The sequence below is a fragment of the Triticum dicoccoides genome, chromosome 7B (genome assembly GCF_002162155.2).
Source record: "Triticum dicoccoides isolate Atlit2015 ecotype Zavitan chromosome 7B, WEW_v2.0, whole genome shotgun sequence".
Taxonomy (NCBI): Eukaryota; Viridiplantae; Streptophyta; class Magnoliopsida; order Poales; family Poaceae; genus Triticum; species Triticum dicoccoides.
The window spans coordinates 601,440,462-601,512,550 of NC_041393.1; the positions used below are offsets into that span (position 1 = coordinate 601,440,462).

At 45.6% G+C, this 72,089-nt stretch overlaps 2 protein-coding genes across 3 annotated transcripts; both read left to right on the forward strand.

Annotated features, from left to right (window-relative positions):
• Positions 1-11,336: 11,336 nt before the first annotated feature.
• On the forward strand, positions 11,337-18,355 carry LOC119340184. 2 transcript variants are annotated; one of them, XM_037612083.1, is made up of 2 exons: positions 11,337-12,794; positions 18,064-18,355. In XM_037612083.1, exons 1-2 carry the CDS (start codon positions 12,377-12,379, stop codon positions 18,132-18,134), a joined length of 489 nt encoding a protein of 162 aa, XP_037467980.1. In that variant the 5' UTR covers positions 11,337-12,376; the 3' UTR covers positions 18,135-18,355. Both variants share the same exon structure in this region; 1 of them encodes a protein (XP_037467980.1).
• A 19,952-nt stretch (positions 18,356-38,307) lies between these two features.
• On the forward strand, positions 38,308-39,869 carry LOC119335293. Its single transcript, XM_037607432.1, has 2 exons — positions 38,308-39,198; positions 39,492-39,869. Exons 1-2 carry the CDS (start codon positions 38,313-38,315, stop codon positions 39,521-39,523), a joined length of 918 nt encoding a protein of 305 aa, XP_037463329.1. The 5' UTR covers positions 38,308-38,312; the 3' UTR covers positions 39,524-39,869.
• Positions 39,870-72,089: the final 32,220 nt, after the last annotated feature.

A 72,089-nucleotide genomic window follows, 5' to 3' on the forward strand; every position in this document is an offset into this window, starting at 1 on the left:
CACTGGCGGCCCTATCTGTGGGGTCGGTCTTTCCAGATTCGCATGGACCACTACAGCCTCAAGTTTTTGCTGGACCAGAGGCTATCGACCGTGCCGCAGCACCAATGGATCAGCAAGCACTTCGGCTTTGACTTCTCCGTCGAGTATCGCCCTGGTCGTCTTAACACCGTGGCCGACGCCTTGTCTCGCCGAGACGCCGACCACGACACCATTGTCGCCGATGCTAAGGGGGCGGCGCTCTGCATCCGCTCCGGGCCGACCTTCGGCCTCTTCATCGACATTCGACGGGCGACGGCGACGGCGGCCGATGCCCTTCTTCTTCAGCAGCAGTTGGCTGCGGGCGACCTGGAGGAGCCCTGGCGCTTCACCGACAGCCTGCTCCTCCACGGGCGCCGGGTCTTTGTGCCGGCGCATGACGATCTCCGTCACCAGGTGCTGCTGCTGGCCCACTCGACGGGCCATGAGGGTGTGCAGAAAACTCTCCATCGTCTCCGCGCCGACTTCTACATCCCTGGTGATCGGGCCCTGGTCCGTGACTGGGTTCGGTCTTGTGTGACTGTGTCAGCGCAACAAGACGGAGAGGCTACGGCCGGCTGGTCTGCTCCAGCCCTTGGAGGTGTCGTCTCAGGTCTGGGCGGATATCTCCATGGACTTCATCGAGGGCCTCCCCAAGGTGGGCGGCAAATCAGTCATTCTCACGGTGGTCGACCGCTTCTCCAAGTATGCTCATTTCATCGCGCTCGGTCATCCCTACACGGCGGCGTCCGTGGCCCGGGCCTTCTTCGACGGGATCGTCCGCCTCCAGGGGTTTCCCTCTTCGATCGTCAGCGATCTGGACCCCGTGTTCACGGGGCATGTGTGGTGCGGCCTCTTCAGGATGGCGGGCGTGAAGCTCCGCATGAGCACGGCCTTCCACCCTCAGACGGATGGCCAGTCCGAGGTCATCAACAAGGTGATTGCCATGTATTTGCGTTGTGTCACAGGTGATCGTCCTCGTGCATGGGTGGACTGGCTCTCGTGGGCGGAGTACTGCTACAACACCTCCTATCACTCCGCCCTACGCGCCACGCCTTTTGAGGTGGTCTACGGCCGCCCGCCTCCGGCGATTCTTCCGGTTGATCCGACCACGGCTCAGACCGAGGCGGCCGGGGACCTTCTGCGGAGCCGCGAGGAGATGCTAGTGGAGGTCCGGCAACGCCTCCTTCAGGCCCAGCAGTTGGCCAAGCACTACTACAACGGTCATCATCGCGAGGCGGAGTTCGCGGTGGGCGATTGGGTGTGGCTGCGTCTTCTTCACCGCTCTACGCAGTCCCTAGACCCACACGCGAAGAAGCTGGGTCCTCGCTATGTCGGGCCCTTTGCTGTCCTGGAGCGCATTGGGAAGGTGGCTTACCGCCTTCAGCTTCCGGCGGGTGCTCGCATCCACGACGTCTTTCATGTGGGGCTGCTCAAGCCTTTCTGTGGAGAGCCACCCGCGGCTCCTCCTGCGCTTCCTCCGACCGCCGACGGACATCTTCTTCCTGGACCGGAGAAGGTCTTGCAGGCCCAGCTACGTCGAGGCATGTGGTACGTGCTGATTCAGTGGGCTGGACTTTCGGCGGAGGACGCCACTTGGGAGCAGCGCGAGGAGTTCCGCCAACACTATCCAGAGTTTCAGCTCGAGGACGAGCTGTTTGCACAGGCGGGGAGAGATGTTATGGCCGGGCAGACTTATGCCCATAGGAGGCCCACCGGGCAGGTTTAGTTAGGGGCTTGGCCCACAAGTTATCTTATTTTCTAGCATCGTGGTTATATATACTAGCTGTAAGACTATTTTCAGAATTAAGCAATAAGACAAATCCTATTGCCCGGCTCCCAGAGGAGCCAGAACCCTAAACCCTAGCCGCACCCTTGCGCCGCCGCCGCCTCTCCTCCAACGCGCCACGGCGCCCCGCTACCGGCAGCCGCGCTCTCGCCCCCGCCAACCCTCCTCCTTCTCGTACAATCTACGCCCTAGACCCGGTAGGCTCCTAGCTCCTACCAGCCGTTTTGTATATTCATGCCAATTTGAAACTTCAAATCCAGTGTACTTTGTGTGCTACAGAAAAGAAAACCGAATGTGAATAGTGTACTAAAATTAAAACTATGCTTTGACACTATTAGCCTATTTTGTCTTGTTTTGTTTTCGTAAAAGGATTTCTCTTTCGAGAAAGTTTGCACGGAGGTGCTATATGCTCTTCCACAATAGTACACTTTTGCGGAATTTGTATGTGCTTTTTAAATGGTATTTCAAATTTTTGGAAAGATGTGCATTTTCGTAGGATATGTCCCACTAAATACATTGGGGGTTAAGATGATTTAGCATATCATTTATGTTGTCTGGCCGGGTAAGAAATTCATGTAACAAAACAACATTTTCTTTAATGTTAAGCTAGCCTTTTTTGTTTCTTCTTATTTTGAGTTTCTTTTCCTTTTCCATTTGCTTAGAGTTTCTAGATTTGTGCCCCTTCATTCTCTTTTGCTGTTTCAATTTGTGCAGTTTTGTGCCTTCTTGCCGTTCTTATTCTAATACTGGACAATATTATACGCATTTTGGTGTTGTTCGAGAAAAGAGTGCAAATTCCAGCCGATAGTACCTTTAATATTTGTCTTTCCTTTTATATCCAGTTGTTCAAATGTGCATCTTGCTGTTATTTGCATTTGAAGTATTCTCTGATATTTGTTCTGATTATTATCTTTGGTTTCATTGGAGAAGTGGTTTACTAATAAGTACAAAAATTGCAACCAAATGTACAGCAACATTTGACATAAATCACACATCTCATTCTTTAATCTTTATATATTTTGTTCTCATAGAAGTTACATTAATTCTTGTGAACTGCTAAGCTGATCATTTGTTGACTATTAACTTAATTAGGCTTAATAGCCTGTCAGGGTTTACGAATGCACTTACACGGTTACACCACATGTGATGGACTCAATTTGCATGGAAAATTCCAAACAAAATATTAACACTAAAATTTGAGAGAAGTGCTCATATATCATATTATTATATTCTGGTCACTTTTCGGGTGAGTTGCTAGCTCATTTCCCTGTCAGACTGTCACCTAAAGGTAGGCCATTATGAATCAGTCATTTTTACTATTTTCTCCTGTGGCAAATTTTAGCATGGTCCCTCTTACCTCCCCTTTTCACATGAGAGGTAAGAGTACATAATAGATCTGAGCCATTGATTTTATTAAATAGTGGTCTGATTTACTCTTACCTTCTTACCTCCCATGTGAAAAGAGGGGGTAAGAGGGAGCATGTTAAAATTACTCTTCTCGTGTTACATATATGACCCTCTCTCTCATTTTTGCGATTTAGCCACGTGTTCTGTTAGTACTTTATTAACCTCTTATTCCGCGAGTGTCAGTCCTTGACCCAATGCGTAGTCTCTTACATATTCTGCCTTTATTTGAATGTATGATTTTACATCAAACACAAAGAAATTATGTTAGCTCTTTTATGGTACCCTGATACTCCGAAAGCATGCATTGGAGTACCAGGCAGATTTGGCCGTCCACATGGAAGGGCAACCCCATCATTTCCCAAATGGTACGGAAGGGTATTTTTGGACTTCTTCTCTGCCATTTTGATAGAGCCCACAGCTCCCTGGTCCTGCCCTTGCTGCGCCGTCGTGCCCTAGCACGCGCCGCAGGTTATCCAAGTTTGAGGGCGGCGCCCCAGCCCCCAGGTCCTGCCCTCTCCGTGCCGTTGTGCCTCAGCGCGCGCTGCCACCATCCCTGTCAAGCGTCTTCGGTCGAGCTGCGACCCCACAACAGGTTCCCGCCTGTCGAGCAAGTTCCCCACATGAAGAACTCTTAGGAATCTTAGAAATTATATATGAACTACATGCCAAATTGGCGTCAAAATTGCCATCGTTTAAGCTGTCAGCTTGCTTTGTGCACAAATCGTTGAAGAGAACAGATGTGCTTCAGCTTGTGCAGAAACTATCAGCTGCGGCATATCAGATTAAGACGCAGCAGTGGTTGTTTTAACACTTACCGTGATGCTCTGACACCGTCCCTAGCAGACGTGCGCTCATTCAGAATGCAGAATTGTCTTTGTTTCGCCATCAGTCTTACCAACAAAGGTTAATCCAATATGACAACTCTTTTTTTTATATGATTAAGCCAAGCTGCTGCGAACGAATTGCAGATTCTGAGCTTTGATACCTGTTATGTGGCTGCTAGAAGGAGGGCGCGAGAGGGCCGGCCGGGGGCCTTTTGCCCACGGCCGGGCAAGAGGGAAGGGATTTCTTTCTTAATTCTTGCTTGATAAGATTGATACATCTCCTCTCTTTATATAGAGAGGTTTACTTGACTCCCAAGCAAGGCTTACTTGACCCCTAAGCAAGCGACCCTTATCTCTAATTAACCCTAAGACTAACAGGCTATACCGCCAGCCCAGGCCCATTAGGCCCATTACGTACTCTAACACTACACCCCATCTGGACATGCAGCTTGTCCTCGAGCTGCAGCCTAACCAACTTATAACCATGACTCGACGCAACACAAACCTAACACCTAAAAACAAGCCTTTTACATGATGAATATTTTTCAAACATTATGAAAATTATACTTTGTAATATATATTTTTAGATTTTTTGGAAGTGTAAAGAAAAGTTAAAAAAGAAAGAAAAAAAGGTCAAACAAACATAAAAAAGAGGCAATGGCCTCGCGCGAGCTGTACCGGCCATTTAGGCCGACACCTACAGAGAAAAAATGAAATAGATCATGAATTTTAAAATGTTCATGATTTCAAAAAAAACATCGGTTTCAAAAATTTCATTGAATTTGAAAACTAGTTCATCAAGTTTGAAAGAAAACCGTCAACTAAAAAAAGTTCATCATATTTGAAAAAAAGTTCATCGATTCAAAAAAAGTTCAACAAAATTGAGAAAAAAAGTGCATCAATATGAAGAATTTTTTACGAATTTCAATAAAGTTCATCAATTTTAAAAAAAGTGGAAAAAAGGAAAGAAGAAAGGAGAAAGAAGAATATAAAAAGAAAAGATCTAACTAAACGCATTTGGTGGTTTGGCTGTGTGGTTATTGTCGATCAGGTTGCAAGCACTAAGCGACCACAAAATAGGAATCACCCATAGTTGCACCTTTTTTTTGAGTGGTAAACCCGACTTTATTGCATATTGTCTCGGTTTACAGGAATAACAAAGGGATCATGGGGTAGTCCCAGCCACACGTGGCGCCCTTGATCTAAAGAAGTTGAAAACTTTGCTAAATTATGAGCATCTACATTTCCCTTTCGACCTTCAAAGATGAAGTCACATCGAACAAAGAGTCTCGCCTCGGCTTGTATCTCCTTGACAATATTGCTATATCTTCCTTCTGACCCCGACTTGATTTCTTCCACGACAGTTTTACAGTCACATGCAATAACAATGTGATCTGCATAAAGATCCTGCGCTAGAGCAAGAGCCTCGCGGCAAGCTAAAGCTTCTAACATTGGTGGATCAGTTATTTCATCGAATACCATTGCCGAAGATCCCAGGAATAGTCCTTCATGGTTCCTGCCGATGGTAGCTGCCGCCCCTCTTCTTCCGTTTCTTGAGACTCCCCCGTCAACTTGAATTTTCACAGTCCCCGGTTCAGGCGCCCTCCATCCTTGGCCAACAGCAGGTACCGCACCTGCCTGTCGCTCCTCACTTGGTTTCGCCGTTCCCGCTTGAATGATTGCCAGTTCCGCTAAGAAGCTCCTGACAAAAGCATGAGTTGTGTGTGGGCTTTGCAGTTCATCCTCATGGATTTCCCTTCGCCGTGCCCACCATATTGCCCACATGGTCACCACCATCAACACCAGACTGTCTCGAGGTAGATGATCAAAAGCTGAGAATAACCATACCCTGGCATTTGGCTCTGCCGACGACTGTAAGAAGTCAATAATGTTTTCATCTACCAGAGCCCAAAACACCTTACCACTGAGCATTCGAACAAAGAATGTCGCCATGAATCTCTCACCCCACAAAGCTGGCACTTGTCATCATCCGCCATCTTTCTAGCATGCCTTACATCCTCTGTTGGGATTGATAGCTTGGACAGTCTCCACAAAAAATGTCGAATCTTCCCCGGGACTTGGACAGACCACAACGTCTCCCACGACTTTGCTTCAGTTTCGATATCAGAGGACCCCGACCGTCCTTATAACCAGTCCTCCCTCCTTCGTTTTGTGTCAGCAAGCATTCAGTAAGCAGATCTTACCGAAAAAAATCCGTTCCTTTCAAAGTTCCAAGCCCAGTGATCGTCCATCTGCCTTGTACAAACCGGTATCGCCAAGATTGCCAATGTGTTTGCCGCAATAAAGTTTGCTTCCAAGGCATCTTTATTCCATGTTGCATTATGTGAATCGATCAACTCACTTACGAACAGAGGAGGGTTCGCTGAGAGACATGCAAAAGGTCTCATCGAAGCGATCCTAGGAATCCAATTATCTGTCCAAATTCTTGTTGTTGAGCCGTCCCCAATTCTCCTTATGATCCCTTGCTTAAGGACATCTCTCCCCTCCATAATCGCTCGCCATACCTGTGATGGCCTGTTACCTAGTTCTGCATCTAGGATTGTGGTTTGAGGATAGTAATCTGCCTTCAATATTCTCGCACACAAAGACTCTGGTTGCTGCAGAAGTCTCCAGGACTGTCTTGCCAAGAGAGCTAGGTTGAAGAGCTCGAAATCCCGAAACCCTAGCCCTCCCATAAATTTTGGCTGGGTCATGGCCTTCTAGGAAACCCAAGTTGGTTTCCTTTTGCCCTCTTTGCTGCCCCACCAAAATTGTCTTATCAGCTTGTTTAAGTGTTCGCAAAGTCCCCTTGGTAACTTGAAACATGACATTGAGAAAACTGGTACTGATTGTGCCACTGATTTCACCAAAACTTCCTTCCCTTGAGAAGATAAGCACTTTTCCATCCATCCCTTCACCTTACTCCATAACATGTCTTTCAGGTACTTAAAGGCCCCATTCTTTGATGTACTTATATCAGAAGGCATCCCTAGGTACTTTTCGTTCAAAGATTCATTAGGGACATTAAGAATGTTTTTGATCTCATCTTTGATAGTGTTTGGGCACCCCTTACTAAAAAAGATAGAAGACTTTGAAGTGTTAATCCTCTGGCCTGAAGCCTGGCAATAGCTCTCCAACAGGTTTGACACCTCATTTGCCCCTCCTCCAGTTGCTTTAAAGAACAGCATGCTATCATCCGCGAACAACAAGTGATTCACAGGTGGTGCCGAGGGCGCCACTTGTATCCCACCCAGTTGAGATGATTGACTTAAGTTTTTCAATAGGCCTGAAAGGCCCTCCGCTGCCAATAAGAACATGTAAGGGGAGATAGGATCTCCCTGACGAATACCTCTGCTAGGTCTAAACTCGTCCAACTTCCTTCCATTGAATAGAACCGAATATGAAACTGACGAAACCATGTTCATAACAATATCAACCCATCTCTGAGAAAAACCCAGTTTAAGCATTATTGCTCTTAAGTAATCCCACTCCAATCTATCATATGCCTTCATCATATCCAATTTAAGCGCGCAGTGTCTGTGTTTGATGGCTTTGTTACGCTTCATAAAGTGCAGACACTCATAGGCTACAATGATATTATCAGTGATCAAACGGCCTGGCACAAAGGCCGACTGTTCTGCTGAGATTATCTCGGGGAGCACCGACTTCAGTCGGTTGGCAATAACCTTGGAAGCTATCTTATAAAGAACATTGCATAGACTTATCGGTTGGAACTATGACAAGAGGGAAGGGTTCTTTACCTTCGGTATCAAGACCAGATAAGTTTGGTTGATTCCCTCTGCACTCTCTCTTCCTTCCACGATCGCTAGGACAGCCCTAGTTACTTCTTCCCCGCACACCCGCCAATGTTTTTGAAAAAAATGCGACGGAAAACCGTCCGGTCCTGGCGCTTTCGTTGGAAACATTTGATAGAGCGCTGTCTTGACCTCCTTTTCTGTATACACCACATCCAAAAGTGCTCGCATATCATTCATGACCTTCACCGGAACCGAGTCCAGCACTTCCTGCATATTGTTGCACCCCTCGGATGTATAGAGGTCCTTGTAGAACTCGGTTGTCATATCTTCCAGCTCCTTCACATCCTCCGTCACCTGTCCATCCGGCCTGGTCAGGGCCGTGATTTTGTTCTTCCTCCTCCTCATTGACGCCCTCTGCTGGAAGTATTTCGTGTTGCTATCCCCATAAGTAAGCCAATCAACCCTCGAGCGCTGTCTGCTTAAGATCTCTTCTCTGTGGTATAGCTCAATGAGCCTGTCAGCTATTTTGATCTCAAGATGGCTTGGTTCAGAACGTCCTGGAACGTTTTTCAGCGTCTCAAGTTCTCTAGTGAGTTGTTTGATCTCTCGCTTAACATTGCCAAAAGTGTGTCTATCCCAGCTATGCAAATTTTCACTGAGATCTGTCAACTTATCCCTGACTTCAATAGTCGAAGAACCCTCTGGTTTCCCTCTCCAAGTAGTTTCTATAAAGGGGTATAGCTCTGGGTGTCTTTCCCACATAACTTCATACTTGAAACTTTTAGATTTCCTCCTTGCATCCTCTTCATCAGTGAGTTTAAGAACAATAGGCCCGTGGTCCGAACAGGCAGCCGTCTCGTTCATAAGTTCTGCAAAAGGGAAAAACGAACTCCACGCTGCATCTGCGACCGCCCTGTCAAGTCGGACCCGTGTGTATGATCCTCCCGCAACCCTTTTCTCAGAAGTCCACCATCTCCCTTTGTGACCAAGGTCCAACAATCCACAGATATCAAGGGCGTCCTTGAAACCATCCATCTGACCTTGTCCTCTCAGATTTACTCCTTCATGCTCTGACTGTGTAAGAACTTCATTGAAGTCTCCGAGCGCTACCCAAGGCAGCGGCGAAGAGCCTGACATAGAGCATATGGTATCCCAGGTTTTGTGCCTTTCGGAAACCTGCACCTCTCCATAGACGCAGGTTAACCTCCATGGAGAGGGTCCAAGCTCGGATATGTTAGAGTCTATATGATACTTCAAGTAGCCCATAACTTCTAATTTTATTGCATCATTCCAAAAAATTACAAGATCACCGCTCTGACCCGAGCTACTAATTGCAAAAGATCTATCAAAACCAAAAGACTGTGCTAAAATCTCGACGCGTGCACTTGGCAATTGAGTTTCCACTAAGCATAGCACGGCCGGGGCAAATTTCGCCGTGAGAACACGGACTTCACGAACTGTCGCGAGATTGCCCAAACCGCGGCAGTTCCAGCACAAAACATTCATTGCATTCGGCGGTCCTCCTCGCGGGAGGCCGCCTCCGACATTAGCTCATCGCATTGTGCATCTCCTAGAACCCCCTGCTTCCTTCTCTTCACTACCGGTGCTTTGCCCGGAGTTTTCTGCTCTCCATCATTGGCTGTAGAAGTTGAGCCCCCCTCCAACAGGAGGATTGTATCCGCCACCTTGCCTGCTAGGTTGGGAACTGGTTGTCCACTGACATTCAAAGTCCCATCAGGCGAAACCAGCCTCTTGTGAACGTTCTTCTCCCCGGCTCCCCCATGTCCGGTCTGGTAGATCACATCCTCTCCCACCTCTTCACCTCTGCCTGCATTGAACCTCCCTCCTACCCTGCCACCTCTTTCCTGCCTACCTCCTCTCTCAGCCCTTCCGCCTGCTCTCCCTCTTCCAGCACCTCTTCCTCCCCCGTCCCGATCTTGTTGAACTCCAGGGTTCGGCTCCGGAGCCCACAACAACCAGTCCCCCCACTCATGTGTCCTGGGATCATGCACCCCATCCCCACATTCCTCCACTAAGTGCCCCATCAGTCCACAATGAAAGCAAAAATCGGGGAGCTTTTCATATGTCACTGGATATCTCTTGCTCTCCCTCAGAGTTATTGGCACAAAGCGAACAAGGGGTTCATTAACATCTAGAAACACCCTCGCCCTTAAAGAGTTATTAGGGTTTATCACTCCCTCATTCACCATAACTGTAAAGGTGGCCCTCCTACCTTGGCTGCAACCTTCTCCGCTAGGGCTTTCTTGGCTGTAAGTCCCGGCGGCAATCCTTTGATCCTCGCCCACACCGGGATCTTGTTTAATCTGTACTGAGAGACATCGGAGAACCCATCGTACTCCTGAATAACAACCGGCGCCTTGCGGAAAAGCCAAGGCCCTCCATCCATGATCCTCTTCCAATCACCAAGGCAATGACACTGAACCAAGAACAAATTGGGCCCTTTGATATTGAACGTGACACCCTTCACGGCAGCCCATGCATTGCGCATCTGGTTGAGCAGAGCCGAGTGCCCAAAAGGACGAGCGGTATGAACCCTAAATATGCCTAACCAGCGCACCTCGCTGATGAGATCATCAACTTCGCCGGTAAAATCCAGATCTTCCGTCTCCTTCCCATGCAAGTTCATCCCCGCAAACTGGTCCTCCAAATCTTCCTTGGCCCCGTAGTATCCGCCATCCTCTTCCTCCTCCTCCAAGTACTGCTCCTTCTCCTCCCTCTCTCTATCCTCTCCATCACCCGCGCCAGCCAGATCAGAGCCCCCGCAGCCGAGGAGATCCGCCGAACTTGGCCCGTCCTTCCTCCCTTCATCTTCCGCCGCCGCCCGTATTGGCGATGGATCCTCCATGCAGACCGCCAAAGAGACTCCAACAGGTGTAGGTAGACTCCCCTTGACCGGCACGCCGGCCATCAGGCAGGTTATACGTGGACCTCCAGCTGTAGATCGCCGGAGGAAAAGGTGGAACCCTAGCGCCGCAACCCTAGGCCTTGAAAGTTTAACGTTGGTGGACATGCACATAGTTGCACCTGACCTTAGTGGTATTGGCCAGATTGCGTTGCTTTTCGACCTTGTGGTCGGTGTCGGCCTTCTGGGGCCTTTTGGTTTTTAAAAATTCAGAAAACCTTAAAATTTAAGTTTTTTTAGGAACCTTAAAATTTAAGTTAAGTACAGAGAAATCTACCGCGCGGCCCAGCCCAGGCCTGCAGCCGCACAGCCAACCCACTGCGGCACAGCACGCTGGCTCCCAGTTTCTCAAAAAAAAAATTGTACGCTGGCTCCCAGCCGAGACGCACACGCCGCCGCGCGGGGGACCTCCACGAGCGCGTCACCCCGACGCACCCGCCGAGACCGCCGCGCCGCCGCGAGAAGGGCGGAGGTCGCCAGGGAGAGAGAGAGCATCAAAAGGAGGAGAGGGAGGTGGAAGAGGCGCCCTGCCGCCACCGCGGGCAGGCCGGCGACAGAGGAGGACGTGGGCGAGGGGGCTGAAGATGAGGCGGCGGGAAATCGCCCGGTGAGTCGCGAGAGCAGCCCACGGGACGGAGGGAAAAATGGCGGCGGATTCCTTGGTTTTCACTGTTTCGTTCCCAAATCAGATTCGACCGGGCAGGGCAGGCATATCCAGTTCTCTCCCGGATTGTATTGGGGTGGAAAGGATCTACATCAGAACGCGGCCGGAGTAGCCGCCGGAGCTGCCGCAGTCTTGGTCTCTTTGATTTGCAGCTCCGGCCGCCCGTGTGGTTGTAGTCGACCTGCTCTAAAGCTGAGGTGCTCGTCTCTGTCCATCCACAATGGAAGCTCAAGCTCCAGATTGGTCCGGGTTACCAGCTGACATATTGATCAGCATATTCCAGTTGCTCGAGTGCCCGGACCTCCTCCGATCCGCCGCCGTCTGCACATTCTGGCAAAAGGCGTACTCCACGCTCCACCGCAGCGGCGTCTGCCCCAGCCGGCAGACCCCCTGCTTACTCTATTGTACCGAGGCCGCCGGTGCGAAGGCTCTTGGCATGTACAGTCTCTCCGAACGGAAGGCCTACTCCATGCCCCTCCCTGAACCTCCCATCAGCAGCTGGATTGGTTCATCACATGGCTGGCTAGTCACCATGGATGAGAAGTCTGACCTGATGCTTCTCAACCCTATCACCGGTGACAAGATTGCACTCCCTCCTGTGACAACCATGGAGCATGTTAAACCTATCGTAAACGAAGACGGGATTCTTGAAAAGTACAAGCTGTCTTTCTATGACGGAGAGCTTCTGAGAGTGGAGGATACACCCTATGCATGCCCTTTGGATAGGTACGGAGATCTGGTCTATCTGAAGGCAACTTTGTCGTCCGATCCATCGGCAGTGGAATGCACTGTCATGCTCATCCATCAGCCGTACGCGCAGCTCTCATTCGCCAGAGTGGGAGATGCTCACTGGAACTGGCTCCAAATGCATAGTTTCTATGCAGATTGCATACACCATGATGGCTGTTTCTACGCAATGACTGAGGTAGGCGCAATCGATGAGTTTGATTTGGACCATCTGTCGTCCACAGAAGGATTTTACCAAATCTAGCTGGGATGGTCCAGAAGTGCTACATTGTTCAGGCATCATGGGGAGATTTCCTCCAAATCATTAAGGAGGAGAGTTTGGATCCTGAACAACCAGATGGTGAGACGTATGTCACTGCTTATGAAGTGTACAAGGTTGATTTTGTTGAGCTGAAGCGTGTCAAAATGAGAGGGATAGGTGAACATGCATTGTTCACTGGGAAAAGCACAACATCTTGCTTTAGCGTAAAGAATCACCCAGGCTTGATGGCAAACCATCTATATTTTACTCATGATGATCATGAAGAATTACTCAGCGGCAAAGATGATCCACGTGACATAGGAGTGTACGACTTGGAAAATGATACCAGAACCAATTTGGTTGATCCTGAACCCTGGAGGACGTGGTTCCCTCCCATATGGTTCACACCCAATCTTGCAAAAGCAGGTATATTTCATTTTCAAACAGAACTTTTCCTGATATTATTTTTAGTATTTTGAAATCTGCTTCTCACAGAATAAGAGAATTGCACTTCCAACCTTAAGCGTGTTCCCCTCGTCTGGGTCTGTATTGGATGTTCAGAATAGCTTCAGCGTTTGGTTATGTTGAATTTCTTAAACCCCTTTGGCTAAGATTACCATGTTAGTCATGTGTTGTTTTTGCTAAATGACATGAAACGTGATGAGGTTTATAGGTTGGCTTTGATACATTTTTTATGATGTTGTGCTTGTCTGGCCAAGTGTTATAGAAGAAGCATTGCATTCTCACCTAACAAATAGGCTATCATGAAGCAGCCAACTCATATTGGGGAAATAGGAAACTATAAAGTGTGAATAGTCTCGAGACGAATGCAAGATAATCTAGATCTAATTGACAATATGAGTGTTATATTTCCGAATACGTATGGAGTAAGTAATACTAATATGGATGACAGATAATCCAGAATTCTGGATACAATGGACAAATGTGCATTCACCCTTTACAGTACTGCCATGATCACACACAAACTCCACGCGATAACTATAAAACAAGTAGGAAGAATATAAAGATGGTGGTGCGTATCCTGTGAAAATGGGCATGTTTTTGATAATGTAAAAATACAATCAGAAAAGCACACGTGCAAGTATCTTAAAGTTCTCAAAATAACTCTCTTACTTTGTAAGGCCGTTTTGTATATTCATGCCAATTTGAAACTTCAAATCGAGCGTACTTTGTGTGCTACAGAAAAGAAAACCGAATGTGAATAGTGTACTAAAATTAAAACTATGCTTTGACACTATTAGCCTATTTTGTCTTGTTTTGTTTTCGTAAAAGGATTTCTCTTTCGAGAAAGTTTGCACGGAGGTGCTATATGCTCTTCCACAATAGTACACTTTTGCGGAATTTGTATGTGCTTTTTAAATTGTATTTCAAATTTTTGGAAAGATGTGCATTTTCGTAGGATATGTCCCACTAAATACATTGGGGGTTAAGATGATTTAGCATATCATTTATGTTGTCTGGCCGGGTAAGAAATTCATGTAACAAAACAACATTTTCTTTAATGTTAAGCTAGCCTTTTTTGTTTCTTCTTATTTTGAGTTTCTTTTCCTTTTCCATTTGCTTAGAGTTTCTAGATTTGTGCCCCTTCGTTCTCTTTTGCTGTTTCAATTTGTGCAGTTTTGTGCCTTCTTGCCGTTCTTATTCTAATACTGGACAATATTATACGCATTTTGGTGTTGTTCGAGAAAAGAGTGCAAATTTCAGCCGATAGTACCTTTAATATTTGTCTTTCCTTTTATATCCAGTTGTTCAAATGTGCACCTCGCTGTTATTTGCATTTGAAGTATTCTCTGATATTTGTTCTGATTATTATCTTTGTTTTCATTGGAGAAGTGGTTTACTAATAAGTACAAAAATTGCAACCAAATGTACAGCAACATTTGACATCATAAATCACACATCTCATTCTTTAATCTTTATATATTTTGTTCTCATAGAAGTTACATTAATTCTTGTGAACTGCTAAGCTGATCATTTGTTGACTATTAACTTAATTAGGCTTAATAGCCTGTCAGGGTTTACAAATGCACTTACACGGTTACACCACATGTGATGGACTCATCGTGTACCTGTTTACTCTGATAAAATCTCCTTGTCAGTTTTTTCTTCTGTTTAACATGGAACTGAATTATTGCGTGGATCCGAAAAGAACCACCTGCTACTGTAGATTAAAAAATTGTAGGAATGCTCGCAATCATTGTAACGATGGGATATGTTTGTTGTCGTGTTATGTGTTACTTTGCATAGTCCATGTCCTCATGCTTGCTTGAAACAATGCAACCTTTTGCCACTGTCTACTTTACAATAAATACAATTTGCATGGAAAATTCCAAACAAAATATTAACACTAAAATTTGAGAGAAGTGCTCATATATCATATTATTATATTCTGGTCACTTTTCGGGTGAGTTGCTAGCTCATTTCCCTGTCAGACTGTCACCTAAAGGTAGGCCATTATGAATCAGTCATTTTTACTATTTTCTTCTGTGGCAAATTTTAGCATGGTTCTTCTTACCTCCCCTTTTCACATGAGAGGTAAGAGTACATAATAGATCTGAGCCATTGATTTTATTAAATAGTGGTCTGATTTACTCTTACCTTCTTACCTTCCATGTGAAAAGAGGGGGTAAGAGGGAGCATGTTAAAATTACTCTTCTCGTGTTACATATATGACCCTCTCTCTCATTTTTGCGATTTAGCCACATGTTCTGTTAGTACTTTATTAACCTCTTATTCCGCGAGTGTCAGTCCTTGACCCAATGCGTAGTCTCTTACATATTCTGCCTTTATTTGAATGTATGATTTTACATCAAACACAAAGAAATTATGTTAGCTCTTTTATGGTACCCTGATACTCCGAAAGCATGCATTGGAGTACCAGGCAGATTTGGCCGTCCACATGGAAGGGCAACCCCATCATTTCCCAAATGGTACGGAAGGGTATTTTTGGACTTCTTCTCTGCCATTTTGATAGAGCCCACAGCTCCCTGGTCCTGCCCTTGCTGCGCCGTCGTGCCCTAGCACGCGCCGCAGGTTATCCAAGTTTGAGGGCGGCGCCCCAGCCCCCAGGTCCTGCCCTCTCCGTGCCGTTGTGCCTCAGCGCGCGCTGCCACCATCCCTGTCAAGCGTCTTCGGTCGAGCTGCGACCCCACAACAGGTTCCCGCCTGTCGAGCAAGTTCCCCACATGAAGAACTCTTAGGAATCTTAGAAATTATATATGAACTACATGCCAAATTGGCGTCAAAATTGCCATCGTTTAAGCTGTCAGCTTGCTTTGTGCACAAATCGTTGAAGAGAACAGATGTGCTTCAGCTTGTGCAGAAACTATCAGCTGCGGCATATCAGATTAAGACGCAGCAGTGGTTGTTTTAACACTTACCGTGATGCTCTGACACCGTCCCTAGCAGACGTGCGCTCATTCAGAATGCAGAATTGTCTTTGTTTCGCCATCAGTCTTACCAACAAAGGTTAATCCAATATGACAACTCTTTTTTTTATATGATTAAGCCAAGCTGCTGCGAACGAATTGCAGATTCTGAGCTTTGATACCTGTTATGTGGCTGCTAGAAGGAGGGCGCGAGAGGGCCGGCCGGGGGCCTTTTGCCCACGGCCGGGCAAGAGGGAAGGGATTTCTTTCTTAATTCTTGCTTGATAAGATTGATACATCTCCTCTCTTTATATAGAGAGGTTTACTTGACTCCCAAGCAAGGCTTACTTGACCCCTAAGCAAGCGACCCTTATCTCTAATTAACCCTAAGACTAACAGGCTATACCGCCAGCCCAGGCCCATTAGGCCCATTACGTACTCTAACACTACACCCCATCTGGACATGCAGCTTGTCCTCGAGCTGCAGCCTAACCAACTTATAACCATGACTCGACGCAACACAAACCTAACACCTAAAAACAAGCCTTTTACATCTCGGCTTGTGTTATTACTCTCAACCTGAAATAGACTGGGACGCTTTATTTTGGACGTGCACGTGTACAGCCACCTGGATCCCATGAACACCACCTGGACAAAAGGAGCGCATGTGTATGGCTGTTGTTCTGCACTGCACAGGGAAGAGTGGAGGGCATGCGATGGAGAATGACGAGAAGGGGTGCGCCCCCCCAACCGCCGATGTCGCAGATTTTGAGGTCACTGCCCGCGGGGAAAACAACATGCCCGCTGCCCGTGGGGGCAACCGCATGCCTAAGATCCCCGGCGCAGCGGATGAGATCGAGGTCTTTTGTGCAGTGAAGGGCAACTTGGAGGAGCGGCAGCTGCAGACTGCGCATCTCCCGTACACGCCGACGCGCTAGGAGGCCGCGCGCAGCAGCCTGCAGCCTCACCACTGCCTACACGTGGCGGGTAGCGATCCAAGACGGAAGCGGTGATGGCGACGACGGGGAATGGACTTGGTGGAGCGGGACTCCCGCCGGCGCGGTCGATGCGGGGCCGGAGCTGACTGACGGTGGCTGCTGCAGCTGCAGCGGCTGCGGCGGTGACGCACTGGGCAGCGTCAGCGGCTGCTGCGGCGGAGCTCCGGGCGCGGCGGAGGCCGCCAGGAGTGGCGGCTGCCACTGCAGCCAGGGCTGGGCAGTGGTGGCGATGGATGGCAGCTGCAGTGGCCCGGCGAGCGCGGCGAAGGCCGCCTGGTGTGGCGGCTGCCACGGCGGCGCGGCGGGAGCCGGCGCCGGCCACTGTGGGGCGGCGGCGGGCGGCAGCTGCAGCTGGGGCAGCAACGTCCCAGCGAACGTCGCAGAGGCCCCTGGATGCGGCGAGTACCATGGCAGGCCCGGCAGTGGCGGTCGGCCGCAGGGGCGGCGGCCCACAGGGGCTGGCCAGGTACAGCCGGATCCCCTGAACGGCTGTGACGAGGTCGGTGAGGACCCCGGTGATCTCCTCTGGGGTGTAAACGGCGGACGGTGGTGCGGTGGAGGGTGCCGACATCTGGGCGGTGGCGGCGCCGGAGGATGCGACCAGCGGCGCGGTGTAGATGGCCAGCGGCGTGGTGGTGACGGTCGGCAGCGGAAGCGACGGGGTGGGCGGCGACGAAGACATGATCGGAACTGAGCTACCTGATACCAAATTGTTATGGTGTTGCTAGAAGGAGGGCGAGAGAGGGTCGGCCGGGCAAGAGGGAAGGGATTTCCTTCTTAATTCTTGCTTGATTAGATTGATACATCTCCTCTCTTTATATAGAGAGGTTTACTTGACTCCCAAGCAAGGCTTACTTGACCTCTAAGCAACCGACCCTTATCTCTAACTAACCCTAAGACTAACGGGCTATACCGCCAGCCCAGGCCCATTAGGCCCATTACGTACTCTAACAATACCTTTTCATAGAAGAAAAGAAGTTAACTTATAAGACTATACTGACTACAACATTTCTTACATGGTGTGTTCATAAGAATAAGAATGAAAATTTGGCCTTCACTGTGAGCCTCCCATGGAATCCTTCCTTGTTCCATGCTGAATTCTGATTGCATTTTTCTGTTCTGTCAGGGCTGTTGGCCTTTTTGTTTGCCCTATGGATTTTTTTTGTTCTTTTGGTTATTCTACAATATCTACTGCAATACATGGAATCCTTGATCGCCTCTTACAATGAATTAAGTCATTTTGTAATTGAACCCTGTGAGTCTAATAACACTGATCTTACACATTCTAATATGTTTACTTACCTACAGGTGCCATGTGCGCCTGCACCCAGGGGGTGTCAACTTCTGCAAGTTCAAGCGTGGTAACAGCAAGCAGATGAGGCCAGAGAAGAAGATCAACAACTAGAGTGCCACCAGTCAGTTTAATGGACCTGTTAAAATCCATCGTCGTGTCAGAGTTTATGCTTCGTTATCGTCTCTGGTTGTCGTTAAACCTTATTTAGCTTGCTTTCAGCCTCATATTGCTTTGGTGATCTTTGAAAGAAAATTTGTATCATGAGTATGATAAAGGTAGGTGATGTTGCTCCATAAATTATGGTCATTTTCATCCTGCTACAGTCCGCTCTTATAAAATGTCTGTGCAGAAGAATGTGTGATCACACTGCTGACATAGGGTTTTTATCCCACCACCAAATCGAAGTCCTCCTGGGCTATCGTCTCTGCTTTCCACGATCCCCAACAGCTACATACGCTCATGATCAAGACGTGAGCATGCAAAAGATGATAGCTACCTGCCACACAAAGCGTCGGATGACGAAAGCTTGCCGTTATGTGCGCGACGAAGCCATGGATGAGGGAGGAGGTCACCAACATTGCCAAAATCCCCAATTTGGCACGCTCTCAGAGTGTTGCAGATGGCAGCCGGTGGTAGATTTGTATCTGACAACACAACCACATGTCACATCTTGATCCGTCGTCCTTACCTGCGGCAGCAAATCAGTGGCCGACCAGCATACCAAGGAGTAATAATCTCCAGTATAGTCTGACGAATCCCGCGTCGGATGTGCTCGACGCCGCCACTGCTTCACAGGCTTAACCTTTTTCGTTTTTGAGGATTCCTTCACACGCTTAATCAAACCTGGTCACATGTCCCGGCTATTGTATTAAAAAATGTTAAAAAATTGGTACAGCCAGGACATGTACCTTTTTCTTTTTTGACTATGTATTAAAAAATGTTAAAAAAATATGGACATAGGAAAAAAAAAGAAATAGCCGACACGGGACATAGTAAAAAAATCTTTAAAAATAGTACAGCCGGGACATGTACCAAATTTATAATACATAGTCAACATTTTTTCAAGATTAAGCCGGGACATATACACAGGTTTAACATTTTTAAGCTTAACCAAACCCTTTTCTTTTTCTAGATTTGTATTTAACATTTTTCTAATAGATAGTCAACATTTTTTACACCAATTTTTTTAAAAAATTTGAGCGCTTGATTAACATATAGTGAATACATGATTTAAATTTTTTAATACATGGTCAAAAAGATTCCTATAAACATTTTAAACCTTTTTCAAATGCTTGATTAACATTTTTCAAATACAGGATTAACATTTTTCTAATACATTGTAATATTTTTCTATGATTGTTTAACATTTTTAAAATGCAAGATTAACACTTTTTTAATGCATGGTCAATATTTTTTCTATACACATTTAACATTTTCCAAATGCTTGATTAACATTTTTGAAATACTTCTTCAATATTATTTTAAAAAATGCTTGATTAATATTTTCATATGCATAATCAAAAGATTTCATCATTTTTTTCACATGGTCAATATTTCTTCTAAACACATTCAACATTTTTTCAAACACTTTATTAACATTGTTCAAATACATTTTTAACATTTTTTGAAATTTTATATTACCATATTTTAGTTACATTATCAAGTTTTATAGCAGACATTATTATATTTGCTTGTATACATTTCTCGTATGCATGGTCAACATTTTTATATACATATTTAACATTTTAAAATGCATGATTAACATTTTTCAAACACTACAAAAATTATACTTTGTAATATATACTTTTGGAGAAGTGTAATGAAAAGTTAAAAAATAGGTAAACAAAGAAAACAAAAGGTCAAACAAACATAAAAAAGAGGCAATGGCCTCGCGCGATCTGGGCCGGCGCCTCAGCGACATCTGAGTCTGTCTCGCTTGCAGGGAGATATAGGGCTGGCGTCCTCATCGCTTCGTGATTGCCCTGGAGTCTACCTGAAAATTGCCAGAAGAGTGTTTGGTTTAAATCCACAACATTAGAAGCTCGCCTCGCATGGTGACCTCAAAACTTTGCTTAGCCTGGCCGCTGACCCGAGGCACCTTGATTAGCCTCGCCCAGGTGCTACGAACAGGTCGCCTGGGTGCTGCCTAACAACCCATCTTTCTTTATTAGCAGGATTCTCTTGTGGAGCCAGGTATGAAACGAACACTTTTTTCACTGTAATCCTTCTTCAAGCCAGGTATGCAATCAAACACTCCATGCTTGGGTAGGCAGAAAATTGCTAGTTCCCAGGCTGGGTCCAGGCATCATTTTTTTCTAGGCATGGAAGCCAGGTCGTGAACCAAACAAGGCCATAGTCATGGGAGCTTCCTGGAAAGCTTCTTGGTGCCCACGCCCCATCCCTCGTGGGCCAACCCATTTACATGGCTCACTGTTGACTTTTGAGAGAAAAAACAGAAAAACTAAATAGATTGTGAATTTAAAAATGTTCATGATTCTGAAAAGAAATCATCGGTTCGAAAAAAATTCATTGAATTTGAAAACTAATTCATCGAGTTTAAAAAAAACATCAATTAACAAAAGATCATCGTAGTTGAAAAACGTTCATCGATTCGAAAAAAAGTTCATCCAATTTTAAAAAATGTTCATCAAATTTGAGAAAGAAAGTTCAGCAATATGAAGAAAAAATTATGAATTTGAATAAAGTTCATCGATTTTTTAAAAAAATGGAAAAAATGAAAGAAGAAAGGAGAAAGAAGAATAAAAAAATAAAAGATCTAACTAAACACATCTGGTGGTTTGGCTGTGTGGTTACTGTCGATCGGGTTCGAAGCACTAAGCGACCGCAAAATAGGAATCGCCCATAGTTGCGCCTGACACGGCCCACATCGGCCAGCTAGCGTTGCTTTTCGACCTTGTGGGCCATGTTGGCCTCCCTCAAATCCTGTCTGATGGATCAATTTCCCCCCAAAGTCTAAAATCGGATCAATCAGCCCCTAAACTCTGTAACACCGGATCAATTCTCCCCCATGGTGGTTTTGGACCAGATTTCAATGGTTTTGACTTTTCTCCTTGCTGACTGGACATATGCAACTTTCCCCAATTATTAGTTGCAATCCCAAGGTCTGTCGCCGCCCCCTCGCCGTGTATCGCTCTGTCGCCGCCCCCCTCGCCATGAAGCACTCTGTCGCCGTCCCCCTCGCCGCCCCCTCATCGGCCCCTCGTCTCCCCCTCGCCGCGGTCCATGGTGTCTGCTAGCTCGTCAAGCAGTCACCGGCCGCCGCGGTCCATGGCCTTCTCAGGGCAGTCGCCGGTGTCATATCGGGAGCCACCGATAGTGTACTCGCCTGAGAAGTTGTGCCACTGCAACGTCAAGGCTCCGAGGTGGATTTCGTGGAGCATTGCCAACCCCGGTCGTCGATACTACAACTGCAACCAGTCTCTGGTAAATCGATCTGTGCCCACCGTTGTTCTCTTGAGCAGCAAAGTCATAGTCTTTGCGCGATTCTGTTGACAAAATTGCACAAATTGTTGAATAGGGATATGACTGTCGGTACTTCAAGTGGCATGATGATCCCCTGGATCAGTTTGTCAGTATGCTACTAGGTGATCTGCGAGATGTTGCGAATCGGCTGAAGACAGAGGTTAGGAAGCTCAAGACCGAGAAATCACAGCTGGAGCATGCTCTCATGGATGCCAAGTGCAGCATTGGTGATGCTGATGTTTATGTGCTGGATTTGAAAGAGCAGCATGCTCAACAAATGGATGTTCTTGCCAAGGAATTTCAGAGAAGCAAGTTGATGTACAAATTTGCCATCTTTTCCTGCATTGTGTGTGTTGTTATCATGGCTTTGAAGATGTGATGTACTATGTGGGATGCATTGTGTGTGTTGTCAACCACCTATGTAAGCTCCAGTCAACAATTGTATTTGAGTTTAAACTTTCAAAAGAGGAAGTCTGAACTTGTGTCTGAATTTTTCTGAAGCGCTGTCTGTAGTTTGCTGAACTTTCAGCACCCATTGTATTTGACAGACACCCACCCACCCATTTAAGGCCAGCGCTCGCCCAGACACCACTCGCCCACCCACCGCTTGCCCAGTCGTTCCCCATTCTCATCCACCACTCCCTTCGCCTCTCACCCACCACTCCCCTCGCTTCTCGACACCGGCGATGGCGCCCAAGAAGAGGCGGTCTGCAAGAGATGTTCGCCGTGCTCAAGAGCGGTGGGAGGAAACTGTCAGCAGGTATTGCAAGGGGGATTCAGAGAAGAGGGCCGATGTAGAGGAGATCTGCAACAGATTTCCAAGCTTGCAGATGTGCGTGGACCATGCTAGGGGCCTCATCGCCATGGCAACTGATGTTGAGGAGAAGGCAATGTTCCCCGACGGCCGTGCAATTCCACCTGTCTCAGTTTTTCTTTGGGCTATGCATGAGGCGGAGAAGTCACCAGATCCGCGTCAGCGTGCCAGGTGGTACGACTACCGCTCCTGCCGTCGCCCCCCTCCACCTCCAGTGGAAGGTCTCGTCGGCGTCGTGGTCACTGTACCAGCTGCAGTTAAGCAGGTTACTGTCCATTCTGACAACGACGGAGAGTACAGTGAAGATGAGGAGGACGGCAGCGAGGGGGAGCAGGTGGTGGTGGATGTCGAGGACGACATCGAGGGGAAGGTAGCGCCTGCCGATGACAACGTGTACATGGTGGCGCCGAGGATCCCGCAGCTCGGCGACAGGAGAATGACAATCGAGGCGGAGACCTACATCCGCGTCGGCATTCGCCACTCCAACCGCATCAAGAAGATGAAGGAGATGCAGAAGTTAAGCCTGCCCAGAAGATGAAGGAGACCGCATCAAGAAGTGAAGAAATGCAGAAGTGAAGATGAAGGAGATGCGGGAGAAATGCAGTTAAGTTTCTAGTTCAGTATGCACTGGGAGTTTCTAGTTAAGTTTCTAGTTATGTACTGGAGAAATGCAGTTAAGTTTGTAGTTAAGTAGTGGAGAAATGCAGTTCAATATGCACTGTCAGAGTTTAAGTTATGTACTGAACGAATGCAGTGAACAAATGTATTGAAGATGTTTAAGCATTAATGTTTTCAACTCTGTTGTCCTCTTTGTTTCAATCCAGAAAATTATACTAGCAGAAATTGTGCCTCAAATGAACAGAAGCAAAAATTTAGCACAAGTGTAGCACAAATGTTGTGGCACAGTATTACAACTAGGCAGAGCATAATGTTGTAATCAAATGGATGAACCTTTCTAAGCATTTAGTGCCTCCTTGTATGCAGCAAGGTTGAACACACAATGTTGTGGAAGTCTAGTTTCAGAGCTTGGCTGTGAGCTTTGTTGAGATGTATGCTCATTGATCTTCAGAGTGCCTGGTTTTCTTCTAACTTCCATCTTCTGTGGCCTAGGTTGCACAACCACTGCCTTGCCTTTTATATCATCAGCCTGCAAACAAGTTTTCATTAATACAAACAAAAAGCAACCAAGTTTTCATTACTACTAACAAGTGTCGTCTTAACCTGCTTTTGAAGCATAGCTTTGTGAGTCTGAAGAGCATCAAAAGCCTCTTTGTCTTGCTTCTTTTGTTTTGCAACTTCTCTGACCAAATGTGCATTTCCATGATGTTTAGATGCATCATTTTTTTACAGCTTGATCTATTATGTCCTTGCCTTTTGCAAGAACTGCAAGTGATCTTGCCACCTACTTTGCTCATCTTAGTACCCTTAGGTTTTTCTCCTTCCTCTCTCCTCCTTTCTGTTTTAGGCCTTCCAGGCAAGCTAATGTGACCAGGTGGTTGTGGCTTTGGATTTGTTGAAATAGGCCAACTCTCCTCTCCCTCCAAAGGTTGTAAGCAATGATCATATATCTTACTGTACACATCTATGGAGTAACAAGGAGCAATATAATCATCAATTTGCTGTCCTGTTTTATAGATAGCACTAATGGCATGGCAGCAGGGTAAACCTGACAGTTGCCAATATCTACATGAGTGAAAGTGCAACTATCCATATGTGGTTTTGGTAATTCATAACAACATATAGCTCATTGAGCTAATGCTATTCCAAGACTATTATGTCAGGAAAGCTCAATGAATGGCATGGCATGGATGATGAAAGTGGATCCCTCAAACTACTAAGGACAAAGGATTGGCTCAAGCTCAAAGGCTCAAGACTCTTCATTTTATATTTTAGTGATCCAAGATCGCATTGAGTCTATAGGAAAAACCAATACTATCAAGGAGGGATGAGGTGTTTCTTAATGAGCCTCTTGCTTCATGTGCTTTGTGATATGCTCCAAACCCTCAGCTACCTTCCCACATCCACAAATGACCTAAACCCAAAGCCAAAATCGGTCACACCGATTCTTCCAATCCGGCACCACCGATTCCAAAAGTCATAGCCACTGCCACAAACCCTAAGCAAATCGGTCCTACCGATAGGGATCTTGGTCTCACCGAGATGGGATTGTAATCTCTCTGTTTCCCTTCGTAATGTTTCGGTCTAACCGAAGTGAGCGATCGGTCCCACCGAGATTGCAATATAAACTCTCTGTTTCCCTTTTGTAACATTTCGATCTCATCGAAAAGAGAAAATCGGTCCCACCGAGTTTACCTGACCAACCCTCTGGAAAGCTTATTACCAAAATTGGTTTCACGAGTTTGTGTAATCGGTCTTACCGAGATTATGTTATGCCCTAACCCTAACCGAATCGGTCTCACCGAGTTGCATGTCAGCCCCATCGAAAATCACTAACGGTCACCAGGTTTACTAAATCGGTCCGACCGAGTCTGTTGAATCAGTCCCACCGAGTTTGGTAAATTGTGTGTAATGGTTAGATTTTGTGTGGAGGCTATATATACCCCTCCACCTCCTCTTCATTCGTGGAGAGAGCCATCAGACTAAACCTACACTTCCAACTTACCATTTCTAAGAGAGAACCACCTACTCATGTGTTGAGGCCAAGATATTCCATTCCTACCATATGAATCTTGATCTCTAGCCTTCCCAAGTTGCTTTCCACTCAAATCCTCTTTCCACCAGATCCAAATCCTATGAGAGAGAGTTGAGTGTTGGGGAGACTGTCATTTGAAGCACAAGAGCAAGGAGTTCATCATCAATGCACCATTTGTTACTTCTTGGAGAGTGGTGTCTCCTAGATTGGCTAGGTGTCACTTGGGAGCCTCCGACAAGATTGTGGAGTTGAACCAAGGAGTTTGTAAGGGCAAGGATATCACCTACTTCGTGAAGATCTACCGCTAGTGAGGCAAGTCCTTCGTGGGCGACGGCCATGGTGGGATAGACAAGGTTGCTTCTTCGTGGACCCTTCGTGGGTGGAGCCCTCCGTGGACTCGCGCAACCGTTACCCTTCGTGGGTTGAAGTCTCCATCAACATGGATGTACGATAGCACCACCTATCGGAACCATGCCAAAAACATCCGTGTCTCCAATTGTGTTTGAATCCTCCAAACCCTTCCCTTTACTTTCTTGCAAGTTGCATGCTTTAATTTCCGCTGACTATATACTCTTTGCATGCTTGCTTGAATTGTGTGATGATTGCTTGACTTGTCCTAAGATAGCTAAAATCTGCCAAACTCTAAAATTGGGAAAAGGTTAAGTTTTTAATTGGTCAAGTAGTCTAATCACCCCCCCTCTAGACATACTTCAAGGTCCTACAAGTGGTATCAGAGCTTTGGTCTCCATTTGCTTTGATTTCCATAGCTTTTGGTGTCCATAGCCTTGGTTTCACAACCTAGGAGAGTATGGCGTCTAGCGAGGGAAATTATCACCGTAGAGGTCCTTACTTTGATGGTACTAATTTTGTTAGTTTGAAGCATAAGATGAAAATGCATATTCTCGGACATAACCCTGCTGTTTGGGCAATTATTTGTATTGGCTTGCAAGGTGAATTCTTTGATGGGAGAGAACCGAACCGTGAAGCAAATGCGGAAGAATTGAAGATGCTGCAATACAACGCTCAAGCTTGTGATATCATCTTCAACGGATTGTGCCCCGAAGAATTCAACAAAATCAGTCGTCTTGAGAATGCAAAGGATATTTGGGATACTTTGATTGATATGCACGAAGGTACCGAATCCGTTAAGGAATCCAAGTTGGATGTGCTCCAAAGTCAGCTTGACAAGTTCAAAATGGAGGATGGTGAAGGTGTCGCTGAAATGTACTCTAGGCTTGCACTTATCACAAATGAGATTGCCGGCTTAGGGAGTGAAGAGATGACCGACAGATTCATCATCAAGAAGATACTAAGAGCATTGGATGGAAAGTATGATACCGTGTGCACATTGATCCAAATGATGCCAAACTACAAAAATCTCAAGCCAACGGAAGTCATCGGAAGAATTGTTGCTCATGAGATGTCACTCAAGGATAAGGAGGAACTTCACAACAAGTCAAGTGGTGCTTACAAAGCCTCAAGTGAAGCCCCCACATCATCAAGTGAGAAACAAACCTTCAATCAAGAATTGAGCTTAATGGTGAAGAACTTCAACAAATTCTACAAGAGTAGAAGCAAAGAAAGAAGCTCTAAGTCAAGGTCTTATAATGACAAAAGATCTTCTAGTCGAGAGCGCAATTGCTACAATTGTGGGAGGCCTCGACACTACTCCAATGAGTGTACGACACCCTACAAAAGAAGAGAAGATTCTCCAAAAAGAAGAAGCAAAAGAGAAGAATCACCACCAAGAGAGAGGAGGAGTAGAGATGATCGTTATGAACGAAGACCCTCACGGAGAAGCAAGGATTCGGAAAGGAAGGACAAGACATCAAGGAGCTACACAAAATGAAGACATCAAGCTCATTTTGGTGAATGGGTATCCGGCTCCGACTCCGACAATCACTCCGAGAGAAGCTATCACTCCGACTCCGAACATACTCAAGATGAAGGTGTTGCCAGTCTAGCACTTGTGTCAACCAACTCCTACGACATATTTGATTCACCAAATGAAGGAATTGGAAGATGCTTCATGGCCAAAGGTCCAAAGGTAACACATCCTGAGTATGTTGATTTCAATAGTGATAAAGATGACTTGCTTGTGGATGATGATTTACTTGTTGACAACTCTAGTGATGAATACTATGATGAAACGTCAATTAATCATGCTAATCAAACGAATGACAATGATAAGGAGAAAATTGAGCTTCTAACTAAAGAACTAAACACTCTAAAGTTGGCTCATGAAACTGTCTTCGAAGATCATCGAGAACTTTTAAGGGCTCATGAGAAGTTACGCTTTGAAAATCTCAATCTTGAGCAAGAGCATGAGTTCTTAAAGGCAATCAATGATGATCTCCATAAGAAAAGTACTTCTTACATTGCCAAGCGTTTACTCTTATCTACTTACATGCCTCAAGTCAAGTCTGGTAACAAGTACAAGAAAGATACTTCCTCTAGTAGTAACAATAATAATGTTAAATCCAGTATTGTTGCTTCTAGTAGTTCTCTTGATTCCACTAATGATTCTCTTAGCCAAGTTACACTTGAGCAAGAAAATAGCTTATTGAAGGGAATTATAGAGAAAGGTGTTTACAAGAGCCTTGCCGGGAGTAAGCAATTCGAGGAAATTGTACGCAAGCAAGGAAGACACCGGAAGAATCAAGGTGTTGGTTTTGAACGAAAGTTCATTGCCAATGGAGTTGAGTGGGAAGAAGATCAATACCCCAAGACGAAGTTTGTTCCTCAACAAGAGAAGTATGATCCTACTTCCTTCAAGGGAACACAAGCTCAAGATGATCTTCCTCCACAAGACCACAAGAACAAAGGCAAGGATAAGCTTCAAGAAGAGATTGATGCATTTGAAGAAGCACCTAAAGTCTCGGTCAAGTGGATTCCCAAGACTACGTCAAGTCCTACTTCATCAAGTACAACTACAACTCCAAGGATTCCCATCAAGATGATGTGGATCCCGAAGAAGAAGAACTAGAGAGTTCTTGAGGGTGACTCCGCCAACATTCTTCACTCATATCTTTATGGCAAGGACAAGTGCAATCAACTTCCACATCTTGCACTAGTTCAAGGAGTCACAAACCCTCATGTTGGTAAGGCAATGGACAAGGTAACCTAATGGTTTCATGGACATCATCTTGTGAGTGCATCACTCTATGTCTATGGATATTCTTGTTTGTTCCTTGTGGGACTAACCCATGTAGGCAAGTTGAAAGTGCAACTCACTCCAAAGGATTGCTCCAAATGATCTACTTCAACATTGAGCATCCACATCTTCAACGCCTACATGAAGTCATCATCGACAAAACCCAAGGTTAGTTCATCCCTCTAAAGGGGGGATCTCACATCTAGGGGGAGCTTAACTCAAAAAATTGAGTCAAAGCAACTCTAATGGTGTGAACACATCAATGCATTATGTAAAAGTGGTAACCCCACTTGAGCTTAAACGATGAGTATGACCTATGATCAAATGTTCTCATTTGACTCCTAAGTCAATATACTCATATATAGATGACCTAGTCTTCGCCAATTGTTTGATAGATGCTAGAATTGGTTGTGCATGCTTTGCCACATATTTCATTTGCCATTTTATTGTGTGAGCATGTTGGTGCATATTTTACTCATTCAAGGACATCCACTTGTTGTTTTGATTGTTTGGTTCATTCTTCTTTTGGCCAAGTGGATGGACAAGAATGCCTAAGAACCCTCTCTAGCTATCTATGCTTTTCTCGTCTCAAACTCTATTCATGCTACATCACAAAATTTGATCAAGTCAGATTCGAACCACTCTGTGTGAGGAGCACTCAGAGTCCCCGATTCGTCATAGACTTAAACTTCCAAAACCTCTTTGTGATTCTCGGTCTGACCGATTCCTCCATTTCGGTCCTACCGAGATCATTAAGTTGATCTGAGTTTTCAATCTCGGTGCAACCGATTTGAACTTTTCGGTCACACCGAGTTGCTGTAACTGAACACAGTTATGCATCTCGGTGCCACCGAGTTGTTCCACTCGGTCACACCGACAGGGTCGGGCTATATATAGATACGGGCAAAATTTTGGAAATTTCTCCAAACCCTTTCGCCCGTGCAATAGCTCGCTCTGCCATCGAAGGTCTCCGGATCGTCTCCTCGTCGCCAGCCGCCTCCTGTCGCTGGTCTCCGCCGCCGTCAACGGAATTCAACCCCATCGTTGCCGCCGTAGCGAGTTCATCGCCGCACTAGGGTATGGACTCGATCTTTGTGCTATCCACATATGATTCCTAGCACATTGTACTCTTTTTGATTCTTGCCATGATTGAAACAATCCTATCTAGCCAAAGTGGTCCGTAGAGTAGATTAGATTCGAATTTTAGGGTTAGGTTTCCGCCGAAACCATCTCGGACCCACCGAGTTGAAAAACTCGGCCTCACCGATTTGGCATATGCCATTGCACTAGTGACTCTCGGTCTGACCAAGAATTACTAATCGGTGCGACCGATTTTAGGATTCTGTGAAACCCTAGCAGTCTCGGTGCCACCAAACTGTGACTCGGTCCAACCGAGTTCATCAGTTTAGGTTCCAAAAACTGCTTCGGTATCACCGAGTTTGAAAATCGGTTGATCCGAAATGCTTTCTGTGGAAAACTAAAACTGAATTTTTGAATCATTCTTTTGAAAAATCTCTGCATTTTGTGATGCTCATCCACTCTATCTCATCTATAACTCTTCACAGGGTCAGCAGTCAGCTTTTGCAGCATGTCAGACCAGAGTGACAGTCAGAAAAGGTCAACAGAGCAGATTCACATGAGTGAGGGCACTAGTCCCTCCATCACTTCAGATGAAGGGAGCAGAAGCACTCCTAGCAACCTGCCTAAGGCTGCTACCAGGCAAAGGAGAAAGAGAACCTCAGACTCAGAAGATGAGGACTACAAAGCTGAAGAAGATGAGGCTACTTCCAAGAAAGTGGTGCTCAAGAAGGAATATGGCTCAGCAAAGGATATAAAGCCAGGCATGAAGATTAAAAGGCCTGCAGGAAGAAAACCAATGTCCAAGGTCAGGGCATCAACTCAAATGCCTGAAAAGCCTGATCCCAAAGAGCCAGCTGCTGAAGGCAAGAAGAGGAAGGAAAGGGTCAAGAAGACCATGGCCAGAGTTGTTGGGCAACCTTCGATGATGGAAGAGGAAGAGCTTACTGCACCAGCACCAAAGGCACCAAAGCTTATGGGTGATGTTATTAAATCTGGGGCTGCAACATCTAAGCCCAAGGAAGCACCCAAATCTGCCCCCAAGGCCAAGTCTGCACCAAAGAGGAATACCAGGAGTATTCCAGCTGCTGAGAAGAACAAGGCCCCAGTGCCTGAGGTTGCTGAGGAGGAAGATGAAGAAGGACATGTTCTAAGGAAGCTCAAGCCTAAGATACCAGATCACAATGATGCCCATCCTGTGGCTGAGGACATGAACATCAGAAAAGACTCAGGATTGAGGCTATGGAGGATGGCAGATCCATATGCCACAATGAGAAGAACTGTTGTTGATTACAGGTTCCATACAAAGGAACAGCAGGACTTCTATGAGACAATCTTATTGGACAAGAAGCCCATAGTTTGTGATATGAGGTGGGTCGACTGGACCTACATGAAGGAAAATGAAGAGCACTATCCTGGAGTGCAAGATAGCTTTGTTGCTTGTGGAGTTGCAGATTTTGTTGGGCAAAAGCTCACAAACTGGAATGATGAACTTATCATGCAATTCTACTCCACAACACATTTTTACCCAGATGGAAGAATTGTTTGGATGTCTGAAGGTACAAGGTACCAATCCACTGTTGAAGAATGGGCAAAACTGATAAATGCCCCAAAGGAAAATGATGATGATCTGGATGTATATGCCAAGAAGAAAATGGGACACAATACCATGGCACACATGTACAAGGAGATCCCAGACAAAGCCCTAGAGACTTTCTCTTTTGGATCAGTCCATTTTCTGTTGTCAGGGTTGCCTACTATCAATTGGATTCTGAGGCACACTCTGTTGCCCAAGTCTGGTGACCACAACATGATCAGAGGGCATGCCATCAATATGTTGCATTTATTTGATGTGCCACAGAAATTCAAAGTCATGAGCCTTATAGTTGAAACCATTAAGAGGACTGCAGCAGATCAGAAGAGGAGCTGTGGTTATGCACCTCAGATTTAGGAATTGATCAACTCAAAGATGGGAACTGGCAAATATCTATTGGATAGGGAACATTTTCCACTCTATCCAGACTTTGAAGACAATGAGGTTGTCATGAATGAGGATGATCCATCATCAGTTCAAGCTCAAGAGAAGAAGGAGAAGGCAAGGAAGGAGAAGGCTGCCAAGATGCCAACTCAAGAGGAGGCATCTGAGTCATTTCTTGAAAAACAAGCAGGAGCAGCTTGGTTACTTGATAGCATCATCTCTGAGGATTGAGAAGGGATTGGCCACCCTCACTCAGAATCAGGAGAGCCTAGAAAGAATCATGGAACAAAAATTCTATGATCTAGATGTCAAAGTAACTGAGATTCAGTCAGTTGTGGAGCAACTGCAGGATGACATGCAGGAGAGGAAGGGCAAGACAACCACAAATGTCTTTGCCAGAGTGCCTAGAGCTCAGAGGTCAGCTGCTCTGCCAGTGCCAGACACTAGAGCAACATCTTCAGCACCAGCTACTGCCCCTTCAGCTCCAGTGCAACCAGCTTCAGCATCAACTCCAGCACCCTCTACATCAACTGAAGCCTTCGTCCAAGGAGCCATCTCTACACCACAAACTGAAGATCAAGCCTGAGAGTCGATCTAGCACTATGCATTTTCTATGAACTTTTTGGTAACTTGTTGCCAAAGGGGGAGAAAAATGTATAGATCATAGGCTTCGAGAGAGAGAGAGTGTGTGTGTTGCTTTTGTTCTCTCTTGCTTTGTTGGTTTAAACTTGTTTGCTTGTTTGCTTTTTGATTGGTTGAGATACTATGCTTGTGAGACATTGATGATCATGTGTTTGATCATAAGTTACACTTATGCATGTTTGATGATATTATCCTATCTATCTTATGTGATCATTCACTTTTCTTGGTGATGAGGGCATGTATTCAATACTTATCATTTTGAGCGCTCCACCAAGATGTATGTGACATGGAAGAGTAACCCATGAGCCTAATTCCTTGTGCATTTGCAGTCCAAAGCAAATTTTAAACTATGCACAAATTTAGGGGGAGCTCTTGCTTATCACATACTTCTCAAAGCGATGATGTTTTTATTCTTATTATCATTTGTCGAAGCTTTTATCTATATGTTGTCATCAATTACCAAAAAGGGGGAGATTGAAAGTGCAACTATCCCTAGGTGGTTTTGGTAATTCATAACAACATATAGCTCATTGAGCTAATGCTATTCCAAGACTATTATTTCAGGAAAGCTCAATGAATGGCATGGCATTGATGATGAAAGTGGACCCCTCAAAATACTAAGGACAAAGGATTGGCTCAAGCTCAAAGGCTCAAGACTCTTCATTTTATATTTTAGTGATCCAAGATCACATTGAGTCTATAGGAAAAGCCAATACTATCAAGGAGGGATGAGGTGTTACTTAATGAGCCTCTTGCTTCATGTGCTTTGTGATATGCTCCAAAACCCTCAGCTACTTTCCCACATCCACAAATGACCTAAACCCAAAGCCAAAATCGGTCACACCGATTCTTTCAATCCGGCGCCACCTATTCCAAAAGTCATAGCCACTGCCACAAACCCTAAGCAAATCGGTCCTACCAATAGGGATCTCGGTCTCACCAAGATGGGATTGTAATCTCTCTGTTTCCCTTCGTAACGTTTCGGTCTAACCAAAGTGAGCGATCGGTCCCACCGAGATTGCAATGTAAACTCTCTGTTTCCCTTTTGTAACATTTCGGTCTCACCGAAAAGAGCAAATCGGTCCCACCGAGTTTACCTGACCAACTCTCTGGAAAGCTTATTACCAAAATCGGTTTCACCGAGTTTGTGTAATCGGTCTTACCGAGATTATGTTATGCCCTAACCCTAACCGAATCGGTCTCACCGAGTTGCATGTCAGTCCCACCGAAAATCACTAACGGTCACTAGGTTTACTAAATCGGTCCGACCGAGTCTGTTGAATCGGTCCCACTGAGTTTGGTATATTGTGTGTAACGGTTAGATTTTGTGTGGAGGCTATATATACCCCTCCACCTCCTCTTCATTCGTGGAGAGAGCCATCAGACTAAACCTACACTTCCAACTTACCATTTCTGAGAGAGAACCACCTACTCATGTGTTGAGGCCAAGATATTCCATTCCTACCATATGAATCTTGATCTCTAGCCTTCCCAAGTTGCTTTCCACTCAAATCCTGTTTCCACCAGATCCAAATCCTATGAGAGAGAGTTGAGTGTTGGTGAGACTATCATTTGAAGCACAAGAGCAAGGAGTTCATCATCAACGCACCATTTGTTACTTCTTGGAGAGTGGTGTCTCCTAGATTGGCTAGGTGTCACTCGGGAGCCTTCGACAAGATTGTGGAGTTGAACCAAGGAGTTTGTAAGGGCAAGGAGATCGCCTACTTCGTGAAGATCTACCGCTAGTGAGGCAAGTCCTTCGTGGGCGACGGCCATGGTGGGATAGACAAGGTTGCTTCTTCGTGGACCCTTCATGGGTGGAGCCCTCTGTGGACTCGCGCAACCGTTACCCTTCGTGGGTTGAAGTCTCCATCAACGTGGATGTACGATAGCACCACCTATCAGAACCACGCCAAAAACATCCGTGTCTCCAATTGCGTTTGAATCCTCCAAACCCTTCCCTTTACTTTCTTGCAAGTTGCATGCTTTAATTTCCGCTGCCTATATACTCTTTTCATGCTTGCTTGAATTGTGTGATGATTGCTTGACTTGTCCTAAGATAGCTAAAATCTGCCAAACTCTAAAATTGGGAAAAGGTTAAGTTTTTAATTGGCCAAGTAGTCTAATCACCCCCTTCTAGACATACTTCAAGGTCCTACAATGAGCAAGTCCAGAGCTGCAAGTTAACAATAAATTTGAATTTCTCATGCTCTTGCACTTCAAATCCATCTTTCCCATTCCACAACACATGACAGAAACCTGATCTCCTTATGCTTTGCTTTAATTTTTTGAAATGTTGGGACATACAGTTCCTTTCCAATTAACTGACTTCCCTCTATTTTCTTGTACCCTCACCATAAATTTGCACCTAATCCACTCAAGCATTGAGACAATAGCAAGGTACCTAGCTAATAGGATGTAGTTGTTGAAAGATTCACACATGTTGTTATCAACTGAATCATAATTGGATCCCAGCTTCATGTAGGCCCTACTCCAATGAACTGGATCAGTGTTCATTATATCTTTTGCACCCTCAACAGTAAATTGTGCTAGCATTGCCCTGTTGTAGTTGAAAATCACTTTGTTTGGTGATTTTGCACATCTCCAAAACCTTTTCTGAAGATCATGGTCTGGGTGTTTTTTCTTCCAATTAGCATATATGTGTCTTGCACACATTCTATGCTCAGCTTTAGTAAAAATGTCCTCCATTGCCCATATAAGTCCCTTTTGCTGATCTGACATAAATACATATCCATCTCCTTGATTGCTTATTTTCAAGTCCTGGTTTATTTTGGCAAGAAACCAGAACCATGACTCATAATTTTCTTTCTCCGGAATAGCCCAAGCAATAGGATACATCTGGTTATTTGCATCTCTTCCTATAGCACACAACATCTGTCCATAGCAAGCACCTTTGAAAAAACAACCATCAAGGCCTATAACTTTTCTACAACCTGCCAAGAAACCTTTCTTCAAGGCATCAAAACACATGTAAAACCTTTGGAATACATATGACCCATCCTTTTCATTTTGGTCCAACTTCACTGCTACTGTGCTTCCAGGATTACTTCTTAGGAGCTCTAACTGATAATTAAATAATTTGGAGTACTCTCCTTCAGTGGAATGCAATAGTTTCTGCATGATCATTCTCTTTGCCTTCTTGCACTATGCAACTGTGACATCAGCAAATAAGTCCTCAAGTATAGTTTTTCTCAAATCTTCTAACTTCCAACTTGGATTTGCTCTTATAAGCCCGCCATATTTTGTAGCAATCACAGATGATGTGACCAGTTTGTTATCTCTTCTTGGAACGCAATGGTGCTCATATACAAAGGTAGACACCTGTAGCCACTTATTTCTACTAGTTTTAGAAGCATAGATCATCCAGTTGCAGCCAGGCCAAGTACACTTTGCACCAACTCTATGATTTTCATCCTTTGTGAAAGCAATATGCACATGCTTCTTAATGACATATTTTATTAGAGCTTTCTTCATTTGATGTCTTCCTATAAAAACCATTCCTATCTCAAATGTAGGCATTTCTGATTTGCTGTCATATTTCTTCCATTCACTTTTCCTTCTCACTAGCTGTGTGGCCCCCTCACCATCACTTTCCTCATCAAAAGAGTAGTCATCATCTGATGACACAACATCATCTTCTATGCCATCCAGCTTCTCATCACTAGACAATCCTTCAATCACATTATTATCTTTGATGACAGGCCCAACAACATCCCCTAATTTCTTTGCTCTCTTCTGCCTCCTAATTTCCCTTACTAATTTCCTTACTTGTTCTGCCTCTGATTCTTCAGCAAAACTGTGCTCTGACAAAGGTTGGTAGTCAATGTCACTTTCATCATCACCTTCTTCTCCTTCTTTTACATTTTCATGTAATACTTCATTAGCACTTGTTCCAATTTCAACATGATCAGCAGATGTATACTCAAATTCAGAAGTAGTTGTTGGGTTCTGTCTTTCAGTAAATTGTGGCATTGTTCCTCTCTGTGGTGTACCTGCTGCTGCTTTGGTCTTTGCAAATTTTGGTTTATTTCCTACTGGAGCCGAAGAAGATGCAACTGGACGTGAAGAAGATGCACCTTGGGCTGCACTTGAAGATGGTGGAGGAGCACATGCACCTTGAGATGCACCTGAAGATGGTGAGGAGCACATGCACCTTGAGCTACACCTGAAGATGTACTTGCTGAAACTGGAGCTGCAAGAGGTACTTTTCTTCTTTTAGTTGTAACTCTACTTGCTCTACTTTTCTTAATCTTCACTGGACTCTCAAATGTAGCAAGAAAGTCATTAGCCTCATTTATTATCCTCAAATTTTCTTCCTCAGCAGCTGTCCTTTTGACACCTACCACAACTTCTGGCTCTGCTCTTTTTTCTGCTAAAGCTGCTACATTTGATAAAAACATCTCATCGACCATGTTTGTCTCCAGAGCATCCACATTTACCAATGCAAATCTGCTACCTTTATGCTTGGAATATGTTTCAGAAACAACCATTGACACATCATCTACTCTGTTTTGCAACTGCTTTACTGCTTGTTCACACAACGACACTTCCTCCACATAGATCTCTGCACATGACCCAATAGGTGTTGCATTCACCATCTTCTCCACACTTGAATCATCAAAAATAAATTGCAAACCCTCACTCAATTTTTTCCCTGGAATAAGCCAGTGCATCTTGTAACTATAATCCCCCATACCATGTCCTCTTTCTACATGATACATGTCCTGAGCATAAGACAACAAAAGCTCAAACTGTAGGTTTTTCCTATCCAGCGGAAAATTAATCATCAGACCTCCCTTGTATACAAGCAATCCATCCATTGTCTCAAATTTGCCAAAATAATGTAGTGACACATACAATATGTCATCTTCATCTGTTGCCTCATCGATAACACCTGCCCAAAAAAACAATCTTTAACTCATTACATAGCTCAGGTCAAGACCTGCCCATAAAAACAACATCTTCCTACGATCTACCCTGCACCTCCACGATTTGCCTGCCATGGCAGCAAAATTGGGTGCCACAAACCCCCTCCTAAGCGCAACTCTGATTTCTCCTAAGCTCAGATCATGCAGTAGATGACTTCGCCGGGCAAAGAAAGGGGGGGCGGTTGACTCACCATCGGGCGATGCAGTACAACTATTGGAGGCCGGCGGCATGGTTGACGCCATGGCGGCGTGGGCGGACGTCGAGGCGTCGGGCGTCGTCATCGTCGTCGAGGCACAGGGACCGAAATCACCTGAATTGGGGGCTGATTGGTCGACCGGCTCCCCCGATCGTTGAAAACACCTGAAATCTGCCAACTCAGCTTGTCCAGTCAGCAAAAGACTAGTCAAAACCACCGAAATCTGGTCCAAAACCACCATGGAAGGAAAGTGATATGGTTTTGGAGAGTTTAGGGGCTGATTGATCCGGTTTTAGACTTTGGGGGGAAATCAGTCCATGGGACAGGGTTTGAGGGGGAAAACGATACTTTTTTTAATAAAAAACCAGAAGAAGTTTTTTTAGGGAACTTAAATTTTAAGTAAAGTACAGAAAAATCTACCGCGCGGCCCAACCCAGGCCTGCAGCCGCACGCTGGCTCCCAATTTCTCCAAAAAAAAAAAGCACGCTGGTTCCCAGCCGAGACGCACACGCCGCCGCGCGGGACCTCCACGAGCGCGTCACCCCGGCGCACCCGCCGAGACTGCTGCGCCGCCGCGAGAAGGGCGGAGGTCGCCAGGGAGAGAGCATCAAAAGGAGGAGAGGGAGGTGGAAGAGGCGCCCTGCCGCCACCGCGGGCAGGCCGCCGGCGGCGCCGGCGACAGAGGAGGACGTGGGTGAGGGGGCTGAGGGTGAGGCGGCGGGAAATCGCCCGGTGAGTCGCGAGAGCAACCCACGGGACGGAGGGAAAAGTGGCGGTGGATTCCTTGGTTTTCACTGTTTCGTTCCCAAATCAGATTCGACCGGGCAGGCATATCCAGTTCTCCCCCGGATTGGATTGGGGTGGGAAGGATCTACATCAGAACGCGGCCGGAGTAGCCGCCGGAGCTGCCGCAGTCTTGGTCTCTTTGATTTGCAGCTCCGGCCGCCCGTGTGATTGTAGTGGACCTGCTCTAAAGCTGAGGTGTTCGTCTCTGTCCATCCACAATGGAAGCTCAAGCTCCAGATTGGTCCGGGCTACCAGCGGACATGTTGATCAGCATATTCCAGTTGCTCGAGTGGCCAGACCTCCTCCGATCAGCCGCCGTCTGCACATTCTGGCAAAAGGCATACTCCACGGTCCGCCGCAGTGGCGTCTGCCCCAGTCGGCAGACCCCCTGCTTACTCTATTGCACCGAGGCCGCCGGTGCGAAGGCTCTTGGCATGTACAGTCTCTCCGAGCGAAAGGCCTACTCCATGCCGCTCCCTGAACCTCCCATCAACAACTGGATTGGCTCATCACACTGATGGCTGGTCACCATGGATGAAAAATCTGATCTGATGCTGCTCAACCCTGTCACCGGTGACAAGATTGCACTCCCTCCCGTGACAACCATGGAGCATGTTAAACCTGTCCTAAACGGTGACGGGGTTCTTGAAGAGTACAAGGTGTCTTTCTACCACGGAAAGCTTCCGAGGGTGGAGAGGACACCATATGTATGTTCATTGGATAGGTGCGGTGAAACCATCTACATAAAGGCGACTTTGTCGTCCGATCCATCGACAGGCGAATGCATTGTCATGCTCATCCATCAGCCGTACTGGCAGCTCTCGTTCGCCAAAGTGGGAGATGCTCGGTGGAACTGGCTCCAAATGCATAGTTTCTATGCAGATTGCATGTACCATGATGGTTGTGTCTATGCAGTGACTGAAGAAGGTGCGATTGATATGTACAATCTAGATGGACCATCCGTCATCCACAGAAGAATTTTACCAGATATGGTTGATATGGTCCAGAGGTACTACATTGTTCAGGCACCATGGGGAGATTTTCTCCAAATCTACAAGAAGCGGGACTGGGATCCTGAACGACCGGTTGGTGAGACATATGCCACCGCTTTCGAAGTGTACAAGGTTGATTTTGTCAAGCAGAAGCGTGTTAAGATGGCAGGGATAGGTGACTATGCGTTGTTTACCGGGAAAAGCACGACATCTTGCTTTAGCGTGAAGGATCATCCAGGCTTGATGTCAAACCATGTATATTATACTCATGATGATCATGAAGATTTATTCGACTGCAAAGATGATCCTCGTGACATAGGGGTGTACAACTTGGAGAACAATACCAGGGCCAAGTTGGTTGATCCTGAACCCTGGAGGACGTGGTTCCCTCCCATATGGTGCACACCCAACCTTGCAAAAGCAGGTATCAGTTGAACTTCCTCTTCAATCTCTACTGCCTCAGATGCTACTTGCTGTATATTTCATTTGCAAGAAGCACCTTTTCTCATTTAGTTTTTAGTGTTTAGAAATATGCTTCTCACAGAATAAGATAAATGCGCTTCTTCTCATTTCATTCTTTCAGTGTTTTGAAATCTGAATCTCACACACAGAATAAGATAAATGCGCTTCCAAACCTTTTGCATTGTCTGAATTTTGTGTTCAGAAATAGCTTCAGCGTGCTAATGTTTGCTAATTAACTGCTCTTCACACTGGCAGGATTTCCAGATGATAATGGTGGGGCGCAATAGGATCAAGTCCGAAGACAACGGCCAATTGCTTCCTGATATTCCGTCTTGTGGCACTCTTTGCCGGGTCCACTATGGAGGGAGATGTTGCCAATGGACTTGACATGTAGCACTAGTCATGTAGTAGTGGCCTTTTTTCTTTGATGATGATGAAGTTCGCCTCTGTGTAATTTGCTTTCGAAGTTTTGAATTTCAAGTGGGCTATGAGTGAACTCATCCCCGGCGTCCGATGTTGTGTCATCTTGTACTACTACTACGGTCTTTGAAATTGACAGAAGCTGGGGCACCCCTTCTCTTCCTGTTACTTTGTACTCCTTTGAACTAAAACCATGACAGATGTTTTGGAACCGAAGCGGTATGCGTTTATATATATTTTCTACAGCTTCACAACTTTCGGATTGTAGATTTTTCTGAATCTGTGCTTGCGCCGTAAGCTGGGAACTGCGAGCATCCGTGTTGCAGACTGTGTATCAGCTGTTTTCTTTAACTGTGGTTCAGAGCAAATACTACCCCCATATAAGTTTTTGTACAGTTGGCGGTGACCACTACACCGTGTGATGAATGCCTAACGCAGCATCAGCCTCGATTTGGTCACTGTTGGTATGGCTATATTCTGCTGTCAGCAAATGTATGACTTCCATCCCTTTGGTGCTCAACTGAACCTGATAATTTTGGTACCCTGGTCACATTGTCTAGATGGTAGGGGAAACTAGCCCATTTCGTGGCGTGTCAAAAAGAAATCAGTAGTACCATGATGCCTTGAACCCCTGATTTTACTGACAATAAAACAAGTCTGAACTGCAGTTGTACGTTCAGACAAATTTGTTTCATACAGAATCACACATCACAACATCTGTCCATGAAGAAGAAAAAGACTTCTTTTCCAACTTACATACAGATCAAGCATAAGGTATCACACAGTGAATGAGCACTTGGAACAGCCAGCAGCCTACTCGCTACCGCCTTCGGCGGCGTCACTAGCGTCCCTGGGCTTCTTCACTCGGAAATTAGGGCGAGTGTCTGGTCTTTTCCTGGCAACCGGAGGGTCGGAAGGTATCCGGATCGTTGATAGCGGCACCATTATAGGGTCAGACTCGGGCGCCGGCCCTCTGATGCTCACAAGACAGAGTCCCCTGCGATCAGCTTGCCTTAAAACATTTGCTCGTCTCCACTTCTGACCGATTCTCACTTCAACGGGCACCCATGGTGGCTTTACATAGAGGGCAGAGACCAACCTCCTCGGGGCGTGGCCCATTTCAGGACTCGCTTTCCTACCTGAAAAATGTGAATCCAGAGAGAATTAATTCACTTGCAATAGGAACACAACAAATGCATCCCTTGAAAAATAGGAACACAACAAATTAGTCATATCATGTTTATGAAGAAGGAGAAACGACGCCACATCCACGAGGGCAATACTGACATCTAACCTATCAGAGTTACAAGCAAGGGGTCAAGGAGATCAGTCAAACAAACGTTAAACCTTGCAGAACCCTGAAATCTGAGATAGCTTCAGAAAAGAAATAGGCAGCTCTAGTAGTGCCTGCATAATGGAAATTTATCATAGTTAATCCCTGAAATCTGAGATAGCTTCTCCGTAATTAATCCATGAGGCAAATCCTTTGCCTCTTTTTAGAAAAAAACTGAGATAGCTTCTCCGTAATTAATCCATGAGGCAAATCCTTTGCCTCTGTTTAGAAAAAAAACTGAGATAGCTTCAGAAAAGCAATAGGCAGCTCTAATAGTGCCTGGCTCAATGGAAATTCATCACAGTTAATCCCTGATATAATAAATTGGCTAATGTATATTTTCTAACTTTGTTGTCCTACATCATAAAGAATGGTAGAAATTCAGCATTACATTAATGGAGTATATTGCATTAGCATATTTGGTCAGAGTTATTTTCCCATAGGATTTTCGCACAGTGCGATTGCAGTTAAGAGTATTTGTGACTTGGTAACTTGGACAACGGGTTACTCGGTAGCTTCTCCCATTAGCGCTTACATCAACAAACATATTGATAGCGCGGTGGTAACGCCACCTGTAGTGGGGCGGTCGACCCAGGTTCAAAGCCTGGGTCTCGCATAAAAAAAAACTCACTGGCACGCGCAGCGTCCGCTCCCCACGTGAGGATGAGCGGGCACGTGCCACATTCTTGGGGTTTCTTACCTTTTAAAAATACCGCGGGACTGTCTTTCCCGCGCAGAACAAGTTTTATTAGAGCTTACGTTATTGCTACTGAGAACGGGTGCCTGATAGCTCATACCATTACCGCTTACCTTATGCTACTGAGAAGCGAGTGTTCAAAAGAAGCAGAAAATGGATTTTGACCCCCAACAACAACGTTGCTAGAACAGAAAATTCAAATATCACAAGATGAACTTGCAGTACTAATAAATACAAATTTAGCAGTACCAGTTTCTCCGTCCAGGTTTATTACTCTCCCTCTGAGGTTGAGCAGCCGTGCGGCGCATTCGGGGGGTTTCTTGCCTTCTAAAAATACCACCGGAGCTGTCTTTCCCGCGCAGGCCGGCTCTTATTAGAGCTTACATTACGCTACTGGGACCGGGTACCTGACAGCTCCTACCATTAGCTCTTGCATCATGGTACTGACTACTGCGAAGCAAGTGTCCAAAGGAAGCAGCAAATGGATTTTGATCAGGACAAGAACGTTGCCAGAATAGGTAATTCAAATCTGAACATGCTTCTTTTCAGTGCCCTTGAGTGTATCACAACGCCAACTTGTTCTCTTCTGCTAAGGGAACATGTAGGGAAGGCCTACTTAAGGAATCCTACCCTTTTCTGGAACTGCAGACTGCATTTTCCTGTGATTATGTCTGTGAATGGCAATAACATCAACCGATAGTCATGTCACCATGGCAGTAGCACGAGTCTGTCCAGCACAGATTTCGTCTTCCTATTCTGGATGAGACCCAAAAATGTTAGCATGGTCCCATACACCCACAAGTAGGAAAATCCAAGGGAAAGAGTGGAAGGGTGCACTGTCTTTTCATGGAAAAAGAAGCGAGACTTCATTGCAGACATTGCTAGAATCTAGAGGTCTGGATGTGACACCTGAGAAAGCCAGCATTACCAATTCCGTGCAACCTCGGCTGTCTGTCTAGGCGGGCCAAGCATGAACCAAAGCAGCAGGCATGCCGGCCGTGCAGCGACGTACCATCCCAAAAGTCAGTCAACGGCAGCTAGGGGAGCTCTACCACAACCCGCAAAATCTGACCACGGAACGCGCCCCAAGGGGCGCCGGATCGAGGGCCGGGACGCGGATCCGTTCGGCCTCCCGGGCGCGCACGCGCGGGGGGCGCCGCGGAATCGAACGGGGCGCGGGGGAGCCTCGGATGCAATTTGAGGAAGATCCATGGATGACGTGCACGACACGAGAGGCGGGGAGAGAGATGGTACCGAGCAGATGCCCGCGGCGAGGTTTGGCCGAGCGCCGGACGCGGCCGTCCGTGCCGTCGACGGTGTACGTACGCCTCCCTCTCCGCCCGCGGGATGCGCTCTCGGTTCGCCCGAAACTCGGCGGCGGCGGGGTGGGTGGTTTGATTCTTTCCCGAAAGCGGTGACGCTCCTTGCCTTTCAAGTGAGTGAGTAACTGTGCTCTGCCCGGGTGACCAGGTCCAAATCCAAACCCGATCCTGATAGACCCAGCCCACCCCGTGACGCCGACCTTTTTGGTTTTCAGACCATCTCCAACTCGGCGTCACTTCCACCCTGCATGTTCGGACGAAGGGCACGGACTTGAATAAAAAAAGTCAGTCAACCAGACACCTATATCCAGCCCATAAGAGCACATACAGTCGGTCTTGGCAAATCTGGCGGCCGGCTGTCCATGTCCGGCGGACTCGCTCGGTTCCATTGTGCCCATGACCGGCGGCGTTCCCTATTTGACGCTCGCGAGCGTTGAGGTGGTGCGCTTCCGCTGAAGTGCTCGAGCAACCACCCCGAAAAGGGCCGGCACAATTGGAGCGTCAAAACAAGCAAACCGGTTTTGAGAAACTTCTAGAAGGTTTCCTCAACCGATTTTTTTTTGCCGGTTTTCAGGTTTTCCCAGTTTTATTTTTTTTCTTGTTCTTTTGTTTTTCTGTTTAGCTTTTTTTGTTTCTGCTTCCATCTCTTTTCCTTTTCCTTTCCTTTTATTTATCCTTTTTCGTTTTTATTTTTACCCTTTGTTTTTAAAACGTTTCAAATTCCAAATTTTGTTCAAGATTTCAAAAATTGTTCACAGTTTTCAAATTTGTTGCTTTTTAAAATTTTGTTCACAATTCAAAAAAAATATTCACCGTATATCACAAAAGTGTTCAATGTGTATTTAAATTTTGTTTAGCATATATCACAAAAAAATGTTCAATGTGCAGTGAAAATTTGTTCAGCGTATATTACAGAAAATGTTTAATGTATATTTAAAAGTTGTTTATCGTATATCACAAAAAAATCCAATGTGTTTTAAATATTGTTTAGTGTATATAAAAAAATGTTTAGTGTGTAGTTAAAATTTGTTGAACGTATATTACAAAATTCTAAATATATATTTAAAATTTGTTTATCATGCATAAAAATTCAAAAAATGTTTTGGGATTTCATAATTGCATTCATATTTTAAATAACTTTTCACATTTTAAAAGTTTGATTGAGTTTTGAAATTTGTTCAAGGAAACATTGTTCCTTTTTTCGGATCTGTTGGTGCACATAGTACTTCAAGGATGGCAACGCAGTTATTGAGCGTTAGGTTGAGGGTTCGATTCCATGTTACGCTAGTAATTTTCTTTCGTTTTATTGCGTTCGCTCTACTCCTGGGAATGGGCTGGCTGATACGTTTCCAACGTATCTATAATTTTTTATTGTTTCATGCTATTATATTACCCGTTTTGAATGTTTATGGGCTTTACTTTACACTTTTATATCATTTTTGGGACTAACCTACTAACCGGAGGCCCAGCCCGAATTGCTGTTTTTTTCCTATTTCAGTGTTTCGAAGAAAAGGAATATCAAATGGAGTCCAAACATGATGAAACCTTCGGGAGCGATCTTTTTGGAACAAATGCCAACCAGGCGACTTGGAGTGGACGTCAAGCAACAAACGAGGCGGCCACGAGGGTGCCCGGCGCGCCCCTACCCTCGTGGGCCCCTCGAGCATCAACCGACCTACCTCCTTCGCCTATATATACACCCGTACCCTGAAAACATTGAAGGGCACCAGGAAAACCTAATTCCACCGCCGCAACCTTCTGTATCCGCGAGATCCCATCTTGGGGCCTTCACCGGCGCTCCACCGGATGGGGAATCGACCACGGAGGGCCTCTACATCATCTCTAAGGCCTCTCCGATGAGTTGTGAGTAGTTTACCACGGACCTTCGGGTCCATATTAGCTAGATGGCTTCTTCTCTCTCTTCTCAATACAAAGTTCTCCTCGATCTTCTTGGAGATCTATTCGATGTAACTCTTTTTGCGGTGTGTTTGTCGAGATCCGATGAATTGTGGGTTTACGATCAAGTTTATCTATGAGAAATATTTGAATCTCCTCTGAATTCTTTTATGTGTGATTAAGTTATCTTTGCAAGTCTCTTCGAATTATCAGTTTGGTTTGGCCTACTAGATTGATCTTTCTTGCAATGAGAGAAGTGTTTAGCTTTGGGTTCAATCATGTGGTGTCCTTTCCCAGTGACAGCAAGGGCAGCAAGGCACGTATTGTATTGTTGCCATCGAGGATAAAAAGATGGGGTTTATATCATATTGCATGAGTTTATCCCTCCACATCATGTCATCTTTCTTAATGCGTTACTTTGTTCTTTATCAACTTAATGCTCTAGATGCAGGCAGGAGTCGGTCGATGTGTGGAGTAATAGTAGTAGATGCAGAATCGTTTCGATTTACTTGTCACGGACGTGATGCCTATATACATGATCATGCCTAGATAATCTCATAACTATGCGCTTTTCTATCAATTGCTCGACAGTATTTGTTCACCCACCGTAATACTTATGCAATCTTGAGAGAAGCCACTAGTGAAACCTATGGCCCCGCGGTCTATCTTTTATAATATAAGTTTTCCATCTACTTTTATTTGCATCTTTTAATTTCCAATCTGTATCATAAAAATACCAAAAATATTTATCTTATCATATTATCTCAATCAGATCTCACTTTTGCAAGTTACCATGAAGGGATTGACAACCCCTTTATTGCCTTGGTTGCGAGGTTCTTGTTTGTTTGTGTAGGTGCGTGGGACTTTTGAGGAGCCTCCTACTGGATTGATACCTTGGTTCTCAAAAACTGAGGGAAATACTTACGCTACTTTGCTGCATCACCCTTTCCTCTTCAAGGAAAACCAACGCAGTGCTCAAGAGGTAGCAAGAAGGATTTCTGGCGCCATTGCCGGGGAGGTCTTCGCTCAAGTCAAGACATACCAAGTACCCATCACAAACTCATCTCCCTCGCATTACATTATTTGCCATTTGCCTCTCGTTTTCCTCTCCCCCACTTCACCCTTGCCGTTTTATTCGCCCTCTCTTTCCCAATCTCCTCTCTCTTTCGCTTGCCTTTTTGTTTGCTAGTGTGTTGGATTGCTTGTCACGATGGTGCAAGATAATACTAAATTGTGTGACTTTTCCAATACCAATAATAATGATTTCCTTAGCACTCCGATTGCTCCTCTTAATGACGATGAATCTTGTGAAATCAATGCTGCTTTGTTGAATCTTGTTATGAAAGATCAATTTTGGCCTTCCTAGTGAAGATGTCGCTACTCATCGAAACAACTTTGTTGATTTGTGTGATATGGAAAAGAAGAAAGATACGAATAATGATATTGTTAAATTGAAGTTATTTCCGTTTTCACTTAGAGACCGTGCTAAAACTTGGTTTTCGTCTTTGCCTAAGAATAGTATTGATTCATGGAATAAGTGCAAAGATGCTTTTATCTCTAAGTATTTTCCTCCCGCTAAGATCATCTCTCTTAGGAATGATATTATGAATTTTAAACAACTTGATCATGAGCATGTTGCCCAATCTTGGGAAAGAATGAAATTAATGATTCGCAATTGCCCTACTCATGATTTGAACTTATGGATGATCATACAAAAAATTTATGCCGGATTGAATTTTGCTTCTAGAAATCTTTTAGATTCGGCCACGGGAGGCACTTTTATGGAAATCACCTTAGTAGAAGTTACTAAACTCCTTGATAACATTATGTCTAATTATTCTCAATGGCACACCGAAAGATCTACTAGTAAAAAAGTGCATGCTATAGAAGAAATTAATGTTTTGAGTGGAAAGATGGATGAACTTATGAAATTGTTTGCTACTAAGAGTGCTCCTATTGATCCCAATGATATGCCTTTATTTACTTTGATTTAGAATAATAATGAATATATGGATATGAATTTTGTTGGTAGGAATAATTTTGGTAACAATGCTTATAGAGGAAACTTTAATCCTAGACCTTTTCCTAGTAATTCCTCTAATAATTATGGCAATTCCTACAACAACTCTTATGGAAATTTTAATAAGATGCCCTCTGATTTTGAGAATAGCGTTAAAGAATTTATGATCTCTCAAAATAATATTAATGCTTTGCTTGAAGAAAAATTGCTTAAAGTTGATGAATTGACTAGGAACGTTGATAGACTTTTGCTTGATGTTGATTCTTTGAAACTTAGATCTATTCCACCTAAGCATGATATCAATGAGTCTCTCAAAGCCATGAGAATTTCCATTGATGAGTGCAAAGAAAGAACCGCTAGGTTGCGTGCTAAGAAAGATTGCTTTGTAAAAGCGTGTTCTTCTAGTCTCTATGAAAATAATGATGAAGATCTAAAAGTTATTGATGTGTCCCCTATTAAATCTTTATTTTTCAATATGAATATTGATAATGATGGGACTGGAGATGAGTCAACTTTAGTTAAAAAGCGTCCCAATAATTCGAAGGTTTTAGATCTTGATGCTAAATTTGTTAAAAGTGGGATTGGAGAGCTCAAGACTTTACATAGCATTGAACCAACTTATATGGATTTCAAGGAATTTAATTATGATAATTGTTCTTTAATAGATTGTATTTCCTTGTTGCAATCCGTGTTGAATTCTCCTCATGCTTATAGTCAAAATAAAGCTTTTACCAAACATAGTGTTGATGCCTTGATGCAATCCTATGAGGAAAAGCTTAATTTGGAAGTTTCTATACCTAGAAAGCTTTATGATGAGTGGGAACCTACTATAAAGATTAAAATTAAAGATCATGAGTGTTATGCTTTGTGTGATTTGAGTGCTAGTGTTTCCACGATTCCGAAAACTTTATGTGATGTGCTAGGTTTCCATGACTTTGATGATTGCTCTTTAAACTGGCACATTGCGGATTCCACCATTAAGAAACCTATGGGAAGGATCAATGATGTTCTAATTGTTGCAAATAGGAATTATGTACCCGTAGATTTTATCGTTCTTGATATAGATTGCAATCTTTCATGTCCTATTATTCTTGGTAGACCTTTCCTTAGAACGATTGGTGCAATTATTGATATGAAGGAGGGAATATTGGATTCCAATTTCCATTAAGGAAAGGTATGGAACACTTTACAAGAAAGAAAGTTAAATTACCCTATGAATCTATCATGCGAGCTACTTATGAATTGAATGCCAAAGATGGCACCACTTAGATCTATTCTCGCTTTTATGCCTAGCTAGGGGCGTTAAACGATAGCGCTAGTTGGGATGCAACCCAATTTTATTTTTTGTTTCTTGCCATTTGCTTATGTTTAGTAATAAATATTTCATCCAGCTTCTGTTTAGATGTGTTTTCATGTTTTAATTAGTGTTTGTGCCAAGTAGAACCTATAGGACAACCTACGGTGATAGTTAATTTGATTCTGCTGACAAACAGAAACTTTTGCACGCACGAAAATAATTTTAATAATTCACAAAAACGTTATTTTGTGTTGATTATTTTTTCTGTAGATCAATATTCAAATTGCCCAGGACTTACTATTTTGGTAGGATTTTAGAGTTCATAAGTATTCGAAAGTTACAGATTGCTACAAACTGTTCTGTTTTTGACAGATTCTGTTTTTCTTGTGTTGTTTGCTTATTTTGATGCATCTATGGATAGTATCGGGGGGTATGAACCAATATAAATAAAGAATGAGTTCATTACAGTACCTTATGTGGTGGTTTTTCTTTCTTGCACTAACGGAGCTTATGAGATTTCCTATTGAGTTTTGTGTTGTGAAGTTTTCAAGTTTTGGGTAAAGATTTGATGGACTATGGAATAAGAAGTGGCAAGAGCCTAAGGGATGCCCATGGCACCCAAAGATATTCAAGGATAACCAAAAGACTAAGCTTGGGGGTGCCCCGGAAGGCATCCCCTCTTTCGTCTTCGTCTATCGATAACTTTACTTGGAGCTATAATTTTATTCGCCACATGATATGTGTTTTGCTTCGAGCGTCTTGTATGATATTAGTCTTTGATTTTTAGTTTACCACAATCATCTTTGTTGTACACACCTTTTGGGAGAAACCCACATGATTTGGAATTTATTAGAATACTCTATGTGCTTCACTTATATCTTTTGAGCTAGATAGTTTTGCTCTAGTGCTTCACTTATATCTTTTAGAGCACGGCGGTGGTTTAATTTTGAAGAATTTGTTGATCTCTCATGCTTCACTTATATTATTTCGAGAGTCTTTTAGAACAGTATGGTATTTGCTATGGTCATAAAATTGGTCCTAGAATGATGGGCATCCAAGTTGGGTATAATAAAAACTATCATAGAAAGTGAATTGGATGCTATGATCAATTTGATACTTGATAATTGTTTTGAGATATAGAGGTGGTGATATTAGAGTCATGCTAGTTGGGTAATTGTGAATTTAAAGAATATTTGTGTTGAAGTTGTTTAAGTCCCGTAGCATGCACGTATGGTAACCGTTGTGTAACAAATTTGAAACATGAGGTGTTCTTAGATTGTCGTCCTTATGAGTGGCGGTTGGGGACGAGCGATGGTCTTTTCCTACCAATCTATCCCCCTAGGAGCATGTGCGTAGTGATTGGTTTTTGATGACTTGTAGATTTTTGCAATAAGTATATGAGTTCTTTATGACTAATGTTGAGTCCATGGATTATACACACTTTTACTTTTCCATCATTGCTGTTGGGGAACGTAGCGGAAATTCAAAAATTTCTACGCATCACCAAGATCAATCTATGGAGATTCTAGCAACAAGAGAGAGGGGAGTGAATCTTCATACCCTTGAAGATCGCGGTGCGGAAGCGTTACAAGAACGCGGTTGGAGGAGTCGTACACTCTGCGATTCAGATCGCGGTCGATTCCGATCTAAGCGCTGAACAACAACGCCTCCGCGTTCAACACACGTACAGCCCGGGGACGTCTCCTCCTTCTTGATCCAGCAAGGGGAGAGGAGAAGTTGAGGGAGAACTCCGGCAGCACGACGGCATGGTGGCGGAGCTCGTGGTATTCCTGCAGGGCTTCGCCAAGCACTACGGAGGAGGAGGAAGAGTTGAAGGAGGGAGGGGCTGCGCCAAGGAAGGGGTTATGCAGCCCTCCCACCCCCTCTATTTATAGGATGAAGGGGAGAGGGGGCTGTCGTGGTTCTAAGACTAACAGTAGAAAGGGGGGTAGGTATGGAGAGGCAAGATCCCAGTTATGGTGAAGGTGTACACACGAGATTTACGAGTTCAGGCCCTTCTCGGAAGAAGTAACAGCCCCACGTCTCGGTGCCCGGAGGAGGTCGACTAGATTATATGTGTGTGATGTTACAGGGTGATACGGGATGCCTCGGAAACGATCTTTCACGGTGCCAAAGAACTCACAAGGAGCAGCAACAAACTCACTCGAAACTTGTTTCAACAAACTTTATTACTCTCAAGTGGCAAGAACAAGAGAAACACTCTCAGATAAATTGCAGCAGATAACTAGTTTGGTTTACAAGGATGCAACCCAAACCATGAAGCTTGTGAACCTATGAAGAATGACAAGAGGGAACCACAAGGATCCTATATGAATTGAGGACAGACCCTCCAATCCACACACACGAGCTAACACTCAACGATACTAGTGCTCACAGCACAACACAACCTCACCAGCTGTCTACAAACATAAACTCAGAAATCTCATGCCCCCCTCACATGGAACCGCTGGGGAGTATTTATACTAGAAGCACCCACTAGTTAGGTGTGAAAACAACTCAAAAAGAAGGGTAAATTCGTGAGCCCCAAGCTGTAGCAGGAGCAAACTTGTTGAGCCTCGCGCTGTAATAAATTCCTGGACAACTTGCATGGAAACTTGCACAACTTTTGACTCAAGACCTCAAATGATGCACCGTTTTTTTGAATGAAAGCTGACTTCTAAGACCATCTTTTCCAGCCTCTATAAAGTGCTAGAGACTTCCAGAATTAATTAGGTTTAGGTGGGAAGTTGCTGTTGGAAATCTGATGTGTCATTTCTCCCAAAATAGGCACCGAAAGCTTCCCAACTAAGATAATGGTTTTGCCCTTGTCTTCCTTTGGATGCTCTAATGGTTTAACATTTGTGCTAGCATCAACCTCACTCTTGGATGCCTTGGTCATGATCTGGTCCACATCACTCTGACCACGGGGTCGACTACCAATGCCTGCCTCTCGGGGGTGGCTACACGCGCAGGGTGGTCAGACTGGTCGAATGTGATGGCTATCTGAGACCATTTCAGGTATGTGGTCATCATCGCTGGAGCAACCATATTCACTTCTCTATTGATAACTTTCAGCCGGCTCTTGCTCTCAACATTAGCAAAAATCATGAGGGTGGAATTGACTTTGGGATAACCATCGTCTTCTTCTTTGTCCTCGTCTTTGTCCGACTCTTTCTCCTTCTCACTCGGCTATTTTTCTCGGAACTGCCGGATCAGGAGTCGACACTGTCGAGTGGTATGCTTAGGGTAGATCAGATTACCCTCTTCATCCTTCTTCGTGTGGATGTGACACGGTAAATCCAGCACATCATTTCCTGCTTGATCTTTTACCTTCTTCGGGGGCCAGGGCCCTTTAGGTTTTCCCTTAACTTTCCTTGAGCCACTACTGCAATCTCTCCGGGTGCTGTGGGCTCGGCCTTACGCTTCTGTTTCCGATTGGAATTACCTCCACCGGCCTCTTGACCGACTGGTTTACTCTTTCCGCTACGGAATCGATCCTCTTCTTCTCCATTAGCGTACCGGGTGGCTATTTCCACCATCCGAGTCAGAGTCATATCTCCAGTCCGACCGAACTTCAGGACCAACTCTCAGTATTTGACGCCTTCCTTGAAGGCACACACTACTTGATGCTCTGATACATTTTCAACGGTGTGATGCAAAGTGGTCCACCTCTAAATGAAATCCCTTAAAGTCTCACTCGGTTTCTGCACACAATGCTGCAACTCTGTCAACCCTGTTGGCCGCTTGCAAGTGCCCTCAAAAGTTCTGACGAACACTCGAGCAAGATCTTCCCAACTATATATACTGCTTGGAGCTAACCGAGTCAACCACGCTCGCGCCGACCCTTCCAGCATCAGAGGAAGATGTTTCATTGCTACTTTGTCGTTCCCACCGCCAATCTGCACAGCCACTCGGTAATCCTCAAGCCAAGTTTCAGGCTTGGACTCTCCAGTGAACTTACTAACTCCGGTCGCCAACCTAAAGTTATGAGGAATCACCGCTGCCCTGATGGCTCTGCTAAAACACTCTGGACCGGAAACATGCACTCTGCTGCCACTCGGACGATCTCTACCAGGGTCTTCTCTATGCGCTCTGTTCCGGTCGACTCGACCTTGAACGAGGATAGATCTCGCATCGAAGCCCGGCTCTCTTGGGTCGACTGGTGCTCTGCGCTCGCCACTGTGACGACGTCTATCATCGTCCTGCCGAGGCACATATGATGCACTCCTTGGAGGAGGCGTGGGCACTCGACGATGATTGTCGCAGTCGAGCCGATGATCATACTGTCCACGGCCTTCACGCCGCAGGGGCGATCTTGGGCTGTGCGCCGACTGAACTGTATCCGCTACCACGGATCTGCTGTGAATCCTATTCCGCGATTGAGACACTGCTGTGTTCTGCTCTCCTGCTGCCCGGAGCAAGGCCTGGATCTGCATCAAACCTCTGCCGGCCTCTGACTGGGAAGGTTGAATTGACTCTGCTATTCGGGCTGTAGCTGTGAGATTTTGGATCGGAGTGCGGTATACCTTAGGTGGAGGCGGGAAAAGCTGTCGTCGACTAGACTCAGGGACCCGCTCCCGAGCACGCTCGTCGAGAGCGCGCTGAAGGTTCTCCAGTCGAGTGTGTTCAGCCAAATTAGCCAAGCGCACCTCTTCCAAGGCCCGAGCCTCAGGGGTTTCTCCAACGATGGGCGTGTGTGGAGTGCATCCATGTTGCGGCGATGAAGTTCTTCCCTCTACTGCGAAGAAAGGGGTTCGGGATGGTATTCTTCATGGACGCGCGACGGATCGCCGCCACCATCCTCGCCGACTTCACGGCGGAAACCAAGCGGACCACATGGTTCATCGACCATCAAGGCTTCACCTGCAGGGTCGCTGCTATCGCACTCAGATGCGGTCTCCGCAGAGCCAGTCGACAGATCAAACAAGCCGTGGAGAGTTTCGTCGGGCTCGATTGCCGCGACTTGATGGGTGGTTGATACGTCTCCAACGTATCTATAATTTTTTATTGTTCCATGCTATTATATTACCCCTTTTGGATGTTTATGAGCTTTATTTTACATATTTATATCATTTTTGGGACTAACCTACTAACCGGAGGCCCAGCCCGTATTGCTGTTTTTTTGCCTATTTCAGTATTTCGAAGAAAAGGAATATCAAACGGAGTCCAAACGGAATGAAACCTTCGGGAGCGTGATTTTTGGAATGAACGTGATCCAGAGGACTTGGAGTGCAAGTCAAGAAGCAATCGAGGCGGCCAGCAGATAGGAGGGCGCGCCCACCCCCTTTGGGCGTGCCCCTGTCTTCCGGCCCCCTCTTGCGACCACCGACGTACTTCTTCCTCCTATATATACCCACGTACCCCAAAAACATCCAGGGAGCCAAAAAAAAACAATTTCCACCATCGTAACCTTCTGTATCCGCGAGATCCCATCTTGGAGCCTTCGCCGACGCTCCGTCGGAGGGGGAATCGACCATGGAGGGCTTCTACATCAACACCATAGCCCTTCCGATGAGTTGTGACTAGTTTACCATAGACCTTCGGGTCCATAGTTATTAGCTAGATGGCTTCTCCCCTCTTTTTGGATCTCAATACAATGTTCTCCCCCTCTCTTGTGGAGATCTATTCGATGTAAACTCTTTTTGCGGCGTGTTTGTCGAGATCCGATGAATTGTGGGTTTATGATCAAATTTATCTATGAGAAATATTTGAATCTCCTCTGAATTCTTTTATGTATGATTGAGTGTCACACCATAGCTAGTCATGCATCAGAGTGTGTGCATCATGTTTAAAATTCCATTTAATTTGAAATGGGGATTTGTGAAACCCTCAGAATCATTTCTGAAAATGACCCAAATAAAAATTTCTCCAAAAGGGTCCAAGAAAATGCTCATGTTGCTCTCTGAAAATATTGGACAGAGATAAAAATCAAACCAATATTTTTAAGAGCTCATAGGTATTTATTTTGGGCATTTGGAATTAATGCATAAATATTTGCATTGGAAATATATTAGTTATATATATTAATATATGTCCAAATATTATGCCATTTATAAAGGAGCTCTGGAATAATATATCTAGCTCCTGCAAAAATTGGCATAAGGTAAATAAATGATTTAATATTTTATTTAAATCAAAACAAATGTCAGAAATTAGAAAAAGAAAAATAAATAAAGGGAGAACCTTACCTGGGCTCCTCCCTGTGCAGCCCAGCCAGCTGGCCGGCCCAGCCAGCAGGCGGCCCCGCCCGCCTCCCTCCTCTGTCGTCTTCGTCCTCGACAGAGGGAGGGGAGTGTGGCCGGCGCGCGCGCGCGCCACCGCGCCACGCCACCTGCTCGCCTGCCTGCCTGCCCCTCCCCTCCTCGTCTCGATGCCCCGGACGACGCCACGCCCTCCCCTGCTCTCTCTCACTCTCCCTCGGTTCTTCCCCTCCTCTCCCTCGCTCTCTCTCTCACGGCCGAACACCACCATCGCCGCCGTTCGCCATAGCAGCCGTCACCGGCCACCCCTCGCCCCTCCGCTGAGCTCAGGAGCTCCGCCGCGACCCCCTCTTCCTCCCCACCAAGCCAAGCCCCTCCGGAAGCCCTGCATCGCCGCCCACGTCGCCGTTCCCCTCCTCGGCCACCGGAGATCGTCGCCGTCGAATCGAGAGCTACCGGACGTCCCCGAGCCCGCTAACCATCCCTGCAGCTCCGCGGTGAGCCACTGACCCGATTCCCCCTTGCCCCGTCGTCCCTAGCATCCTGTAGTTGCCGTCCCCTTGAGCTCCGAAGCTCGCCGCCGCCGTGCCTCGTCGCCGCCGTGGCTGGAGCCGTTGTAGCTCGAAGCCGAGCACACCATCGTGCTCCACACCTCACCAGGAGCACGTAGCACGCACCAACGCCTCCCCTAGCGCCCTGCATCGCCTAACCCGCCGTTGGCCGAACTCCGGCCGCCGCTCATGAGCTCGCCGTCGTCGGTACCGGCCACCACAGGCACGGCCACCACCACCGTTCGACGCGCGGGAGCAAGGGCTCTCCAACGAGCCCAAGCACGGCCTTGCCCGTGCCCTGTAGCGCGTTTCCGCATCGCGCCGCCGTCTCGGGCCTCGCCGGCGTCATGTCGCCGGTGGGTTTGACCCACCTTGACCACGGCAGGACCCCCCCTGTGTCCCTGACAGGTGGGCCCAGCCCTGTTAGCTAATTAGGATTAGCACTAACCGAATTAGTTAAACTAACTACCCCCCCTGACACTGACCAGTGGGCCCCAGCGCCACTAAATCCTAATTAGGATTAAATTAACCCTGTTAAACCCCCCTGTCACTGACGTGTGGACCCCACACGTCAGGTTTGACCCCAGCCAGCCGCAGTTGACCGCTGACATCATGCTGACGTCATGCTGGCGCAACATTTATATTTCTGGATTTAAATTAAATCAGGAAATTCCAGAATATTATTTAAACTTCAAAAATTCATAACTTTTATTCTGTAACTCCAAATTGGACAAATTATATATGAAAAATGATCAGAAAAATCCAATCTATCCATCTGTACTATTTTCATGCATGATCAAACAAGTTAAATTGATGTTTTAAGCAGAACAAGGAAAAGCACTTTAAAAGGCCATGTTTGAGTTTGAAATTTGAATCTTTGATTCAAATTGGTTCAAACCCTTCTGGTTTTAGTTGCATTAGCCCAACACACTCATATTGCCATGTTTCATGCATGCATCATATTGTTGCACATTGTTTGGTGATGGTTGTGTATCGGTGTCCTTTGCGACAGGTTCTGCCTCCGAGGAGTACCGTGATTACCCTAACGAAGAACCGTATCAGTGCATCGAACCATCAGGCAAGCAACCAACCATTTGATCATATCGATACAATCCCATGTTCTCGCTCCTGCTCTCTTTTACTGCATTAAGACAACGCGTTTCAAACTGCTGTGTGCTACGGTAGTTGAACCCATTTCCTCTGCATGACCTGTCATTGCCACAGTAACTAGATGAAACCCACTAGCATGTGTAGGAGTTGATTGAGCCATATGTATGTGTTGTTCCTACCTTGCTATGCCTGCTATGCCTAGAGTCGCGTCAGGTCTGGTTCATCTGGGTGATGGGCTAGAGTGAAATGTTTATGTCGGTAATGAGAGTGGTGTGGTGAACACGATTTGGTAAAGGTATCGGTGAGAGGCCATGTAGGAGTACATGGTGGGTTGTTTCATTGAAGCCGACCTTAAGCACTGAGATCTATATGTGTGATTTAAGAATCAGCTACTACCATGCATTGGGCCCGAAACCAATGGACCCTCTCGGCTTCTTATTCACCCTAGTTCTCCGTCCAGGAGTTGCAAGTAGTTTCTCGTGTTTGTAGACTACTGGAGGCCGTGGACAGCGTTGACCGTAGGGGTGGGCTGTGATGCGGTAGGTACGTGGCCGGGTGTACCGAATACCCGTTAGGTATCTCGGAAACCCTGTTCACATCGTTCGGGGCCGTATGGGAAACCTCGGCCGGACTCCCTGCGGATGGAACCTGGATAGGCGATAAACCTGGACTGGAGGCTTAGGTGATTAGGTAGGTCGTGGCCGACACCCACGTTGGGCTTCCGCTTGAAGGTTGCCGAGTACATGTCGTGTAAATGACGATAAGTGGTGAGAGCGTGTATGAAGAAGTACACCCCTGCATGGTTATCATAATCTATTCGAATAGCCGCGTCCGCGGTAAAGGACTACTTGGTTGCCTATACAGTTCATAGACAAGTAAATGGAAACTACTAAAAGCCTCAAGATAATTGTGAGTGCCGAGGATGGCTCTTCCGTAGGAAGACGGAGGCGGATCCTCGGTAGTGTATTGAATTGGTGAGTAGTGGACTCATGTGCGCAAAACCATTTCAAGTTGAAGTATCGCAGGATAGTCTAGCCAAGAGTCAAAGCTGGCTTGCTGCAATAACTCCACCAACCCTTCTTGATAATATGCATGTATGTAGGATCTGATGTAAGTCTTGCTGAGTACCCTTGTACTCATGTTGCTATAATTTACATTTTTTTTACAGAAGACGCTGCAACCCCTTCTGATGGGTTCTATGTAGACATTGACATCAACGAGTAGGCTAAAGGCCCAGGTGGTGACCCTGAGCTTGTGAAGGACCACGTAGTATAGCTAGGCTTTCCAAGCCTCTTTTATTTTACTAGTTGTCTGTACTCAGACAATGTACTTCCGCTGCTGTTTGTATGACTGTATGACTTGAATGTTGGGTCGTGAGACCCGTACCTTTGTGTATGTTATGTATGGCTCCCTGAGCCTTAAATAAAGTACTTGTGTCATAGAGTCATGTTGTGATGCTTCATTGTATTTGCACATATCGAGCATATTGTGTGTATGATTGAAATGCTTGGTATGTGTGGGATCTGACTATCTAGTTGTTTATCTTTAGTAGCCTCTCTTACCGGGAAATGTCTCCTAGTGTTACCGCTGAGCCATGGTAGCTTGCTACTGCTCTGGAACACTTAGGCTGGCCGGCATGTGTCCTTCTTCGTTCCTGTGTCTGTCCCTTCGGGGAAATGTCACGCTTTGAGTACCGGAGTCCTGTTAGCCCGCTACAGCCTGGTTTACCGGAGTCCTGCTAGCCCAGTGCTACAACCCGGACCCACTTGCTGATGACCGACACGTTCGAAGCTGGGTCATGGATGCCTGTCCCTGTAAGTCTGTGCCACTTTGGGTTTACGACTAGTCATGTCAGCCCGGGCTCCTTATCATATGGATGCTAGCGACACTATCATATACGTGAGCCAAAAGGCGCAAATGGTCCCGGGCAAAGGTAAGGCGACACCCGTGGGGATACCGTGCGTGAGGCCGCAAAGTGATATGAGGTGTTACCGGCTAGATCGATGTGACATCGAGTCGGGGTCCTGACAGCGTTGGCATCAGAGCCGGACTGCCTGTAGGTTCTCCAAGCCAAACTGGTCGATGTTGAGTCTAGAAATTCTTTAGTTATATGTAGGGGAATTGTTTGTGGGATGGAACGTAAGGCTCTTTTACTCCTTTATCTTATGACATTCTGATCTGAGTCAGTCCATTCTTCCACCGGGGGTTAAGGAATTAGGATCTATTCTCTCTATCAGGATCACGTGTTACTAATCAGTAGTACCTTATAAGTTTGATGGATACAAGCCTAGTTCAGTTCTACTATCACATTATGTTGTTAGAATGGATCCAGAACTTTGATATGATGATGTTGAGTGTGTACGAAATCCTTTGTCAAATGTCTCAAATCCTTCTTGAGCAATTACAGCTGTTATGCTGCCGAAATTTTGCTAGAAATTCTAATGCCTTTGCATTATGATTGTGCTTTCAGATGGCCACTCGCGACCTCAATCAAGTGGTTCGCCTGACTCGATGCCTAGATGTACCCGGCCATACTGCCAAGTTGGTCAGGGTAATGACTGAGGCTGGATACCGCTGGTATCCTGAGTACACGGTCGAAGAGCAATTTCGGGACTTCAATCAAAGCCAGTATCTCTGCACTGTCAGGATATTTCCATCTTATCCTGGATCCACCGAGCCCCTCCACTGCTCCTATGGACTCGGGGTTACTATTGAGATGGCTGTGCAGGACGCCGCCTACTCTATGATGACCATCATGCGAGTCAGATCTGGTCTATTTCGGGACTCTGATTTCCGGTATATGCCAGGATCACTTCCGGGAGCACAAGGGTATCTCCAGGCTATCTATGCTGATCCCACCCAGGAGGATTCACGGACTCGCACCACTGCTGAGATGCTCGAGGATAAGGACCGTGAAAATCAGGCCTTGAGGTTAGAGCTCTTCAACACCCGTGCTGACCACTGGGCTACTTTGACTCGGTTTGCACCGGCGGTGCAAGCTGGATATTCAGATATGCGCGATCTCTATCCTGTGAGATCTGCTCTGCCAGACGTGATGGGTTGGCGTGATGTAGGAGGCATCACCCCACCTCGCGGTCCCCGCAGGCCACTGTCTGTTGGTCCAAGACCTCATCCTAGCCCCTATGGTCCACAAGCTCCGCGAGATCGTCTGTTTCCGGATGATCATGTTGAGCTTCTAGGCTATGGAGGTGACTTCTACGAGGACTACTACGGATCGGTCTGAGTTAGTGGTAGTATCACTAGTTCGCACTAGCTGTGTGGTCTATCGTCCCGCGTGACTCGTGGGATATGACCTAGTTTGTACTCTTCCCGGAGGTGTAGAAAAATAATGTATAGGAGCTTGGGATGCCTCCGATGGGATGTAATCCTCTTTTCACCGTAATAGTACTTTGTTTGGTCTTGTACTAAACCCTGTATGGTGTGTATGATGATGGAATAAAGAAGCAGTTTCTGTATCTACCTTATCATACAGATGATCATCCTGCATTTCGAGTTATTCCATACATTTTGTATCCTATGTCGGAATTTTATCATCCTGACTAAATCATTGTCTTGTTTACCTAGGATGGTCAACACGCGCACTAACCCTGCCCCCCAAGAGCAGGCCGAGGGCAGTGAAGTCAGGGATGCAAATCTGCCTCATCCTCCTTCCCTAGCCGAGGTTATGATGGAAGCTGAGAGAAACAAGCGGGAGACCAACCGTTTGTTGGAGCGTATTGAACAGAACATGGCACACCATCAGAGGACTAACGTGGTGTCACTCAGTGATTTTATCAAATTACATCCACCCACGTTCCACCACTCCGTCGAGCCTCTCGACGCTAATGACTGGCTTCGCAGTATCTCTCACAAACTGCGTTCCGCGCTGGTAACGGAGGCTGACAAGGTCACCTTTGCTGCATATCATCTTGAAGGTCCCGCCAGTCTATGGTGGGAGAATTATGGAGCTATGCGCCCGGCGGGCCATGTCACTACTTGGGCTGAATTCAGCGAGGCTTTCCGTGAACATCACATTCCGGAGGGTCTCATGGACCGTAAACGTGAGGAATTTTGCAATTTCACCCAAGGCCGACTCTCTGTGGATGTTTACAGCAGGGAGTTTGGTAACCTCGCACGATATGCAACTGAGGAAGTGTCTACTGATGCCAAGAAGCAAGCAAGGTTCGGTAAGGGCCTTAGTCCTGAGCTTCGCCGTGACCTCCGTCTGCATGAGTGCACATCTTTTCAGAAACTTGTTAACAAAGCTATCAGTGCTGAAACTGGTCAGACTGACTATGACGCAACACGCAAGCATGGCCGTGACATGGGTTCCTCATCCGGTGCTGGTCCTCAGAAGCGCCGCGTGTGGGTGCCCAACACCGCCCTGCCACCCAGGTTCACACCGAGGCCATCTTTCCAGGCGCCTCGCCCTGTTCAACAGTCTGCTCCAGCCAAGCCCTATGGGGGTCCAACCAACAATGCTCCTCCACGTACCAGTTCCGTAACTTGTTTCAAGTGTGGGGAATCTGGCCACTATATGCGTGAGTGTCCCCAGACCAACCCCAACCAGTCTGCTAAAGCTGTTGGCCGTGGCAAGCCGACAGGGAAAGTGTTCCACGCCAAGCCGGTCACCGCCTCACGTGGCCATGTCAACTGTATCTCTGCCGAAGAAGCTCAAGAGGATCCCAACGTCGTTCTCGGTACGCTTCTTGTTAATTGCCACCCGGCATCTGTTCTTTTCGATACAGGAGCCTCTCATTCATTTATATCCGAGAACTATGCTCGTTTGCATAACACCGCATTCTGTGACATGCCATCCACTATGGAAATTTCTACTCCCGGGTCTAGATGGCAGACCTCTAGGGTAAGTTATGGAAATGAAATCCAAGTCGACAGACTTGTTTTCCTCGCGTCTTTGATAGCCCTTAAATCTTCAGATATTAATATCATTCTGGGTATGGACTGGATGTCGGCTCATCATGCCCAAATTGATTGCTTCTCTAGGACTGTTCAACTCACCCATCCTTCGGGGAAGATAGTCAATGTCTTGACCCAAATAGCCAAGCGACAATTATATTCTCTTAATGCCAGCCCTTTGCCAGACCTTGAGGACATTCCGATAGTCCGTGACTTCCCGGATGTCTTCCCAGAGGAATTGCCAGGTGTTCCACCTGACAGGGATGTTGAGTTCGTAATAGACCTCATCCCAGGAACCGTGCCGATTGCTAGAAGACCCTATAAGATGGCACCCCTAGAACTAGCCGAGCTTAAGAAACAACTCGATGAGTCCTTGAAAAAGGGTTTCATCCGACCTAGCTCATCTCCGTGGGCTTGCCCCGTCCTATTCGTCAAGAAGAAGGATGGTACGGACCGGATGGTTGTAGATTACCGACCTGTCAATTTGGTCACAATCAAGAACAAATATCCGCTCCCCAGGATCAACGACCTTTATGATCAGCTCGCTGGATCCTCAGTCTTCTCCAAGATGGATTTGAGGTTGGGCTACCATCAAATCAAAATCAGAAACGGGGACATTCCTAAAACAGCCTTTGTTACTCGTTATGGCCAATACGAGTACACCGTCATGTCCTTCGGATTAACCAACGCTCCAGCCACCTTTTCTCGGTTAATGAACTCAATCTTCATGGAGTATTTGGATAAATTCGTCGTGGTTTACCTCGATGATATACTCATCTACTCCAAGAACGAGGAAGAACATGCCGAACATCTAAGGCTAGTGTTGAAGAAACTTCGAGAGCATCGCCTTTATGCCAAATTTTCTAAATGTGAATTCTGGTTGTCAGAAGTGACCTATCTGGGTCATGTAATATCTGGTAAAGGTATTGCTGTTAACCCTGAGCGAGTTCAAGCCATTCTTAATTGGACTCCACCTGAATCGGTCAAGCAAGTTCGGAGTTTTCTGGGCTTAGCGAGCTATTGTCGTCGTTTTGTCGAGAACTTCTCCAAGGTTGCTAAACCTCTAACCGAACTCCTCAAGAAAGATAAGAAGTTCGAGTGGACTCCACAATGTGAGCATAGCTTTCAGGAGCTGAAAAGACGCCTGACTTCTGCTCCCGTACTGGTACCGCCAGACTTCTCCAAGGACTTTGTTATCTACTGCAACGCCTCGCGACAAGGACTAGGTTGCATTCTCATGCAAGATCGACACGTAATTGCCTACGCTTCACGGCAATTGCACCCACATGAGGAGAATTATCCTACTCATGATCTAGAGCTTGCAGCCGTAGTCTATGCACTTAAGACCTGGCGGCATTACCTCCTCGGTAATCGTTGCGAAATATTCACTGATCACCAAAGTCTGAAGTACATCTTCACCCAACCGGATCTGAATCTCAGGCAAAGACGTTGGTTGAGTTGATCACAGACTTCGACTTAGGAATAACCTATACCCCAGGGAAAGCCAACGTCATGGCTGATGCGCTAAGTCGTAAATCTTATTGTAACAACCTGATGTTACAACAAAGTCAACCGCTTCTCCATGAGGAATTTCGGAAGCTTAACCTTCACATTGTACCTCAAGGTTTTCTTTCCACCTTGGTGGCAAAACCTACCCTTATGGATCAGATTATCAAAGCACAGAAGGTAGATCCGGGAATTTCCCGCATCAAGAGAAACATCCAGAAAGGAGTTGCGAATTGTTTCTCCATTAATGATCAAGGGGTCGTATACTTCGGGAATCGACTAGTGGTTCCCAAAGTGCGAAACCTGAGGCGTTTGATCCTTAAGGAAGCTCATGAATCTCCTCTCACCATTCATCCCAGTAGTACTAAGATGTATCAGGACCTACGCCAAAGGTTCTGGTGGACTAGGATGAAGAGAGAAATTGCTCAGTATATTGCTAATTGCGACGTCTGTCGTCGTGTAAAAGCAGAGCATCAACGGCCTGCTGGCACCCTTCAACCCTTAGCTATTCCTGAATGGAAATGGGATAAAATTGGTATGGATTTCATTACCGGTTTTCCCAGGACCAAGAGAGGGAATAATGCTATTTTCGTCATGGTCGATCGTCTTTCCAAAGTAGCCCATTTCTTACCTGTTCGTGAGAGTATAACCGCTAGCCAGCTGGCAGACTTATACATCTCCCGAATAGTATCCCTCCATGGTGTTCCTTTGGAAATTAACTCGGATCGAGGAAGTCTTTTCACCTCTCGATTTTGGGAAAGTTTCCAAAATGCTATGGGGACCCGTCTCTCCTTTAGCACCGCTTTCCACCCTCAGTCGAGTGGTCAAGTGGAACGCGTCAACCAGATTCTAGAAGACATGCTTCGAGCCTCTGTTATCTCATTCGGAATGGACTGGGAGAAGTGCCTTCCATTTGCCGAATTCGCTTACAACAACAGCTATCAATCTAGCTTGGGTAAAGCCCATTTTGAAGTTCTCTATGGACGATGGTGTCGAACACCCCTTAACTGGTCAGAGACCGGGGAAAGACAATTCTTTGGCCCGGATATGATTCAGGAAGCAGAAGAACAAGTTCGTATCGTTCGTGAAAAGTTGAAAACAGCCCAATCTCGTCAAAAGAGTCAATATGACCGAAAACATAAGGCTATGACTTTCGAAATTGACGAGAAGGCTTATCTTCGGGTCACCCCTCTGAAGGGAACCCATCGTTTCGGTATCAAAGGCAAATTGGCTCCTCGTTACATTGGACCTTTTCGCATTCTCGCCAAACGAGGAGAAGTTGCCTACCAGTTGGAACTACCTCCACACCTCTCCAGAGTCCACGATGTCTTCCACGTTTCTCAACTCAGGCGTTGCTTCTCGGATCCTATCCGTGGAGTGGACCACGAAACGCTTGATCTCCAAGATAATCTTACATATCGAGAGTACCCCGTTCGTATCCTCGATCAGGCCGAACGTACCACCCGACGTCATAATATCAAGTTTCTCAAAGTACAATGGTTGCACCATTCTGAGGATGAAGCAACTTGGGAAAGGGAGGATCGTCTTCGACTTGAATATCCCGCCATCTTCCCGGAGGAACCCAAATCTCGGGACGAGATTCTTTTGAGTGGGGGTGAGTTGTCACACCCTAGCTAGTCATGCATCAGAGTGTGTGCATCATGTTTAAAATTCCATTTAATTTGAAATGGGGATTTGTGAAACCCTCAGAATCATTTCTGAAAATGACCCAAATAAAAATTTCTCCAAAAGGGTCCAAGAAAATGCTCATGTTGCTCTCTGAAAATATTGGACAGAGATAAAAATCAAACCAATATTTTTAAGAGCTCATAGGTATTTATTTTGGGCATTTGGAATTAATGCATAAATATTTGCATTGGAAATATATTAGTTATATATATTAATATATGTCCAAATATTATGCCATTTATAAAGGAGCTCTGGAATAATATATCTAGCTCCTGCAAAAATTGGCATAAGGTAAATAAATGATTTAATATTTTATTTAAATCAAAACAAATGTCAGAAATTAGAAAAAGAAAAATAAATAAAGGGAGAACCTTACCTGGGCTCCTCCCTGTGCAGCCCAGCCAGCTGGCCGGCCCAGCCAGCTGGCCGGCCCAGCCAGCAGGCGGCCCCGCCCGCCTCCCTCCTCCGTCGTCTTCGTCCTCGACAGAGGGAGGGGAGTGTGGCCGGCGCGCGCGCGCGCCACCGCGCCACGCCACCTGCTCGCCTGCCTGCCTGCCCCTCCCCTCCTCGTCTCGATGCCCCGGACGACGCCACGCCCTCCCCTGCTCTCTCTCACTCTCCCTCGGTTCTTCCCCTCCTCTCCCTCGCTCTCTCTCACGGCCGAACACCACCATCGCCGCCGTTCGCCATAGCAGCCGTCACCGGCCACCCCTCGCCCCTCCGCTGAGCTCAGGAGCTCCGCCGCGACCCCCTCTTCCTCCCCACCAAGCCAAGCCCCTCCGGAAGCCCTGCATCGCCGCCCACGTCGCCGTTCCCCTCCTCGGCCACCGGAGATCGTCGCCGTCGAATCGAGAGCTACCGGACGTCCCCGAGCCCGCTAACCATCCCTGCAGCTCCGCGGTGAGCCACTGACCCGATTCCCCCTTGCCCCGTCGTCCCTAGCATCCTGTAGTTACCGTCCCCTTGAGCTCCGAAGCTCGCCGCCGCCGTGCCTCGTCGCCGCCGTGGCTGGAGCCGTTGTAGCTCGAAGCCGAGCACACCATCGTGCTCCACACCTCACCAGGAGCACGTAGCACGCACCAACGCCTCCCCTAGCGCCCTGCATCGCCTAACCCGCCGTTGGCCGAACTCCGGCCGCCGCTCACGAGCTCGCCGTCGTCGGTACCGGCCACCACAGGCACGGCCACCACCACCGTTCGACGCGCGGGAGCAAGGGCTCTCCAACGAGCCCAAGCACGGCCTTGCCCGTGCCCTGTAGCGCGTTTCCGCATCGCGCCGCCGTCTCGGGCCTCGCCGGCGTCATGTCGCCGGTGGGTTTGACCCACCTTGACCATGGCAGGACCCCCCCTGTGTCCCTGACAGGTGGGCCCAGCCCTGTTAGCTAATTAGGATTAGCACTAACCGAATTAGTTAAACTAACTACCCCCCCTGACACTGACCAGTGGGCCCCAGCGCCACTAAATCCTAATTAGGATTAAATTAACCCTGTTAAACCCCCCTGTCACTGACGTGTGGACCCCACACGTCAGGTTTGACCCCAGCCAGCCGCAGTTGACCGCTGACGTCATGCTGACGTCATGCTGGCGCAATATTTATATTTCTGGATTTAAATTAAATCAGGAAATTCCAGAATATTATTTAAACTTCAAAAATTCATAACTTTTATTCTGTAACTCCAAATTGGACAAATTATATATGAAAAATGATCAGAAAAATCCAATCTATCCATCTGTACTATTTTCATGCATGATCAAACAAGTTAAATTGATGTTTTAAGCAGAACAAGGAAAAGCACTTTAAAAGGCCATGTTTGAGTTTGAAATTTGAATCTTTGATTCAAATTGGTTCAAACCCTTCTGGTTTTAGTTGCATTAGCCCAACACACTCATATTGCCATGTTTCATGCATGCATCATATTGTTGCACATTGTTTGGTGATGGTTGTGTATCGGTGTCCTTTGCGACAGGTTCTGCCTCCGAGGAGTACCGTGATTACCCTAACGAAGAACCGTATCAGTGCATCGAACCATCAGGCAAGCAACCAACCATTTGATCATATCGATACAATCCCATGTTCTCGCTCCTGCTCTCTTTTACTGCATTAAGACAACGCGTTTCAAACTGCTGTGTGCTACGGTAGTTGAACCCATTTCCTCTGCATGACCTGTCATTGCCACAGTAACTAGATGAAACCCACTAGCATGTGTAGGAGTTGATTGAGCCATATGTATGTGTTGTTCCTACCTTGCTATGCCTGCTATGCCTAGAGTCGCGTCAGGTCTGGTTCATCTGGGTGATGGGCTAGAGTGAAATGTTTATGTCGGTAATGAGAGTGGTGTGGTGAACACGATTTGGTAAAGGTATCGATGAGAGGCCATGTAGGAGTACATGGTGGGTTGTTTCATTGAAGCCGACCTTAAGCACTGAGATCTGTATGTGTGATTTAAGAATCAGCTACTACCATGCATTGGGCCCGAAACCAATGGACCCTCTCGGCTTCTTATTCACCCTAGTTCTCCGTCCAGGAGTTGCAAGTAGTTTCTGGTGTTTGTAGACTACTGGAGGCCGTGGACAGCGCTGACCATAGGGGTGGGCTGTGATGCGGTAGGTACGTGGCCGGGTGTACCGAATACCCGTTAGGTATCTCGGAAACCCTGTTCACAACGTTCGGGGCCGTATGGGAAACCTCGGCCGGACTCCCTGCGGATGGAACCTGGATAGGCGATAAACCTGGACTGGAGGCTTAGGTGATTAGGTAGGTCGTGGCCGACACCCACGTTGGGCTTCCGCTTGAAGGTTGCCGAGTACATGTCGTGTAAACGACGGTAAGTGGTGAGAGCGTGTATGAAGAAGTACACCCCTGCAGGGTTATCATAATCTATTCGAATAGCCGCGTCCGCGGTAAAGGACTACTTGGTTGCCTATACAGTTCATAGACAAGTAAATGGAAACTACTAAAAGCCTCAAGATAAGCGTGAGTGCCGAGGATGGCTCTTCCGTAGGAAGACGGAGGCGGATCCTCGGTAGTGTATTGAATTGGTGAGTAGTGGACTCGTGTGCGCAAAACCATTTCAAGTTGAAGTATCGCAGGATAGTCTAGCCAAGAGTCAAAGCTGGCTTGCTGCAATAACTCCACCAACCCTTCTTGATAATATGCATGTATGTAGGATCTGATGTAAGTCTTGCTGAGTACCCTTGTACTCATGTTGCTATAATTTACATTTTTTTTACAGAAGACGCTGCAACCCCTTCTGATGGGTTCTATGTAGACATTGACATCAACGAGTAGGCTAAAGGCCCAGGTGGTGACCCTGAGCTTGTGAAGGACCACGTAGTATAGCTAGGCTTTCCAAGCCTCTTTTATTTTACTAGTTGTCTGTACTCAGACAATGTACTTCCGCTGCTGTTTGTATGACTGTATGACTTGAATGTTGGGTCGTGAGACCCGTACCTTTGTGTATGTTATGTATGGCTCCCTGAGCCTTAAATAAAGTACTTGTGTCGTAGAGTCATGTTGTGATGCTTCGTTGTATTTGCACATATCGAGCATATTGTGTGTATGATTGAAATGCTTGGTATGTGTGGGATCTGACTATCTAGTTGTTTATCTTTAGTAGCCTCTCTTACCGGGAAATGTCTCCTAGTGTTACCGCTGAGCCATGGTAGCTTGCTACTGCTCTGGAACACTTAGGCTGGCCGGCATGTGTCCTTCTTCGTTCCTGTGTCTGTCCCTTCGGGGAAATGTCACGCTTTGAGTACCGGAGTCCTGTTAGCCCGCTACAGCCCGGTTTACCGGAGTCCTGCTAGCCCAGTGCTACAGCCCGGACCCACTTGCTGATGACCGACACGTTCGAAGCTCGGTCATGGATGCCTGTCCCTGTAAGTCTGTGCCACTTTGGGTTTACGACTAGTCATGTCAGCCCGGGCTCCTTATCATATGGATGCTAGCGACACTATCATATACGTGAGCCAAAAGGCGCAAACGGTCCCGGGCAAAGGTAAGGCGACACCCGTGGGGATACCGTGCGTGAGGCCGCAAAGTGATATGAGGTGTTACCGGCTAGATCGATGTGACATCGAGTCGGGGTCCTGACATTGAGTTATCTTTGCAAGTCTCTTCGAATTATCGGTTTGGTTTGGCCTACTAGATTGTTCTTTCTTGCCATGGGAGAAGTCCTTAGCTTTGGGTTCAATCTTGCGGTGTCCTTACCCAGTGACAGCAGGGGTTGCAAGGCACGTATTGTATTGTTGCCATCGAGGATAAAAAGATGGGGTTTATATCATATTGCATGAGTTTATCCCTCTACATCATGTCATCTTTCTTAATGCGTTACTTTGTTCTTATGAACTTAGTACTCTATATGCATGCTGGATAGCGGTCGATGTGTATAGTAATAGTAGTAGATGTAGGCAGGAGTCGGTCTACTTGTCACGGACGTGATGCCTATATACATGATCATGCCTAGACAATCTCATAATTATTCGCTTTTCGATCAATTGCTCGACAGTAATTTGTTCACCCACCGTAATACTCATGCTATGTTGAGGGAAGCCACTAGTGAAACCTATGGCCCCCGGGTCTATCTTTTATCATATAAGCTTCCAATCTACTTTTATTTGCATCTTTACTTTTTGCATCTATATTATAAAATACCAAAAATATATTTATCTTATCATACTATCTCTATCATATCTCACTTTTGCGAGTGGCCATGAAGGGATTGACAATCCCTTTATTGCGTTGGTTGCGAGTTCTTTGTTTGTTTGTGTAGGTGCGTGGGACTTCTGAGGAGCCTCCTACTGGATTGATACCTTGTTTCTCAAAAACTGAGGGAAATACTTACGCTACTATTGCTGCATCACCCTTTCCTCTTCAAGGAAAACCAACGCAAGGTCAAGACATAGCAAGAAGGATTTCTGGCGCCGTTGCCGGGGAGGTCTTCGCTCAAGTCAAGACATACCAAGTACCCATAACAAACTCATCTCCCTCGCATTTACATTATTTGCCATTTGCCTCTCGTTTTCCTCTCCCCCACTTCACCCTTGCTGTTTTATTCGCCCCTCTTCCATTTGATCTTGTGTCTCCATGTGCCTTCCTTTTGCTTGCATCTTTGCTTGCTAGAAGTTTATGGATCCTCATCCGCTTGCTAATCTTTTTAAGAGATCCAATTATGATGAACCAATTGCTAGTGAGTTTTGTGCACTAGATTATCTTTATGAAGTTTTGGTTGAAATTCATGAATCTGAAAATTGTGATGAAGAACTTTATGAACTGATTCACGATAGATCTTTGAATAAAAAGCATGATTGCAATGATTTTACTATGAATTCTCTTGATGTCAATTGTGCTAATAATATGCAAAACTCTAAGCTTGGGTATGCTAGTTTTGCTATGTCTACTAATTGTTGCAATGATCATGATTGGAGTGATTCTTCTTATGATCTTGAAAATTTATTTAAGCCCCATGATGAATATGAGATTGATAATAGTGTTTGCCATAATATTGAAAGTGGATTTGGAAGAGTGTCAACATTAGATCTCACATATTTGGAGAATGTTCAATCTTATGGTATTTTTGATAAAAGTGGGTTTGGAGAGGTCATGACTTTAGTTAATGTTAATCCCACTATTTCGGAAGAGTGTCAACTTCGCATGCATGTGGATCATGTTGGAAATATTTTATGCGATAGTTATTTTGTTGAATTTTCTTATGATCCTACATGTAATTATTATGAGAGAGGAAAATATGGTTGTAGAAATTTTCATGTTACTAAATTACCTCTCTTCATGTTGAGATTGCTATCATCTCTTTGTTCTTCCTTGCATATGCTAGTTTTTGCTTGCCTTGATAATTTGTTTGCTTAAAAGATGCCAATGCATAGGAAGTATGTTAGACTTAAGTATGTTTGTCACATGTTTTATGATGCTCTATTTGCGCTTCAATTCTTGTCTTTCATGTGAGCATCATTGATATCTCAATGCCTAGCTAGGGGCGTTAAACGATAGCGCTAGTTGGGAGGAAACCCAATTTTATTTGTCTTTTTTGTTTTTGTTTCTGTTTAGTAATAAATTTTGCATCTACCTTCTGTTTAGATGTGTGTTTATGTTTTAATTAGTGTTTGTGCCAAGTAGAACCTATAGGATAACCTATGGTGATAGTTAACTTGATTCTGCTGAAAAACAAAAACTTTGCGCGCACGAAATTAGTTTTGTTAAATCAAAGAAACGTGATTTTGCATTTATTCTTTTTGCTGCTGATCCATAGACAAATTTCCCAGGACTTCCTATTTTTGGTAGGATTTTTAGAGTTCCAGAAATTTTCGTTAGTTACAGATTGCTACAGAATGTTCTGTTTTTGACAGATTCTATTTTTCGTGTGTTGTTTGCTTATTTTGATGCATCTATGGCTAGTAAATAGTTTATAAACCATATAGAAGTTGGAATATAGTAGGTTTAACACCAAAATAAATAAATAATGAGTTCATTACAGTACCTTATGTGGTGGTTTTGTTTTCTTTCACTAACGAAGCTTACGAGATTTCCTGTTGAGTTTTGTGTTGTGAAGTTCTCAAGTTTTGGGTAAAGATTTGATGGACTATGGAATAAGGAGTGGCAAGAAACTAAGCTTGGGTATGCCCATGGCACCCTAAGATATTCAAGAGTAGCCAAAAGCCTAAGCTTGGGGATGCCCCGGGAAGGCATCCCCTCTTTCGTCTTCGTTCATCGGTAACTTTACTTGGAGCTATATTTTTATTCGCCACATGATATGTGTTTTGCTTGGAGCATCGTGTATGATATTAGTATTTGCCTTTTAGTTTACCACAATCATCATTGCTGTACACACCTTTTGGGAGAAGCCCACTTGATTAGAATTTATTAGAGTACTCTATGTGCTTCACTTATATCTTTTGAGCTTGATAGTTTTTGCTCTAGTACTTCACATATCTTTTAGAGCACGGCGGTGGCCTAATTTTGAAGAAATTGCTAGTCTCTCATGCTTCACTTATATTATTTTTAGGGTCTTTTAGAACAGCATGGTATTTTCTATGGTTATAAATTGGTCCTAGAATGGTGAGCATCCAAGTTGGGTATAATAAAAACTATCATAAAAAGTGCATAAAACACTAGGATCAATTTGATGCTTGATAATTGTTTTGAGATATAGAGGTGGTAATGTTAGAGTCATGCTAGTGGGTACTTATGAAATTGAGAAGTACTTGTGTTGAAGTTGGCAAGTCCCGTAGCATGCACGTATGGTAAAAGTTGTGTGACAAATTTGTTGCATGAGGTGCTCTTTTGATTGTCTTCCTTATGAGTGGCAGTCGGGGACGAGCGATGGTCTTTTCCTACCAATCTATCCCTCTAGGGGCATGCGTAGTAGTACTTCGCTTCGAGGGCTAAGTATACTTTTGCAATAAGTATATGAGTTCTTTATGACTAATGTGAGTCCATGGATACACGCACACTCACCCTTCCACTTTGCTAGCCTCTATTGTGCCGCGCAACTTTCACCGGTATCATGCACCCATTATTTACCTTCCTCAAATAGCCACCATACCTACCTATTATGGCATTTCCATAGCCATTCCGAGATATATTGCCATGCAACTTTCCACCGTTCTGTTTATTATGACACGCTTCATCATTGTCATATTGCTCTTTGCATGATCATGTAGTCGACATCGTATTTGTGGCAAAGCCACCTTCATAATTTTCATACATGTCACTCTTGATTCATTGCATATCCCGGTACACCGCCGGAGGCATTCATATAGGGTCATATCTTGTTCTAGCTTTGAGTTATAATTCTTGAGTTGTAAATCAATAAAAGTGTGATGATCTTCATTATTAGAGCATTGTCTCAGTGAGCAAAGGATGATGAAGACTATGATTCC

What these genes read in the sequence shown, in the direction of transcription:
- LOC119340184 (XM_037612083.1), top strand. Translation starts at nt 12,377, where the DNA reads ATGGTCCAGAAGTGCTACATTGTTCAGGCATCATGGGGAGATTTCCTC. An exon ending in ACCCAATCTTGCAAAAGCAG is followed by an intron (nt 12,795 to 18,063) that starts GTATATTTCATT and finishes ACTTACCTACAG; the next exon opens with GTGCCATGTGCGCCTGCACC.
- LOC119335293 (XM_037607432.1), top strand. Translation starts at nt 38,313, where the DNA reads ATGGATGAAAAATCTGATCTGATGCTGCTCAACCCTGTCACCGGTGAC. An exon ending in ACCCAACCTTGCAAAAGCAG is followed by an intron (nt 39,199 to 39,491) that starts GTATCAGTTGAA and finishes TCACACTGGCAG; the next exon opens with GATTTCCAGATGATAATGGT.